The following is a 72,089-nucleotide window of genomic DNA, read 5'->3' as shown; positions in this document are numbered from 1 at the left end:
TTGGGGGTCGATTGTAAGGTTACTTGTGGTAGTGATGTATTTGTATTTTTTGGTGTTGTGAGATTTGGACGTTTTGGTGAGATACTTTGTTGTGTAGTTGTTACTATTGTTTGAACTATTTCTTCATTTATGAAGTGTGATGGTCTTTGAATATCTTGCTGTGTAAGATTTCTAGTTCCATTGAGATTTTCATTATGTATAACTGTTGAATTTAAGCTGTTATTTCGTTTATCATTATTTGGTGTTGCGTCAATCGTTAATGGTGTTACTTTTACATAATCTTTGCGAAAAGATATTGTACTTATTGCTTGACTTGAGATATCCGCTGGAAAATTTAGAAATGCTGGATGAGACCATTCAGGGTCCTAAACGTAATCTGATTGTTCTGCAATGACAGTGTCGTCCTTGGTACTTTGGGGTTTGAAGGTTTTTCTTGCTTGTCCAATTAAGTCAATTTTATGTGTGAAATAATCAATTGTAAACCATGCTAGTATGTAAATCATGTTTAGTGTTTTGTGAGACTTCATTATTGGTGAAATTTTCACGGATTATGTTTAAAAATGTTGAAAATGCGGTGATTTTGTTTCTTACTTTTGTATGTTTGGATGTTTGGTGATGTACTTTGAGCTTCTGTTTTTTCTAATATAGATATATAACTATATTTTATTGCAAAAATTTCGTTGGTGAAAATTGAGTTTGGTCTCTGTGAATTTTGATATTGTATGCTTTTGATATAATCTGTGAATACTTTTGAAAATTCTAAATCAATATCGTCTGTTTGGATAACATATTTACCATGAATTGTTCGTGGTATGCTGATTTCTATGGTGTAGATTCCGTATTGTTGTGTTAGGCTACATATGTCTTTAAAACAATGTTCTATAATTTGTCTTTGATTTTTATATCTGGGAATTCTGATTTGCATGGACTGATTCCTGGTTCAAACAAATTTATGAGTAAGTTTTTACAAAATCGTGTTTGTTCTCTAATATATAACTATCAATATGTCTAATTGGTTGATTCCAATTATATAGGTGTACTGATTTGTGTTTATATTGCTTTTTTATTCTTCTTTTTCCTCTTTTTGATGAGTTTGAAGTTGTTTCTGAATCGGAAAAATATAACTGATTAAAGATTGGGCAATTTTTTTAAACTAATTTTTTAAATTAGTATAGTGCGTCTAGACTACTGGCTTCTGATTCGGAGAATTCATTTCTATTCTTTGAAAGTCTTTTTCGTTTTATCTGTCTTTGTTTACTTATAATTTTTCTTTTTATTGTTTGTCGTTTTGTTCGAATGTATCCAACTGTTTGTGTATACGGCGTTATTACAAGGTCGTATTTTTGGTTGTCTATTTCACAATTGTGTAAAACGATTGTTTGTTTATTTCCTAAGTTTTTTAATGACATAAGGTTTAGGATGAGGGATGCAAGAAGTTGTTAGTGATTTTTAATTTTCTAGACTGTTACTCCTTACGATTTTTGGTTAGCTTAACCTGGGTCTTTTTTATTCAGGGTTGGAGAGAAAAGTATATCGATTCCGAAGAATGATTTTTTACTTTATCGTGGCTAGTCTTAACTTACTTAATCTTACTTAGGGGTAGTGATTGTGTTCAAGGGTAGGAGAATAGTAAATCGATCCACAAAGTTCAGGTATAAATAGAACGCAAGTAGTTCGTTAGATACTATTTTAAACTTACTAAGTTTAAGATTTATCCTGGGTCAGGTAAGAGGAGGGTTCAAGTGAAGGATGAATAACCGAAGTTCTTCACTGTTTAGCCTAATTTGAATGGTTAGTGTGATTAAAAAATTTCTATTAGTCCTGGGTCTTTTGAAAAGGTTGGGTAGTGAATCGACGTTTGAGGTCGTTAGACACTTGATAAGTGGGTGGGGGAGAACAAAATTGTTCTTTTTGATCCAAGGAAAAGCCTTGATGATCAGAATTTAAAATTTGAAAGATAGAAAATTGATTTAGATCTAAGGAAAGCCTTGATGATCTGGTTTAAGATTAAATAAAATTAAGTTTAAAATAACTTAAATTTCTTTGGTAAAAAATTTTAGTTTTTGATGATATTAGTTGGTTTATGATTGCTGTTATGTTTAGGTGATAAAGCTGGAACAACAGGATGAATTGTTTATACTAACAATTTATTGTCATGCTACTAGTTTTTATTTTTGTTTTCAACAAATTTTTTTTCAAATAAGTTTTATATAGTACTGCAGAATTTGAGGGAACGATTTGAGATCTTTTTATCAATCGTTATTGTACAATAGTAATTTTATCTAGCGACTGAAATAATCATTGAAGATTTCCTTCAAGGATCTTTTGTTTGCAAATGAAAATCTAAATTCATTGCTAGTAAGATTCTAAATATAAAAGTTTGTGTTGGCTTTTGCCATACGACCATGGAACTAAATGGTAAGTTTCTATGTAGTCGTATGTCGTCTCTTGTCCGAGGTCTTTTTCCAATACCGGGTAGTTTTTGTATTGTGCGGAATAGCGGCTCTGATCTATTGAGTTGTAGAGACATTTCAATTAAATTATTGTCGTGTAACACTTTGAAAATGTTTTTGTCTATTTTATAATCTATTTTTGGTCAATTCTAAGCTAGTAAGGTCTTTATTCGAGACTTATGGTCGCACCAGATGAGTTAGGTCCTTGAGGTTAACTCATAGAGTAATTTCGGATAGGGTACACCGTCTGCTCGCCACGCTATCTTATTTTCGGTCGGATAGATTCGTGCAACTTCTTGGTCTAATACCGCTCCTAGTCTTACTCTTATATCTACTAGTCTCAGGGTTTTAACTAGTCTCTGCTAGGCTCAATAGATCTAGAGTATACTGGCTTATTGCGATTGCTGAAGTTCTCTGGAGAGGTAACTAATTTCTAAGTTAAATCCAAATCTCTCTGGTGCTGAAATTACAAGTAATTTCAGCACTTACAAATAAGTGGTTTGTTAGTTAGATGGAATATGATTGGTTAAAATCAAATATTTTACAGTGGTAAAATATCTAATTTATCCAATAATAAAATGTAGTTTAGATCAGGTTCCAGTCAGTCAGCCAAAAATGGAGATCTCAAAATAGTACAAAATAGTACAAAGGCGCCTTTGAAAAAATTGTAGGGTCAGTCAGCCAAAAATGGAGATCTCAAAATAGTACAAAGGGGGACCCTTTGGGTGGGCAGGGGGTCGAATCCCTGAGGGAAGAAGAGACGTCTTCCCCCCCCCCCCCCTAAATCCGTCCTTGGTGTATGGTGCTTTGGGAGAAGTAGGAAATATAATATGGTGGACCTTAACATAAATGTCATTGAAACCACTTAAAAATTTTTTTAACTCCGCTCCTCCTCGAGAAACTCTTAGATCCGCTTCTCATTGACAGTATGGGTGGAATGTTGTCAGTTTTCTCAACTTCTCTGCATCTCGTCGACCTTGGATCTAAGTTAATTCAGGCTTTTATTGAGAACAGACTACAAATGTACAATTTTTTCAAATCCATTCGACCTGGATAGATTTTTCTTCAGTTTTAGTTGTGTCCTCTGTTTTTTTTTTCATTTCATGATACTGCTTTCTTCATTGAAAGGTAAGCGCATTTGTCACGGGACAAGCGGGAAATTAGAAAGCCATTCGCTGAAATCGAAAAAATTATTTTAAACCATAATTTGAACAAGCTGCTTTCGATTTTAACGAAACCAAGAAAAATTCAACATCAATGATAGCAACTCTTATTTTATACGAAAAGGAGATACAAACAAATTCTTTTTTCTTACATGGTGCAACACAAACGGGCCAAACACAAAAAGGAGATACAAACAAAATCTTTTTTCTTACATGGCGCAGTACATGAGGCCAAACACAAACGGCTTTACCAAAAAAAGCCACCCCAATTAAGGTTTTGTTTCCATGCAAAGCCTAAAACAGTACAGATACATTATTTTTTCGTCTATATAAGGAATTTCCATCTGCCTGAGTACCAGATTGTTTCAATTTTAGAGCCTAACTAACTGTCAATCGCTAAGTTTTTCTTCAAACTAAATAATATTTAAAATATTTACGTTGTCCGCTGCTTCGCTTTGTGTCATCATTGAAGCTTAGGTACCGCGACTACATTGATTTTATAACCGGGTAACTTCAGATAAGGTATATCGTCTGTTCGTCACGCTATCTTATTTTCGGCCGGATAGATTCGTGCAACTTCTTAGTCTAGTACCAATCTTAATCTTACTCTTATATCTCCTAGTCTCAAAAGATCTAGTGTAAACTGGTATTTGCAAGTTAGATTTCAGGAACTATCTTGAAAGAGAGCAACTGTCTTCTAAGTTATATTTAATTTGATGTGTTGCTGTAATTATGAATAGTTTCAGCGTTACAAATATTTGTAAGTGTCAGTTATGGATCATGATTGGTTAGTTAGAAAAATTTTATAGAGATAGTTTTATCAACAAAATTATTGCTTATAAAAACAAGTCTTAAACTGGTTACGTTTTAGTATTTCCAGACTGCTACGACCAAATTTTAGTTTTTCCAAACTTTGTAGACTGAGCAGAAGTGTCTAGGAGTGACGCGGCCTAGTAAAAGTCATTCGTGACCTGTGTAACCAAAGAAAAATTATCCACGACCGACGCGGACGAAGAGGTGTTAAAGCCGAACGAAGTGACCAAAGAAAAAAGAGTCATCTTTTGACTTTCGCAGCTAAATTTTTTTAACTGTACATCAACGTTGTTCAGACTATCGAGGTTTTTATTCAGACTGTACCACGACCAAACATCGGGATCATTTGTATCATCGGAAAGCGCCTAGAGCTTTTAGATCAAAATTGAAGAGATATTTTTTCCGCTTTAATTTTTGAAATGCTATAAAGATCGGAGGTTTGCTACTTTGTCTAAATAGGGACAATCAATGAACGAGCTAAAATTCTTTTGATTAACGCGCTAGCGGCAAATTAATCAGGCTCTTATGCTCAAATTGATTTGAGGCAAGCTACTCGGTCTAATCAGTGGAAGTCGAAACAAGCAAGGCTTCTTCCAAGTACAGGCAGTCTTGTTTGCAATTATAGCATTCGAAATAAATTCAGATTGATTTTTTCTAACCTAAAATTTTTAAATACAAAATTGGGCAATAAATAGTAATTTCGACATGCCCACCAGCTAAAATTGTTGATCTTTTTTGAGCTATTATAATCTAGTAGAGTAATTTCAGATAAAGTACACCATCTGTTCGTCACGTTATCTTATTTTCGGCAGCATAGATTCGTGCAACTTCGTAGTCTATTACCGATCATAATCTTACTCTTATACCTCCCATCTCAATAGACCTAGTGTATACTGGTATTTGCGGGTTAGATATCGGTAACTTGTTCCAAAGGAGAACAACTGTCTTCTAAGTTCAATTTAAATTGTGCTGGTGCTGAAACTACAAGTAGTTTTAACATTACATTCAATTGTCAGTGTTAGTTAGGGATCATGATTGGTTACTAAGAAGTATTTTATAGAGATAGTTTTATCAACAAAATAACTGGTTATAAATACTAGTTTTAATTTGGTTCCACCAATCCGGGGTTGAGAGAGTTTTTACTTTTCAAATTTTTTATAATAGTGAAGGAGAGATCTCTTGTTTTTTTGGATCAGTGTTCTTTTGAAGCAGTGGCTGCGTGAAGAAAAGAGAAATAAAATGGGTCTCGTTTATCTTAAATCGTCATGAGTGTCAAGATTGCAGATTCATGCAATGATGTTTTGATTTTATTAAGCTAGAGCGAGACTACGTGCAAGATGGCGTTTGACTTCTATGTGTGGAGCGCCATCTGACTAGAATCGATATGTGAAGTCAACATCGAGTTGGCCATTGTTCTTCTTCAAAGGGTTTCTTTGCTGCGATGTTGGGCCCAGACTTCAAATAAACCTCTGAGGGTGGTGACTACGGCAACAAAACAATAAGTTTGCCATTCCAAAGTCGGAATGTCGTCAAGTTTTCATCTCGCTTTGCTGCTCATTCCTCTTGCTCTAAAAAAAATTTTTCGTTGCTTATTAATATCTATATCTTGTTAGTGAGATCAGTTATAGTTATGATATTTATTAGTTCTTTTCGCAAAGGCGTTTATTATTTAGTTTTGGTTATTTTAACGAGTCGCTCATCAAAAATAGGAGTGCGTGTCATAAGCGTGGTCTAGCGCGGTGGTTTAGGCCGGCTATAGAACATGCTAAGGACGTCCTACTGTCGGATGAGGCCAGTTGAGGGAATATAAAATTACCGTCTCTTTGAGTAGAGTCTCTTTTCGTATTAAACTTTTCGTTCTGTTTTCTTTCAGCAGCTGTTTTTCTCTTGTTTGTTTTTAGTTGTGTCCTTTCATCAAAAATAGATTGTTGTGTTTTGGGTTTTTTTTTGAGTTTTGTATAATTTCAGTGGTTTTAATAAATATTGAAAGTGGGTTTCAAAACAATAATTTATCCAATTCAAATCTGGGTTGAATCTGATTTGGCTTCGCGGCACTTTCTTATACATGCGGTTGGTTTTGTAGCATTACTAAACTGGCTTGGTGAGTTTAAGCTTACTTATATTTCCTTCCAACCTATTAAAGGAAACTTTGAAACGTGTGAAAACAAGTTAGAATTGTTAACAGTTAGTTTCTGAAACTGGAATTCTTTTATTCGACAATCCTACCTGGGCGAGTTACTTGATTTTGGTGGAAAAAATGCGTGAAATGTGACCTGGTAAAAAACGTCGTTTATAAATGAAGCACACATAAAAAGGTTAGTTTTCATTACAATATTTTGTCTTATTAAATTACTTCTTCGTTTTTGAATTTTACTACAGAATTATCAATGTGTTGCATTTGTTTTGATTTAACTTCGCTGAGAGTATCAAAAATAGTGTACGTGTACTTAAATAGTGTACTTAATTTGCGTACGTGTGGGTTCTTTTTTTTAACATGACTTTGTGTGAACAGTAAAAAGCTCGTTCCCTCGGTGTGAAAAAGTTGAAGGTTAGTGCGAAGTGATTGAATTTATGAAAGAACGGTTTATAGGCTCTAATGGTTTTGTGTGCGTGGTCTACGATTTGGTCAAATTTTTTGTTACTGCTGTCAAGCAGGAATAAATAGTCCGATTTTATGAAAAATTTTTCAGTTTGTTTAGAGTTAAGGTTAGAATCGTTGTCTTACCGGGAATTTTCCATTAACCTGGCGAGAGTGTGGTCTCATTGTTAATGAAAAATCGATTTGATTTGGGTGCTTTGAATCTGTTTAGTGTTTGGCTTAAAGCTATAGTGGTGAAATGATGGTTTCGCAAAGTTCGTTATCGTCGGGGTTGTTTTTCAAAGGAATTTTTAGTGGGCAAGTCAACTTGTAATGGGAGATCCAGGATAGTGTAGGGAGTAGGGTATATTCATCGACATATGATGCAAGTGGATTTTCATTTGCTCTATTGTAGTAAGTAAAATGAGGCGAAAAAGATTAGTTTTAAAATAGGAAACCTGGAGGTATTAGTGTGTTAGGATGATGGCAAAAAAGTCTTACTTCAAATTTTAAGGTTTGAAGAAGAGTTTTTCACTTTTGTTTTTATTTTAACTTGAGATGATTGACTGGTGAAATCTAAAAGAGAACTGTGAATAATACGTGTAGAATTGGTGAATGTCATTTTGATTTGTGTTAGTGATAATAATAAAATCTATATTTACAATTTACAAGCGGTCAGATTCAGGGAACAAACTGAGTAAGGTAAGGAAGGTCTGGTCTGAAATTTAATTGAGGGAATTGTGGTGTTGGAGATTTGATGGATAGGAAAGCGAACGGTTGAGGGATCCAATTTGTGAGCTCATCGTGGGCTTAAGCGATGATTGTTTTGAGAACGAAAATTTATTGTGTTTGGATGTTCCACAGTTTGTTTATATGTATTGTCAGTATTCGGTTGTTGGACTGTTATGTGAGATATTGGGCTTCGTTATGAAGTACTAGTTTGAAGTAGGCGATCGGCGATCGGAAGTGTGTGTCTATAACTTTGTGGGACTAAATGTAAAGGGTGATTATTTTGTAAATTGTGTAAATTTGAAGTTGCTGTAGGTGTTGCATTTATATAATCTTGTGGAGTATCATATTTATTCGAATAGTAGATTGTTTCATTATATTCGCTGATTTGAGCGTCAAGAAGAATTTCAATAATTGAGGTGGAAAATATTGCAAAAGATCCTGCGATTAAAATGCGTGCTACGCTTGCTTGTCTTTTGACTTGTGTATGTATTGCGCATGTTTTATCGATTCCTTTTAAAAGAGATAGAGAAATCCCATAAGTTAAACATTGCGTATAATATAGTCAATTTTTTCATATATAGTACGGCCATCCTAGAATCTTTAGGAGTTCGGTTCTGATGTATATGAAAATGAATTTATTAACCGGTGAATTGTCTTGGTAACGGTTTGTTCCTCAGTTGAGCTATATATAGTTTTTAATGTCTTTAAAGTATCCACTATAGTCTTGTCGGTAGATGTCGGAGAAATCTCCTGTTTCAGCTAGTTTTCGTAAGTTTTGATCGATTAAGTGTCTTTGTATTGTATCAATTTTAGTGAGAAAATCTTGAAATTGTTGCGTTCGAATGTGATGTTGTGTGTCTTATATAGAAAAAATACTTATTGATTGTAGGTCTATGTTCTGACTTCGAGCGATTGCGAGTATGTTTTCAGGTGAAAATTTCTTTAGAGGTGTCATTATTGAAAGGTATGGAGTTAGAAGATAATATTTATCTTCGATTGGGTTAAGCTGTGCTACATTGTGGCTACTTCTAGATCCACAAGAGACAGCTCTATTCCAAAAGTAGGTTCCGCGTGATGGTGTATCTACACAAGGTACTTTGTTCTTATGAAAAATAGGTATGCGTTGGTAGCATCATTCTCTTGAAAAACACAAAATAGTGAAATTTTTTCTTGGTGCAAGTGTAATTTTAAAGAATGTTTGCTTCATAATCAAGGAAGTTAGAGCGATTACCGGATAAGAGGTATCCTGCGTAACGTCATTTAAGTACTGCTGGAGCGAGAGATTGTAGTCGTTTGTGGTCGTTCTATTTCACATAAGTGATAGAGTGTTTCTAATTCGGAGAGTGACATTTCTTGAAAAAATCTACTTATTGTATAATCTAATTTCATGTCAAGATAAATATTGTAGTGGAGTGCCCCAAAAAAAAGTGTTATTCATTCGTGAAAGTTCTTGTAATCGTGTACTACCTTTGTTTTCTGGATGAAATTTTACGCCCGTGTTTCCTCTACTTTTGAAAAATGTTACTGGGATGTAGATTTTTTTGTCTTCTCCATTGTTGTGCTATATCAATAATTAATTTGCCTGTTTTCATGTCGAAACTTTTTATTCGACAAGAAATTCTGAGCATTACGTTCGGAAAAGTGCTTTGGGATAATTACATGCTACTCCAGTTTCAGGGTATACTTAAAAACATGTTAAATTATTTTCTATGGCATTTATTTTTTTAAATTTTTTTGTCGGTTTGATCTGATTCGCTCAGGGTTGATTTTTGTCGAAAAGTTTAGACTCTACAAAAAAATGTGTGAAATTTTTTCATTCTTGCATGATTTTTAGCGACTTGAAATGTGGTATATGTGTCTTCAGGGAACCAAACGATGATTGCCTGTCATCGTGTAGTGGGATCTGAATATCCTTGATCGCTTTTACAAAGTACACAATATGGTATCAATTTTTAAATCTCGTGTTAATTGTACTTTTTCAATCAAAAAACATCATTTTTTGTTCGCCTGAATTTTTTTTAGCTGCTTTACAATTTCGTGGGTTAGTTATTTCAAAGTGTGGTATCCAGTTTTTATCACGTTACTCATAGGTTAAAGGTCCGTGTGCGCCGTGACACGGGAATTTATCGTCTAGCTGTATATGACCTTGGTTGCATTCAGGTTGTGCTTGGGGTGCAGAGTCTGGATAGACATAAAAGTTCACTAATTTACAATTTCAGATTTTGTTTGCGACGATTTTAAAAGGTTGTAGTTTAATTTTACAACTTTCGGGGTTAAGATGTAAACGTCGTTTGATTTTGGTTTTAAAAAGATTCATGATCGAGTCTGTTTTTTTTTGCTTTTTGAAACTTGTGAACAATATACTTTTTTTTCTAAGATTTTTGATGTAAGCTTTTATCCTGTCAAAGTTGTAGCTCGGGCTTTTGAATGAGGTGTAGCTACTATAGTTGTGAATTCAATGTCCTCTGGTTCAGATTAGCCTTGTGCTACTTGGTTAATGGAGTATTCAGTAGTGTTTTTTGTTGATGATCTTCACAATCATTATGTGTAACAAGGATTTCTTGTGGTTCTGTTCGGGACTTTGGATGAGGTAAGGTTCTAGAAGTACAAGCGGGGAAAGGGTTTTGATTAGAACAACCAATAAAAGATATATGTGTATGATATTCCTGAAAAGGGATTATAGAATGTTGTGTAACCTACTGTCTGTTTTAATTATCTATCGTTCTTGTAGATAAGCTCTGTTGTAATGAATGGACGGCACAATGATTGAACTGTTACTTTTTGTTGGAGATAGTGGTAATGGATGATATACTAAAAAAGTTAATTAAATTGTTATTTCAATTTCAAGGGTTAGGTCATGCTGGGTACGGATTTGGATATTATATTCTTCTATGTCTTTGTGAATATAATGTCCATATTGTGGTCTGTTGAGTGCCCAATAATGGAGTTGATTGCTATCGAGTTGTTGGCCAAAAAGAGTGGAAGGTACTACAAAGGAGTTCTAATCTAAACTTAGGGGTGTATTTTTACCTTGTAGTTCACGATATCTATCGTCTAATTGACTTGGAAAACTTGTAGGGAAGGTAGTTGATGGTGTTTGACCTGTGACTGAAGGTGTTGATGGAAGTGATAGGGTTTCTGGTAATGATAAAGAGGTATCTGATGAAATTTCTATTCGATTGGATCATTAGCCAAGTTTGGTTCACCACGAGAACACGTTTGTGTCATTCAATGTGGAAGTCTTTGTGATGAAGTAGAGAGATTAAAGGGATTTTCACAATTTTGTTCAGAAGTGGGTGTTGAACCTAAGTAATCGGATGGACGAATTGGGGTTTTCTTTTGGGAAATTGTTTGATGTCATGGAGGGATGCTTTGTATTGTATTACAAGAAAGTTCTGAAGGGGTCGATGATGGTGATGAGGATTTGTTAAAATAATCTCTTGCGGTTGTAAGCTTGCAATTTTGTCGGGGATGGACAGTTTGTCTATCTATTATAGTTGTTGAACTTTTGATTTGGCTCGGATGTCTGGTTCTGTTGAGGTCTTGCTGGAGTGAGGGGTAGATTTTATGTGTTGGTTCTTAATTTGGTTCACTTAGAGGTGCTTGGCGAATGGCTGAAGTTAATGGTTCGGATAGTGATGCGTGTTTTTCTTCAAATGCATAAAAGTTTTCTACAATTGAGATACGTGTAGATGTGATTTGTTCGACTAGGTGTCGGGGTTCTTGGATGTAGTGGTTGGCGGAGACCCCTTGGGTTGTGGGTTGTGGATTAGCAATTTTAAAAAATTTGTATGCTTTATTTATTTAAGTCTATGATCTTTACAATATTCTTCAGCAAAATTTTAAGCCAAATTGTTGCTAATGCAGAGGTAACTATTGCCCTTTTTATGCATTTAACGATTGTTAAAATAAGAGAAACGAGAAAAGTTTTTAAAAAAAAACGAAAATAATGAGAATATCTTTCCTACTTATTAAATTTTGGATCATATATGAAATATTTAAGTTTCGTACCTGTTCAATGGTCTTACAGAGAGAAAATTATGTTTGTATGAGGGAATAGAAAGATTGAATTGGCTTCAAAAAATTAAAAAAGAAGGTTGCAAGCTCTAAAAAAACGGTTATGAGAAAAATACAAAGTTGAAAAAGTGTTGAAAAATTTGAGAGAAAGATTGAAATGAATAGTTTAATTTGTTGAACTGAGTTTGAAAGAAGCGTTTGAAAATTGATTTGTTTTTTCGAAATAATTTTTATTTTTTGAAGCCAAGTGTGGTCAAATTGCTTTTGATTTTTGACAAGTGGGTTGGGTATGAAGATTTTTTCGGTGTTAAGTTCACTTACTAAGTCTTGTTTTTATTTGTAGGCTAGTTAGAGAGTTTTGGGAGTTGGAACGGCTTTAAGTTAGTGATCATGTTGAATTTTATTTATAGGCTAACTTAGTGTTTTTCTTTTGGAAGAATGCGGAAACTAAATTGAGACAGTTTTGTTGGTTTTCGTGTTGATTGATAGTTGAGGGTTGTAACTTTATTTGTTATTTATTTAAGTTGTCAAGTAGAAGGTTAGTGCTTATTTTTGACATGAAGGTTTTTGATTCATAGTTTTAGATCTAGTTCAAGCTGGCGATACATCGGCTAATGATAGTGGTGATGTTTAGAGAGAAATGAGACGATAACAAACCGTTTTGATTGGTTGGTTTTGAACAAGTAAGTTCGAAAGAGCAAATTATTGTTTGTTTCTTAAAATTACTTTAAGTTTTTTGAAAGTTATTTATGTTTTTTGATTAATCAGAGGTTTTTTGAAATTCTACTTTCTGCCTGCTGTCCAGACTATAGGTTGGTACGGAAATTTCAAAAGAATAAATTGAATTCTTTAAACTCTATGGTTTGGATTTGATTTTTGTCTAAAAAGAAAAGTTGTAGTCTTATGATCTGTGATTAAAACTGTTGGATGTTTTATTCATTCTGGCTCTCATAAGGGTAGTGAGTTTATGTTCTGCTGGGGTAAAAAGTCTTGAATTTTTACGTGAGGTTCACTTTATTTGTACTTATATGTGATTGTAGAAGTGCTGCGACAATTCCAAAGCTGGAAGCAACGCACATAGCGTAAAGTGGTTGGTCTGGATCTGGATTGTATTTGAAACATTTTCTGTATTAGAAGAGTTTTTATTTCATCTAAGCGTCTTCGATGTTCTAATGTCAATTCAAATTTTTTTTTGTCGTAGATTATTGTAAAATGGTGTAAGATATAATCGCAATTTGTAAGCGTATTTGTTTAAGAAGTTTAGCATTTCAAGCATTTCTTTGGCTTTTTTATTTAATGATGGTTGGAGTTTTGATATTGCTTCTATTCGTGATTTTAAAGTTGTAATTAAGGTACCTTTAAAAAAGTGTCCGAGGAATTTTACACGAGTAAGGAAAAAACTTGATTCGTCTAAAATTTCAAAAATTGCTTGCTTTGGTTTGTGACTGTATGAAAACATTGTCCATATGAGGAATTAAGTCTTTGCTAAAAATTACTGGTCTGAAAAGTTTACTCATAAATGCTGAAAAAGCTACTGGTCCTATGAATGTACCACAGAATAGTCTATTAAATTCGTATTATTGATTTCAATTATTGAATTGTGTTAGTCGACGTAATTTTTTGTCTAATGGCATTTGATAAAATGCGCTTTTCATATCGGCGGTGATATAGTTTTGTCCGTTTATTTTTATAAGTATTATTTATATCGGTTCTATGGGCCAAATGCATTTTGATTCACCGATTATTGAATTCAAATATCGTGCATCTAGAACAACTTTAAGTGATTCTCCGTTAGCGTGAAACATCAAGGGATTTCTGAATGTGTTTTCTTCGGGTTGTTGTTCTCTTATTACCGGTGAAAAAATTTAATACTGTTCGAGAATATCTAAAAAACTATTTTTTTTGTCTTGTAAATGTATCGCTACTTCACTTGCGCGTTGGGTTTTAGAAACTGCGTCGGTTTAAGTGGAAGATGTAGTGGTGAACGTATTTTTCCAACATCAAATTTTGATGTGGAATATACCATGGGATATTTTATTAATAATTCTGCCAGTTGTTCAAATTCTTGCTGATTATTTGGGAATGTTGAAAATTGATCATTGTTAAAAGCTGTTGTTGTTCACTTGCATATTTTGATATTTGGAATGTCTGTTCATAAAAAGGGGTTTTTGTGATATGATCCGTGTTTCGCTATGATTTATTAGTAATTTTTTTAATGGATAATTTATCATTAAGAAATTTTGATTGAAAAAAATCTAGTAGTTTTAAAAGATTGTTTACTCTGAATGCTCTTTCTTGTGTCGAGTGAAATGATCTTTCGCAATATTCTATACGTCCTAAAGTAAGTGTCATTTTGTATGTTAAACTATTTAAACATGTTGTGCTATTAAATCTGTGTTTGTATCTATAGCTTATTTAATAGATGTAGATGAAATTGTTACACTAAAAATTTTATGAATAGGCTTGAATTCAAGATTAGATATTTATAGATTTTGTTTATTTTGATCAGTGTTGTTCTGCTGTACTTGATTGATAGAGAAGTCATTAACATGTCCTGTTAATATTTTCAGATGTTTTTTTGCTGATTATATATAGGATAAAATTTTGAGAAAAATGGGGGTTGCTTATTTAGTCTTTGGAAAAATGTAACGGATGTATTACTTAGTTTTTTATATGTTTTTTTTTTCATTTGAAATTTACTTTTTAGGATGGTAACAGAGGGATTATGTTTAGTAATAAATGGGATTCCAACTAAATTGTGTTCAATTTTTGTTATGTGGCATATTTATTTGTAGGGTTTATGTAAAAGTTTGTTTTGTTCCACCGTTTAAGTTAAGATAAGGAACAGTTATATTTTATCCATAATTGTTAGACTTGTGCCTTGTGCAGTGGCTTGAGGATTACAGCTGAGATTTCCCTTTTATTACTAATTTTTTGTTTCAGATTCATGTTCTTATTAAAGCATGTTAATAATACGTGTGTTTTCTGTGTCATCTTTGTCATCTGGGCTTTCCATTTGTATGTGGTTTCTCAAGTTTCTGTATTGTCGGTACCTGGAGGTTCGGAAAATGTTTCTTCTCTAGATTTTACTTGACTAAATTTTTTTTGATGTTTCGGTCTACTAATTTTGTAGTTTTGAGTTTGTGTGTTTGATTATTGAGAAATATTTCAATGTGGCGACTGAGAATAATTTCTTGATCTGTTCTGGCATTGTTTTTTCTATTTTTGGAGTTATCACAGGATCTTTTATTATAATTTTTTTTGATATGGTCTATTGTTGGAGTAGTTTTGTGGTCTATTGTTTGATTAATTAAGAAGAATTTCTTGAACGGGCATTGGAAAATTGTCTGAAGCGGTACTTTGAATATTAACAGTTTTTATCAAAAATTAAGTATTTACTTCTGTTTGAGTTTGATCTAGAGTAAGTATTGCTGTACTGATTGTTTTGACTATTTGATCTGCTATAACTATTTTGTGAATAATTTTGTGAAGTTCTTTGATCTGGGGGTCCTCCGCGAAAATGATTTTGGTAGGGGATTTTTATCTTTTACTACTATACCAAATTAGGAGTGGTTTTTCTGAGCTATTGTTACTTTGAACTTTTTTTGGTAAACTTTGATCTTTTTTCATATATTGGAAGGTAAAATTTTGCTTGGTTCTTTTTGTTTTTGTGGTCTGTTTAAGTTTTCGTGTTGTTTATGTCTGCATTCAGCCATGCTATATCCATATCTGCGACAATAGTTACACCATTTTTTGCATGATGGTTTGCCTTTGATAAGTTTTTTTCATAACTGTTTAATATTTGAGTAATTTTCTCTGCTAGTTCATTATCAGAGCCTTGGACCTTATTAATACCTGAGGTAGTGGTTTGAATGTTGTTTATATATTGTAATTTTAAATTTCTTGTTTCCTCTTATTTGATTGTGATTTCGGCTTGTTTTTCCTTTTCTATTAATTTTCGAAAACCTATATCGAGTGTTTGGATTGATGATGGATGTGATGCTCTCTTTTTTAATGCATTTTTTGGTAATTGTGGTGTTGTAGTCATCATTCAAATTTCGGTTTTTTCGTGTTTTTATAATCATGTGTATTGAAAGATTAAGCTTTTTGTACTGAGGTTTCAGTACTTACTGTGAGTTGGTTTTTCGTTTGCGAGTTTTGTTGCATAAAACTCTTTGATGTTGTTTGTTTCTTTCATAGTCGAACATTTTTTGAGAATTCTTGTGTGAACCGTTTCCAGTCAAATTTAATTTCTATAAGCGAAATTGAAAACCATTTTTGTGCTGCGCCGTCAAGTGTGGTTCGAATTTTTGCTGTGAGCCCACGTATCCAATTTGGAATAAGTGGTGTTTTTATTGATTCTGGATCTATGTTTAAAATTCATTTTGCGGTAACTGCAATTAGGTAGTCTTCTACTGAATATTCAGCGTTCGCTCCTGAGAACACCATGAGGGGTTTAGTACATGAGACAAATGATCCACCCATAATATTTGGATTTATTGTCATTCGAAATGATTCTGCTGTGTTTGGTATTTGGGTAAAATTTGTAAGTTGATTTTTTGTAAATTCATGTATATGTAAAAAAAATGGTTGCAGAATTTTATTTTGCATTGGATTGGGTTGGTAATTTTGAGTATTGTAAGATTTTGTGATTGCATATAATTATTTGATTGTGTCAATTTTTACGGTTGAGCAAGTTGTTGTTGTGTTTGTCGTGTTCGATCTGAGTTCCTATAGGGTTCAAAGATATCTGGTTGATAAACTATTTCTGGTTCCAACTATTTTTTTGTGGGATATTAGTGTACTGTTGTTAATTTTGGTTGAAGTAATCTTCATCTTCAGAATAATGTGGTTGACTTTTTGTGAATTGCTGGTTGGTTGGATTTTTGTTTTGTTAAAAAAATTGGTAATTTTTGGTGCGGTCTGTTGGAGTTTTCCGTTTTCCAGTGAAGAATACTGATTGAGATACTGACTTTGGTATCTGTTGGGTGTAATTATGTTCTTGAGTTTTATTTCACGTTGTGTAAAGGGGTTTTGCCTTTGGGTTGCTAATGTCATTGCTTGCAACACAATCGTGGTTGTGATTCGCAAAGTTTTTTCTATATACGTGTTTTGTCTGTTAGTTTGTCGTGATTTATTTATTGGTCTAGTTGTTTGATAATCCATATGGGAGCATTTTGGAACAACGGGTGGCCTGACTTGCAAAGTGTGATACGGTTTGAATATCCTGTTGTGTCAGATTGCTAGTTCCATTAAAGGTTACCTGTGTATTTATAAATAATGAATTTAAACTATTCTTACTTGTCCTATCATTAAATATTGTGTTATAATTAAGGGTGGGTTGTAGTGATGACTGGTGTTACTCTTAGGTAATCTCTGTGTATAGACAGTGGCAATTGCTGCACTTGCAATATCGTTAGGGATTTTGAAAAATAATATATGAGACCATTCAGTGTCGCATTCGTAATCTGTTTGGTCTGATCATATTGTTTCATCGTCTGATGTTTGTGGTCGAAAAATTTTCCTTGCTGTTGAGATTAAATCTAATTTATGTTGAGAAAAATCACTTATGAACTATGCTAGGTCTTTTTTTAGTTTTTAGGTCAATATTTACTACCTTTGATATTTCATCAGTGAGTGTTTCACGGATTGAATCTAAAAACCGCGAGAAAAAGTTGATTTCTTGTCTTACTATTCCATGTCGAGAAGTTTGCGGTGGTGATACATATGAAATTTTGCTTGATTCTAGTGTAAAACTACAACTCTAATTGATAGAGAAAACATCACTCGTGAAAATTGAGTTTGCTTTTTATGACTTTTGAAATTGAATTTTCTTGATACATTCAAGGAAACTTTTGAGATATCCAATTCTATATCATCGTTTTGTATTCGGCGTGGTGTTTGATGTGTTTGTGATGGTAAAATTTTGATAGCTAAGATGCCGTAATAAGAGATGATATTACTGATGCCTGGTAGATGGTGGTCGAGTATTTGTTTTTTGTCTTCTGATTTTAAACTCAGGAAACTATTTTTTACATGAGCTATTTCCTTATTCAAACAAATTTGCAATTAAGTTTTGGCAAAGTTGTACTTGTCCTCTAGCGGAATCATTTTGTGGGTGAATGACAAAACGAAGAATAGAATTATCATCAATTTTTTTGCTGTATTGTATCTTTTTTTTGTGCTGTATTATGGTTAATGTGTGACTTTCCTTATGTTTTATTGGTTGATTCCAATTATAGAGTCTTACTGGTTTGTGAAGGTATGAACTTTTTATTCTGCGTTTACCTTTAGTACACTATTGTGTTGTAGATTCTGATTCGGAAAAAAAATTTCGGTTGTTTATTGGCTTATTTTCATTGTCAATTAAATCTCGAAGACTTTGAAGTTCTTGGTGTGTAGTTGTGTCAGATTCCGAAACTGCGTTTCGTGTTTTGGAAATTTTTTCTTTCGAAATTTATTTTTATTTTGTGATTATTGCCTTCTCCCTTGTTTTTTTATACTGATGTATCCTCTTTTTTGCTTATGTGGTTTATTTGTTAGAGTGATGGCTACAAAAATCAGGGGTTAGGTTTTTTTCCCTAATTTGTTAGTTCGTACGATTTTTGTGAGGTTATTTTTAATCTTGGGGCAAAGACTGTCGGGTGTAGACAGGTTGGCGAGAGAGAGAGCATTTCAGTTCGTTAGAATGATTTTGTACTTTCTTGGTGGTTAGGTTTTTTAAAGAAAAATTTATTTAATCTTAGTTGGCGTTGTGATTTGTGATAAAGGTTGGAGAATAGTAAATCAATCCACAACGTTCAGGTATAAATAGTACTCAACTAAATCGTAAAAATTATTTCAGATTTTACTAAGTTTATGCTTGCTTAAGCATGGGTTACAATGATGACGGGCTCAAGTGAAGGATAAGAAACCGAAATTTTTCACTGTTTATCTTAATTAGAATGGTTAGTTGTTCAACAACTTCTATTAAACTTTGGTCGTTGATAAAAATTGGAGAGTGAATCAACGTTTGAGGTCGTTAGACACTTTTTATTAGGGAGTGGGAGAACAAAATTGTTCTGATTATTCAAGGAAAGCCTCGATGATAAATATTTCTAAGAAAAAATTAAAATTTGAAATGAAGTTCAAAATTTAAGATCCAGGGATAGCCTTGATGATCCTGTTTGAAGGAATCTTAGATTATTAAAAAATAAGGGCAGTCCTTGACAATATTTAATTTTAAATTTTAAGATTAGTGAAAGAGTTTTAAGTTAAAAGGGTTGATTTAAAGTTTGGGGATTTAACTAATATTAGTCTTTATATGATTATGTAAAAAAAGAACTTATTATAACTTTTAAACTAAATTTAATTTAATTTAGTAAGTAATTTTTGTACGTTTTTTTTTAAAATAAATTTTAGTATTACAAACGTTTTTTTCTTAGTTACTGCAGATTTGATTAAATGAACGACACTTCTTTTTTTTTATTAGTCGGTATTATGTTATTTATTATGGTTATACATCATTGAGAAGTATCTTGCTTGGGTAAAAATCTTACTGCTCCAATTAAGTTTTATATCTTGTTAGTGAATGAAAGTCTTCTGCATTGAGAATTTTGTAGACAAATAATCATTGTATTCTGCAACGTTTCAAGGTATAGTGGCTTGGTCTGGTGTTTGGTTTTCGATCTGGTGTTTGCCGTACTGTTTGAAGTAATGGATTAGACTTATTGGGACGTAGAGACATGCTTAATAAAATTTCTATAGTATTTAAAATTTTGTGATGTATTTTTGGTCTTATATTTATTGAAAATGTTAAATCTAAAATTGTTGAGGTCTTGTTCGAGACTCTTGGTTGCAGCAGATGATTAAAATGGCGGGGGTGGCTCACTCATAGAATACTTTCAGATAAGGTACACCCTCTGTTCTTTACGCTATCTTATTTTCGGAAGATAGATTCTTGTGCATCTTCTTTGTCTAATACCGATCTTATTCTTACTCTTATATTTCTTAGTCTCAATAAATCTAATGTATGCTACGATTTGCGAGTTAGGTTCAGGAATTATCTTGAAAGAGAACAACTGTCTTCTAAGTTATATTCAATTTGTTTTGTTGCTGAAACTATGAATTTTTAAGAAAAACTTATTTAATCTTAGTTGGGGTTGTGATTTGTGATCAGGGGTTGGAGAATATTAAATCAATCCACAACGTTCAGGTATAAATAGAACTCAAGTTAATCGTTAAATACTATTTTAGATTTTACTAAATTTATGCTTGTCTAAACATGGGTTACTATGAGGAGGGGCTCATGTGAAGTATTAAAAACCGAAATTTTTCACTGTTTATCTTAATTAGAATGGTTAGTTGTTCAACAATTTTTATTAAACTTGGGTCGCTGATAAAAGTTGGAGAGTGAATCAACGTTTGAGGTCGTTAGACACTTTTTATTAGGAGGTGGGAGAACAAAATTCTTCTGATTATTCAAGGAAAGCCTCGATGATAAATATTTCTGAGAATAAATTAAAATTTAGAATCAAGTTCAAAATTTAAGATCCAGGGATAGCCTTGATGATCCTGTTTGAAGGAATCTTAGATTATTAAACAACAAGGGTAGTCCTTGACAATATTTAAGTTTAAGTTTTAAGATTAGTGAAAAATTTTCAAGTTAAAAGGGGTTGATTTAAAGTTTGGGGATTTAACTAATATTAGTCTTTAAACGGTTATGTAAAAATTTAGACTTCGTATATTTTTTAAACTAAATTTAAATTAATTTAGTAAGTAATTTTTGTACTTTTTTATTAAATAAATTTTAGTGTTAGAAACGTTTTTTTTCTTAGTTTCTGCAGATTTAATGAAAAGAACGACACTTTTTTATTTTTATTAGTCGGTATTATGTTATTTTTTTTGGTTATACATCATTGAGAAGTATCTTGCTTAGGTATGAATCTTACTGCTCCAAATAAATTTTATTTCATGTTAGTGAATGAAAGTCTACTGCATTGAGAATTTTTCAGAGAAATAATCATTACATTCTGCATCGTTTCAATGTATAGTGGCTTGGTCTATTGTTTGGTTTTTGATCTGGTGTTTGCCGTACTGTTTGAAGTAATGGATTAGACTTATTGGGATGTAGAGACATACTTATTAAATTTTCTATAGTATTTAAAATTTTGTGATGTATTTTTGATCTTATATTTATTGAAATTGTTAAATCTAAATTTGTTGAGGTCTTGTTCGAGGCTCGTGGTTGCAGCAGATGATTAAAATGCAATTTGTTTTGTTGCTGAAACTATGAATGATTGGTTAGTTAGAAATATATTTTATAGAGATGTTTTTGTCAATATTATAATTGAATATAAATACTAGTTTTAAACTGGTTCCAATATACCGACATCAACGGCGAACAGAAATCCGAAACTCAGTAAGCTTGCTGCTCTCAAACATCAACTGGAACAACACCGACATTGCCTATCGTAATTTAGTTTAACTAATCGCAAAATTCGACCGGCTGTCACGTAGCACTACTTGACAAGTTAGAAATCAGAACATGTCAGCCGCCGAAATTGAATAACCAATTCGAATCATAAATTGAACCAAGGAACTTTTTAGCGAAACTAAGACAGTATGAGCAAATGTTCAAAAGGCCAAAATCTCTTATTTACAACATTGATGTGCGTATAACATCTGTTTACAACATGTTTTCAACATCTGAGCACAAAAAATCCTTTGTATTTTTTTAATGGAATCATTATCGATGGCACTTCTTTCGTGGTACATTTCTGTGCTCAGGTTTTCGCCAAAAAATCTGCAAATTAAAATATCGAAGTTTTTAAGCTGGTCAAATCATGTCAACCAAAATGTAGGGCGGCCTTTACAACTCTGGAAGTAGAAATTTGGTCGAACCACACATGCTCGATCCATAACTCCATGACATTAAATGGTGAAAGTACAAAAAAAATAGAATTGTTCGCGAGAAAAATTAATCTGTAGTAGTCACAAAATAAAGGAAGCAACCAGTTACACCAAATGTTACTGCACAATATGAGATGCCCAACACCTTGTCTATGAAAGCAGCTTGATGTCTAACTTTCCATAAATATGAGTTTCCTTTTCCCTGTGGAACCAGTTCAGCCGTGGATTCTGTACCTTCAAATAGCTCTTCGGAAGAAACGGATTCCTTTGATTCTGATTGGTCGTTTGGACCTTCATCTGTGCCAACCTTCTGATTCACTACTGACTTTGATCTTTTCACACCTTTTAGCAAATTCACGATCTGAAAATGATGTTCACTCACTTTTCTGTTCCGTTTTTTCACGTGGAAGTTGACCATGATAGTTGACAATAAAAGCGAAAGTCCACATAGCAGAATGCTGAAGAAGAAGTAGTGACATACTATGGGCATTGTACGTGAGGTTTCGGGGAGGTAATCCATTACCACGATTAAATTGACACATACAGCCAGCAAAATAGTCACTCCATACCTGCAGAAAGTAATCAAAATCAAAAACACAACTTAACTACCTAATTCGACTCCACGACAATTTTTATCCACAATTTTTCTTGGAATCCAATTAGGAGCCGATTAGATGAAAACATTTATCCACCCACCAGCGGATTTAGGGAGGAGGCGGATTCGACCCCCTGCCGACTCAAAGGGTACCCCTTTGTACTATTTTGAGATCTCCATTTTTGGCTGACTGACCCTAAAATTTTTTTAAAGGGCGCCTTTGTACAATTTTTTGGTCAAAATTTTTCAAAAAGTGCTTCGAAACGCCTTTCTTGGTTTGTTTTTTTTTCAAAAATTTTGCTGGGGCGCAAAAAATTTGTTCAAAGTGGGTTCTTTATTTCCGAGCTACACCAAAAACTCTTTTACGGAAAGTTTTGATGGAAAAAATAGCTATTGTCGCTACTGATTACTCATTTTTAAGGCATCAAATTTTTTGGTGTAGCTCGACCAATTAGTTTGAAAAAAAATGTATATAAACTTTCAGTCCGCTGAATCTACCACAAAATTTTGGTACCATTAACCTCTTAATTACTCAAATAAACTAGAAAGTTTTAGGAAAGTTATTTTGAAGATTTTGGAATATTCAAAAAAGTTTATAATGAGGTTCGGAAGCGTATTTGCGTAACACTTCGTGTATATCAGCTTCAGCGGTCTTTGTCACAACACAAATGGCAATACGCTACAAAATTCTCTGTGTTGATGAAAATAAATGAAAGCTTAGGCTTGGCATGGTTTTCATTTTAGCTGCAGACTTCCAAAATGGCATTTTAAAGAATTTTTATGAAAACTCATTTTTGCAGTCGAAAACTCAGAAAAACAGCATTTTCCTGTAAACTGTCTTTGGCTTAAAATTATCTCCAAATTTGGTCATTCTAGGGTTTCATCGGTTATCCCGCGCTCGTTTTTCAAGTTAAATGTTTAATTTTTAAGGGAAGTTTTATTATTTCATTAGTGGTATGGAAAATCCCACTGTGTTCAATTTTTAAAAAATATATATTTTGCCTGCAATTGTTTTTAGTTAAATTATGGGGGGTGGAACTATTGCTTTAATTTTTCTTAGCTTTTTTACTGGCGTCAAGATACTAAATTAGCTAGAAACAGCGATTAGTCTTTTTCAGAAAATGATGATTTTCAACTGATAATTTTTAGACTGAATTTTTTATTCAGGAAAAACAAACACACAAACAAGTCCCCCTTCACTCTTGCAAATTGCGGAATTCGTTAGAAGGTTCAACTAAAAACAGATAGCTAGTACTATGGAGACTTCACGGGAAAAGGGGATACACTACATGTCTGCATCCTTAAATGTCTTTTTTCGATATCATACCCACCCTAGTCTCTCCCCCAACTCGCAAGGTAGGAAGAAAGTGAGGGTGCTGAGTTTGAGGAGTATGGTGTTGGGGAGGATGATGTTGCGGACGTAGAAGGAGTTCAGTCTCCGCAGGGACACTGTGATGTTGAGATAGGTGTATTGTCCAGATGGGAACACATCAGAGATACGGGTGCACGAGGTATCTGGAATGTAATTTAAATTACAAATACAAAATGAAACATGGATAGCCGGTTACTGTGCAAGTAGCACAGAATGTTCCGAACATAGTCTTAAGAAACACAACAAAAAAAATTTTCAAGTTAGTGTAGTTTTTTCGGCGTGCCGTGATAAAAGGATCTGAAAGAAAAACCACAGCTTAGGCTTATTTGACAGTCATGTTAAATTAAGCAAATTGGAAAACAATTTTCGTAGAAACCTGACTAAAAAAAACAAAACAAAATTTTTGTATTTTTTTGCAGTTTTTGAATATTTCAGTTTTTGAAGTTCTGAATTCCAATAAACCTCTAAAGTTCTTAAAAAACTAACTTTTTGCTAAAAGAAATTTGTTTAAAATTATTTAAAGAAATTTGAATCACGACTGCAAGGGCTTTAATATGATATACCACTCACCTCTCTCCGATGATTATTCGTGGTATCTGATTTTGCGTGGAGAACAAAAAACAATAAAAAAAAGAAAAAACTAAAACACACCCAAATACAAAGCTCCTCCCCACTTTCCCCGAGTTTAAGAGTGAGAGTGAGTTAGGACCGAAGTGTATAACTCATAGAGTAATTTCGGATAGGGTACACCGTCTGCTCGTCACGCTATCTTATTTTCGGCCGGATAGATTCGTGCAACTTCTTAGTCTAATACCGATCCTAATCTTACTCTTATACTATCTAGTCTCAGGTTGTTTAACTAGTCTCTGCTAGGCTCAATAGATCTAGGGTATACTGGTTTATTGCGGCTGCTGAAGTCTTCTTGGAGAGTCAACTAATTTCTAAGTTAAATTCAAAACTCTCTGGTGCTGAAATTACTAGTAATTTCAGCACTTACAAATAAGTGGATTGTTAGTCAGATGGATCATGATTGGTTAATATTAAATACTTTACATTGGTAAAATATCTAAATTATCCAATCATAAAATATAGTTTAGATCAGGTTCCACCCATCCGGGTTTTACAGAGTTTTTTAGAATAGTCTTTCTGTAATTCAAAGGATGGATGATGGACGTTGGTATTTGGCGAACATCATATTTCTTCTGGGTTCTCTTGTTAGAGAAGTTCCAGGTTCAATCGTTGTGTCTTCTCATGACAACGACTGGGTTTTCGCAACAAACTCAAATCTGATTTCAGAATGGTTGGCTATGTCAGGTTTTTCTGTTTCATTGATGAGAACTTCTTTGTGTTTGATCTTGTCTGGGAATGGCGTGGAGATTGTGCGTGGAGGGGATGCCTGGTTACTCGGATCTGTACGTATACTTGAACATCGAGGTGGTCATTGGTCTAGTTCAATGAAGTCCTTTTCTGTGAAGTCAAGTCGTACTCTAAATCCTTTGAGTTGTGTTTGTGAGCGGCATATCGATTGTGGTTGGCCATTCTTTTTCGAGTGTAGTGGGGTCGTTTTGTCTTTGGATGTTCGTCCTTGGTGTTGTATGCTGATCTATATATTGCATAATATAATTTACATTTTATAAAACTTTTATTAGTTTAATGTTTTTTAATTATGATTTTGGTTAGTTGTTTTTACAAAAGCTTTTTGTTTTCGTTCAGTTATTTTGAAGAGTTAATCACCCTTGAGTAGCTCTTATTAAAAATAGGAGTGTGGTCACAAAGCGTGGATGTAGCACGGTGGGTTAGGCCGGCTATAGAGCATGCTCAGGACGTCCTCTTCTGGTGGGTTAGGCCAGGAGTGGGAATATGATTGCATGCGGTTTTTGTGAGAGGTCCTGTTATGTGACAACGTTTTATGTTGGGTTTGTTGTGGTTTTTCTTATGTTTTGTTGGTTGTGTCCTTTTTTCAAAAATCAAATTGTTTGTGGCATGGGTTTGTCTTTCGACTTTTTTGTGTTTTATTATCTCTTTCTTAGACTTTATAATAGTCTTCAAAAGAATAAATTATCCAGTTTTAAACTGGGTTAATCCGGTTTGGGTACCGTTGGTTTCCTTTTCTTAGTCATGCTGTTATTCTATGATTTGTGGTGTTTAGTAAGCTGCGTTGGTTAGTGTTGTTTAGTATATAATTCCTTTCCAACCGGGTTAAAGGAAAGTTTGAAACGTGTTATCTTATGTTAGAGTTGTTGAGTGTGAAAGCTTGAAACTGAAATTCATTATTTTAAACAATTCTTCGTGGGCGAGCTGTGCGAGTGTGGATAGGATTTTTGTGCGAATGAATGGAAATATCAAAAGTTTAGTACTCTATTTTCGTTTTATCAATTTATTACATAGAAATTCAAATTTTACTGCTATTTGTTGGGAAAAATTAAGTTACAAATTTTCATTATAATTAGATTTACTGCTTGTGGGGGGAAAAAAATTTATAAATTAAATTACTGCATTGGTATTATATTTATATAATTGTTGGTGCAAAAAATTAATAGAGTTTTAAACAGTTTTGAAGAAGTTTTCTATTTTTTATTTTTCGTTTGTGAATTTTTCAGATGATCATTGGATGAAGGCTAAAATTCTAAAGAAGACTTGGATAAAGAATGGTTAGTTTCTAATTTTTATTTTAATTAGTTAATAATATGTATAATTCATACTTACCTGTTAGTCGTCGGGGAAGAAACCGTGGGGGAAGATGTCGTGGATGAGATCTGAAGTTGTTAGTAATTTAGCTAAGATGCGGATGATATTTTTAGTTTGAAGCAGTGGCCAAAGCAATTGAAGTGCTTTAATGGTGGTTAGTTCTTCAGTGCCAACTGCGAACTCATAAGGTGTGTTTTGGATTAGATTATATAATTTGTGATTGAATTTAGTGTTGTGGATGAATTCTAAAATGGGGATTTCTATAGGTTGAACAAATTCGTGTGGGAGAAGGAAGGGTCGGGATTCTTCTGCGTTGAAGGTCTTGGTGATGGGACAAAAAATATACATTTGGGTTATGGGATCATAATTTCGAAGAATACCATGAAGGTTAGTATCTTTAATGCAATATGTGAAGTTAAGAAAGAATGGTGAGGTGTATTTGGAATTGATGAATTGGAAACGGTGGTGTGGTTGTCTGGAGGGAGTGTGTAGGTCGAAGTGATTTTGGATAAAACGATAATATGTATATGTGTGAGTTTGTTTAGTGCGCAACATAATATCGTGTGAGCAGTGCAAATCTCTTTCATGTGGTGCAAGGAAATGAAAGGTTAGTGAAAATATTTGGAAGCGTTCTTTAAAACTTTCGTAGGCTTGCGTGTCTGTTAGTGCTTCTGAGATGATGTGGTCAAATTTGCGATCAAAGATATTGAGTGTAAATACATATGGTGTTTTAATGAAAAATTTTTCTGTGATTTGTGGGTTAGCGAAGCGGTCATCGTCTAAGAATTGATCTTGGTTAGTTCTGATGATGCTATGATCGTAATATTCTAGCGTATATTCGTTAGCTCGGGGTGCAGTGTGTGTTTTTAGTGATTTTTTATATCCGATGTAAGTAAATTGTCTAGGTGTTAGTGGTGTAGTGAGTCGATATAGCATGTCCTTATTTCGTTCTATATCGATGTGAGTGTTAGATAAAGGTAAGCAAAGGGGATTAGTAAAATGATAATATGAGGTCCAAGGAAGGGTAGGCATTAAAACGTGTTCGTCTACAAAGCTACGTGTTTCGTTAGTGTCGTGAGGGGTGTTTAAGGTGTATTGTGGAAATGAGGGTAAGGTGATAGCTAAAAATTCTTTTGTGTTAGTGTGATTTGGATGATTTATATATTCACGGGCTGTTCCTGGTTTTGCTGGGAAAGGATGGTTGGGGAACTTTCTTTTAAAAGTGCGGTAAGCTCTATTAGTGCTGAGTGAAGATTCAGTAGATGTGGATGATGGTGCTAATGATTCGGTATAAATTGAAGAGGGTGTAGGGGTAGGAGGGTTGGATGAATCTATTGTGGATGAAATTTGGTTTATGGTGGGGGTGTCAAGGTGGTAGGGTTGTTGTTGTAAGGTAATAAAATTATCTAGTTCTGGGGAGATTTGGGGGGTATCTGGAGAATTGGATGATCGGTCTGAATGAAGGGAAGAATAGGTTGGAGTGACTTGGGAAGCATAAGAGGGTGTAGAATTGGTGGGGACAGGGTTATTTGGTAGTATTGGTTGAAAAGGGGGTTGGGAAAAAATTGAGGGGTTGGTGTGAAAATTAATGGATGGAGATGGTTCAGAGTCGGCAAATTCATCGGGGGTTTCAATATTCGGGTTATTGAGTTGTGAGGTGGAGTATAAAACTGAGATGTGTGAATTAGTATCGGAATTCATGCCTGATGTTACATTACTGGTTGGGAAATCGGGTGGTGGGAAAGCAAAAAGTGGTATTATTGTAGTTGGAGTAGTGAGGTTGGTTGGATGGGAATTTGAACGGTGTAGGGATCCAAGTTGTCGGCTCATCGTGGGCTAAAAAAATTATTATTTTGAGACTGAAAAGCGGTGGTATGGGGTTGTTCTATAATTTGTTCATAAGTATTTTCATCTTGTGAGTGGTGTGTCATTATATGTTGGATGGGACTTTGTGATATGGTTGGTCTAAAATTTGGATTATGTGTTATTGCTAAATTTCGAAAATTACGTGGGACTAGGGATAATGGATGGTTATGTGGTAGGGGTGGTAACTGTGGTGCTGTTGGCGTTGTGTCTACATTGTTATGTTCTTCATCGTATGTGTTCTGTCTTGTTGCTATTTTTGTGTTGTATTCTTTTATTTGTGCGTCTAAAAGAATTTTGATTATTGTTGTAGAAAAAATTGCAAAAAATCCTGCAAATAGTATGCGTGCTACACTTGCTTGTCTGTTTACTTGTGTGTGTATAGCACATGTGTTGTAGATTCCTTTTAAAAGTGAAAAAAGAAATCCTATAAAGTTAAACATTGCGTATAAAACAGTTAATTTTTCTAAGATGTAATAGGGCCATCCTAGAAAATCAAGAATTTCATTTTTGAGTGTAACAAAGCTAAAAATATTAATAGGTGATATACCTTGGGGACGGTATTTTTCACCGTTTAGATATATATAATCTTTGATGTCTTTAAAATATCCGCTATAGTCTTGCGTATAGATGTCTGCAAATCCTGCGGTTTCGGCAAGTTTGCGTAAGTTTTGGTCAATTGATTGTCTTTGTATTGTGTCCATTTGTGTTAATAATTCTTGGAATTGTTGTGTTCTAATGTGATGTTGAATATCTGATTTTGAGTATATTCCTATTGATTGTAAGTCTATATTTGGGTTTCGAGCGATAGCGCGAATGCTTTCTGGTGAAAATTTTTTGAGTGATTGCATTAATGTGGGATATGGGGTGAGAAGGTAATATTTATCTTCATCAGGGTTTAGTTGTACTACATTGTGGCTATTTTTTGATCCACATGGGACTGCGGTATCCCAGAAATAGGTTCTTCTTGAAAGTGTGTCAACGAAATGTACTTTATTCTTATAAAAGATAGGGATTCTTTTATAGCATCGTTTGTCTTCAAAAACGTATAGTGGTGATACTTTTTTGGTACAAGTATAAAACCATAAAATGTTTCCTTCGTAGTCTAAAAAATTTGATCTATTTCCTGAGAGTAAATATCCTGCGTAGGGTATTTTTAATACTGCTAGTGCAAGTGATTGTAATATTTGTTTTCTTTCTAATTCGCATAGTTGGTGTAGTGTTTCTAATTCGGAGAGTGACATTTCTTGAAAAATTCGGCTAATCGTGTAGTCTAGTTTCATATCTAAGTGAATATCATAGTGTATATTACCGAAATATGTACTATTCATTAGTGATAATTCTTGTAAACGTGTGCTTCTAGTGTCATGGGGCTTTAGATGTCCACCGGGTTGACCTTTACTTTTTTGAAAATTAACTGGTATATATGATGTTCCTTCGTTTGGAGGATGACCTGTGGCATATGGGTCGATTTTTATTTTTCCAGTGGTCATGTCGAATCCTTTTTCGTATTCAACTAATATTTCAGAGTATTGTGTTTTGTGAAGTGGGTTTCTGTATTTACATGCAAGTTCTGTTTCTTGATATATTTGAAAACGTGTCAATTTATTTTCTATATTGTGTATGTTTCTAAAATTAGAACTTGGTTTTCGTGATGGGTTTGCTTGTTCATATGGAATGGATTGTATAAAATATTTTTCGTGAAATTTTATCATACGAGCGTGTATTTTTGCTACTTGAAATGTTGTACATGTGTCTTCGGGGAACCAAACAATTGTTGCTTGTGTTCGTGTTGTAGGGTCACAATAGCCTTGATCGTTTTTACAAGGTAATCTAATTCCTTGATAGATCATTGTGTTGTCTGATAAATCGCGTGTGAGTTGTATTTTTTCGAGTTGTATTTTCCAATCGAAAAACATTATTTCTTGGTATCCTTTATTTTTTGTGTCTGCTTTGCAGTTTGATGGGTCATTTATACCAATGTGTGGTATCCAGTGTTTATCGTGCATGTCATAGGTTAATCGTCCGCGTGCGCCGTTATATGGTTACTTTTCATCTAATTTTATATGTCCTTGATGTCTCTCAAGTTCTGCTTGATGTACAGAATCTGAAAAAACTTGGAAATATACTAACTTTCTATCTGTGTTTTTATTTTTTGTGATATTTAGTCGGAGTAACTCGTTTTTACAATCTTCGGGATTTAGATGTAAAAGTCGTTCGATATTACTCTGGTAGAATGATTCATGGTCAAGTCGGTTTTTATTTCCGTTTGAGACTTGTGAACAATGTACTTTCTTTTCCAAAAATGTTGCTGTGAATTTATATCCGATAACTGTTGTTGCTCGGGCTTTTGAGTAAAGTGTTGCGATTACATTTGTAGTTTCTATGGCTTGTGGTTCTGTTTCGCATTGTGATACTTGATTTATTGCACATTTGTGTAGTGTTTTTTGTTCGTTTTCTTCACAATCGTAATGTGTTACTAGTAAATCTTGTGGTCCTGTGCGGGGGGAAGGGTTTATGTTTTGATTTGAGATTACTAGAAAAAGGAGTTGGAGAAAAATTAATAAGTTTAGAATATACATGTGTATGATAATCCTGAATATGGGTCAAAAAATGTGATGTAACCAATTGTCTTTTTGGTGTATCTGTCGTATTTATATATTACTTCAGTTGTTATAAATGGTAGTGGTAGTGATTGAGCTGTTATATTTGGTGGGTTTAATGGATAGGGATGTTGATTAATGTTGTTTAATTTAACTGTGATTTCAAACTTTAATTGTAAACTATTTTGTTGGAGTATTTGTATATTGTGTTCACGAATGTCGTCGTGGATGTCTTGTCGATATTGTAGTCTATTGGGTGCCCAGTTGTGGAGTCGGTTACTTTCTGGGTGTTGTCCAAATAATGGTGGAGGTGCTGTGAATGTATTCCAATCTAGTCTCAAAGGAATAGTTGTTGATGATTGTTCTCGATATCTTGCGTCGAGATTATTTGGAAAATTTAAGTTAAAAGGTGTCGGTGAAATTTGGCTAGTTGATGGTAGTGATAATGTTTCCGGTAGTGATGAGGATGTTGTATCTGAAGAAATATCTATTGGGTCATTGGTTATATTTGGTTCACCTTGTGTGAATGAATGTGTTGTCCAATATGGTAGTCGTGATGTTTGGTTTGGGGGATTGAAGGGATTTTCACGTATTTGTTCAGATGTTGGTGTTGAACCTAAGTAATCTGAAGGTAGGCTTGAGGTGCTACGTTGTGAAAGAAGTGTAGGGGTTTCTGGTGAGATACCAGTGGGGTTTTCTGGAGTGTTTTGTGATGGGGATTGAGGTATTTCAAAATGAACTCGGGGAGTTTGAAAATTTCTATTTCTTCGAGGATGTATAATTTGTCTATTTATTTCGATTGTGTTTTGGTTTTGACTAGGATGTCGTATTCTACTTAGTTCTGGTGGTAGTGTTGGGTATAGATTGTATGTTGGTTCACTTAAAGGTGCTTGCCGTTGAACGGGTTCTAGTGGTTCAGATAAGCGTGCGTGTCGTTCTTCAAAAGTATATGGGTTATCTTGAAAGGAAATTCGTGTAGATGTATGAGGGTTTTGGGTAGTTGAAGGTGTTGTTGGGTTATCTTGGGATGATGTCGGTGAAGACTGACTTTGTGACTGTTGGGTAGCAATTTTTGATAGCTTTTTGGTCTATTCTTTTAGTGAAAAAGTTTATGTTTATTATAGTATTCTTCTAAAAAAAGAATTAGGAGAATTGTTGCTAGGGCGAATGTGATGATTGCTTTTTTTATACATTTGCATATTGTCAAGATGAAGGATGATAGAAATGTTATAAAAATTACAAATAGTAAAAAAATATCGGTTCTACTAAAAATGGTTCGTATCATTTAGATAAGTTTTGTGAATCGTACCTGTGGATATAGTCAATAGCTTTTGAAAGTTGGAGGTATAGTTCAAATAGGGAATAGAAAATTTAAAAAATATTGCAAAAAATGATTAAGATTATTACAAAAGATTCAAAGATATCAAAAAGAAATATTATAAAAGTTTTAAGTATCGTAAAAAATTGTTTGAGGTTTGTGATAATTATAGTGACTGATTGAGAGAAGAGCATTTACGAAATGACTTCTTGATCGAATATTTTTTGTTGTTTGGGGCAATTTTCAAGTGTGGTCGGATTATTTATTGGTTTTTTGACAAGTGGGTTGAGTTTTGTGAAAAATTGTTGGGGGCAATTTTTATGGTGATCGGGAGGTCTTCTTTGTCTTTATTTTCATTTGTCAAATGATCTGGGGTATTTTTGAGATTTTTATACTTTAGGCTAATTAAAATGGTCGTTCTTTTACTTTAGGCTAATTTAACATATTTGTTTGGGGGGTATTTGAGGTCTGAGTTGGGGAAATATTGTTGATCTTTGGTTTATTAGACAAGGGAGGGTTATGATATTATGGTGATATTTATTTTAGTTGTCAAGTTGGAGTGGTTTGCTTATTTTTGACCTGGAGGTCGTAAAGTTATAGTTATAGATATGCCTGGAGTTTTATATGGTTCGTCTAATTGATTTGAGTTTAAGTTAGAGAAGGTGACGGATTGGATGAATCCTATTGGTTTAAATTTGAACTAGATTCATTGCGTGTTTGTCAGCATGTTATTTTGAAAAATGAAAATTCAAAATGTTTCAAAGGTCTAAGACTGTGAAATACAAAATTAAGGTTGTTTTTGAAATTCGACTTTCTTTAATATTTTAGATTGTGGGATGAATAATTTATAATTTTTACGTGGTTGATTTCTAAGTCGTGAAGACTCTCTATGTTCTGATTTGTCGATTTGTTCTTGGGGTATTATTTGTTCTGTCATTTTTCTATTTTTTCTTTCTTTTTGAGATGTATTTTGATCTAGATTTTTTGTATTGTTTTTTGTGGTGGTTGATTTTGTATTTTGGTTTTTGAGGTGAAAATCTTTTTGTTCCTTTGTTGTATTTTCCGTATGTGGGTCATTTTGAATAACTTTTAAACCTGTAAAAGAATATAATTGAGTTAGTTCGCGGAGTGCGTATTCTTTTGGATAATAAGGTAATAGGTTATTTCGATGTTGAACGATTTCTTTTTTGTCTGAGTCGGTGATTTTGTATGTGACATCAGTGGGTTTTGCATTTATTTGGTATGGTCCTTTACGAAGGGGTTGTAATTTTTTAGAAATTCCTTTTTGAGTGTTAAAATTGGGTATTAAAACAAATGTTCCAATTTTTAAATCGGAGGCTGGTGTAAAGCGTGAATTTATTTGTTCATTAATGTTTTGCCTTTGTAACAACTTTTTTGTTACTTTTTGGTAAATTTCATTGTGTTTTTTATCTCTGTTTAAAATCCATTCGGTGTGTGTACCGGAGGCTAATTTAAGAATTTGTGGGTGATGAAAATGATCTTCATCGTGTGTATGTAAAGGTAGGTTATAACAAATTGAGTCTTTATTTGGTTGACAATAACCTTGTGCGCTTTTATGAGAATTTGCTGTAAACATTATTGGTTTGCGTGGCTTTTGGTTAAAAACCATTTCATATGGTGACATTCCTAGAGTTGTCGTGATTTGTGAATTATATGCTAAGGGAAATAGTTTTACATCTGCTGACCATTCAGTATATCTTGTATCATTTCCATTGATGATACATCTAAGATATTCTTGTAGTGAACGGTTCATACCTTCGACTAAGCCGTTTGTCCAAGGTGCATGAGATGTACGTGGTTTGTGTTTGATGTTATATAAATGACATAGTGTGATGATTTCATTATTTATGAATTCTGTACCGTTGTCAGTAACTAAAATTTCTGGTAGTCCAAATTTGGCTATCCAGTGTTCATAAAGCGTTGTGTAAGCGTAATAAGCGTTACAATGTGGTACTGGGTTAAGTGCTACATAATGTGTAAATGCGTCAACAATTACCATAATGTAGGAGTTTTCTTCTGATGAGGGTGAAATTGGTCCTTTAGTATCAAATGAGATACGGTGGTTAAAGTACAAACTTTGTCCTTTAAAATCTTGTTTTTGTGCTATTTGTTTTTGATTTGGGTAAGGTTTACTTAGTTGGCATACTATACAGTCATTGCATAGTACTTTTATCCAAATTGGTGCATTTGGGAAATAAAAGTTTTGTATAAAATTTGAATATGTTTTCTCTGATCCAGAGTGTCCTTTAATATTTTGTGTATGTGAAATATTAAAAGCTATGAGAATCATACTTAAAGGGAGACAGGGAACTGTAGATTCAATTAATTTGTATTCTAGAAGGTCTGTGTTTTCGTTAATTGTTGTATTATTGAATTTTCGAAAATATCGGAGGAGTGTTTTATTTCCTAAAATAGTTGTATCTGCCTTGACGGGTTTAGTTTTATATTTGTGCCATGATTTTAGTTGTCTAATTACTGGGTCAAGATTTTGGTATTGTTTCAATGTTGAAATTGTAATTGCTTCTGTTGGGGGGAGAAAAATGTTTTCTATTTCTAATTTAGATAAGGGTATTGTATCAAGTGGGTCATGGAGGTCAAAAACGTGATTTATTGTGTATTTTGAATCGTTTGTTTGTGGTCCTGATAAATTTATTTTATCAGTTAGGTTTTCTTTTTCAATTAGTGGAAAAAGGTCTTTTTTATGCGAGTGTTGTTTTACTCTTTTTTGTTGGGTGTTATTTTTTATCCATTGTGAGTATGGAATTGGTTTAAAAGTTGATGTTCCAAGTAGATCAACTTCGTAGTGGTTTTTTTGACAATCTAAATAAAGTGGAAAGTGTTGTAGATTATTTATCTGTGATTGTTCAACGTCAGTTTTTACTGCATATTTGCATTCTAGTCGGGGTGATGTTTCGTTTTTTGCAAGGTAGAATTTTATATTTTTGGGTATTTCTACTGTAGTTTTACGTGTAAGTAATTCAGGTGGCGTATTTCGACTTAATGTGTCTGGTAATGCAAGATTCTTTCCTGCTGTCCAAACTATATGTAAGTTTGGAAATTTCATTAGAATTAATTGAAATCTGTAAACTCGGTGATTTGAGTTGGATTTTTGTGTAAAGAGAAAAATGATTGGTTTGTGATCTGTGAATAGAACTGTTGGATGTTTTGATCCAAGTATCAGAAATTCATATTCTGTAAGTGTATAGATTATGGCTGTACATTCTCTCATTAGGGTTGAGAGTCTTAGCTCTGCTTGAGTGAATAATCGAGAATTTGCTGATATAAGGTTCATTTTGTTTGTACCGTTATGTGATTGTAATAACGCTGCGCCGATGCCAAAGTTCGAAGCATCGCACATTGCATAAAATGGTTGATTTGAATCTGGAATTGTGTTTGAAATTTGTTCAGTTAAGAGTTTCTTTATTTCTTCAAATCGTGCTTGATGTTCTGTATTCCATTCAAAATTATTTTGTTGTCTAAGTATATTATAGAATGGTCTTAGATATAATTGCATTTTATAAACATATTTGCTTAAAAAGTTTAACATTCCAAGGAATTCTTGGATTTTCTTTTTATTTGTCGGTGGTTGGAGTTTCTGAATAGCGTCGATGCGTGATTTTAATGGAGTGATTGTTTTTCTTTCTATGTTATGTCCTAAGAATTTAACTCTTGTCAAAAAGAAGTGTGATTTATCAGGGGCGGCCTTCAGATTTTCGTTCTGAAGTATTTGGTGATATTGTTCTAAAACATTGAACATTTCTTCTTTAGTCTGTGATTGCATAAAAACATCGTCTAAATAGGTGATTGCGTTTTTCTTGAGTATTAGTGGTCTAAAAATTTTGCTCATAAAAGCTGAAAATGCTGCTGGTCCTATGGATATTCCATAGAATAGGCGGTTGAATTCATATTGCTGATTTCCAATAACAAATTGTGTTAAGCGTCGCGATTGTTCATCTAGTGGCATTTGATTATATGCACTATTCATGTCTGCGGTTGTAAAGTATTTTCCGTTTATTTTTGTTAAAATAACTTGTATTGGTTCAATAGGCCAATTACACTTTGTTTCATCTATGAGTGAGTTGAGGTATCTAGCGTCGAGAACGATTTTTAATGATTCTCCTTTGGCTAGAATGATAACAGGGTTGATAAATGTGTTGCCTTTTGGTTGTTATTCTTTATTTACTGGTGATATAATGTTGTATTGTTCTAAAATGTCGAGTAATCTGTTCACTTTATCGTGTAAGTGAATTGGTACTTTACTTGCTCTTTGTTTTTTGAAAACTGCGTCTGGTTTTAATGGGAGATGTAGTGATGAGCTGATTTTGCCAACATCAAATTTGGATGTTGCATAGACTGATGAATATTGAATTAGCTGTTTGGCTAATTTTTCAAATTCGTCTTGTGTTATTTGTGAATGTTGGAAATTAAACATTGTTAAAAATTTCTGTTGATTCTCTGTGTAGTTATTTATGTTGAATGTCGGTTTGAAATATGGGGTTTTTGTGAAATAATCCGTATTTCTTTTTTCGTTACTTATTATATTATTTATGGATAATTCTTCATTAAGAATTGTGGATTGACAAATATCTAATAATTGGAGTATATTATTTACGCGATATGCTTTTTCGTGTATTGGTGATATTGTAGCGTTGGTTTCGCAATAGCCTAAAAGTCCTAAAGGTAATGTTACTTGGTAAGGTGTATTGTTGTATACATGTAGAGATATAATATCTGAATTCGAGTTTTTCAAATATTTTATGGATGAGATTGTGATTTTGAAAAACTTATGGATAGGTTTGAATTCAAAGTCTGACATATAGAGTTGTTGTTTATTTTGTTTTTTATCATATTGGTGAACTTGTTTTATTGAAAAATTATATATGTTTCCTGATAGTGGTTTCAGGTGTTTTCTTTGTTGGTTATATAATGGATAAAATTTTGAAAAGAATGGTGGTTGTTTGTTTAATCTTTGAAAAAATGTTAGGGATGTGTCTTTTGTTTTTGTGTATTTATCTTTGATTAATATTTTAATATTCAAAATGTTGATTGTTGGTATATATTTAGAAATAAATGGTATTCCAATGATATTGTGTTTAATATCAGTGATATGAATTATTTGTTTAAATGGTTTATTTAAAATTTTATTTTGCTCTATTGTTCTTGTGCGGAGAAGAAATAATTGAATTTTTCCATAATTTACCAATGTTGATCCTTGTGCTGTTGCTAGTTTACTGGAGGTTTCAAGAGGTGTTAGTTTTGGGTGTAATGTTTTTATCTCATTCCATGTGGGAATGTTTATTATGTTTGATTCTGCTCCTGAATCAATTAAAAAATCAATTTCAAGATCTGGTGGTTGAAATTCTTTGTTTCTTGGACTTTCTAAGAGAAATGGTATTGTTCAAATTTTTTCTTTGGGTTGTTCTTTTTGTATATTTTGATAGATGTGATTTGTATTCAAGCATTTTGTTTTGTCATTCTCATTGGGTTGATTTGTAGTGTTAATTCCATTAGTTTTTTGCGTCGTCGGTGTGGAATGGATGGGTTCAATATAATAATTGTGAAGGAGTTCTGATTGATTTTCATATATGTGTGATGAAAATGGTTGTTCATATATAATAGGTTCATAGTCATTTTCGACTGCTATCATATTGATGGAGATAGTGTTTTCTGTTTCACTTTCTGAGTCTGATGATCCACAGTTTATTTGATTGAGTTGTAACGTATCATTTACTGTGTAATCAATACCTGGAGGGTCTGATGTTGTTTCTGGATTTGATTGTACTTGATTTATATTTCTTTGATGTTTAGGTGTACTACTTCTATGGCGATTATTAGAATTATTATAATGATTATTATTCCTGTGTGGTGATTGGGAATAATTTCTATAACGATTATTATAGCTTGAATGTCGATTTTGTGAATTATTTCGTGATCTGTTTTGATAATTATTGTTTGGTCTGTTATAGTTTGATCTATTATATGAGTTATTCCTTGATCGATTGTTCGGGTAATTCTGGTTTCGGTTGTTTGAATAACTTCTATTCCGATTATTGGAGTAGTTTCTATTTCTATTGTATGATGAGTTTCGTGATTGATTGTTTGGATAGTAATTATTTCTTGATTGGGAATTAGATCTAGAAACAAATTGTGTTGTATTTGAATTTGATCTGGAGTAGTTATTTCGACTATTTGGTCTATTGTAATGATTTTGTGATGAATTTTGTGTATTTCTTCGTTCTGGTGATCTTCCTCTATAACTTGAGTTATACGGTGATTGATTTCTCGTGTAGTTGGTATTGTTCGGTAGTGGTTTTCCTGAACTGTTGTTGCTGTATACATTTTTGTCCGGTAGATTTTGATCTTTTTTCATGTACTGATAGAATGATTTATTTGGTTCTTTAAATTTTTGAGGTTTGTTTTGATTGTCCTGTTGTTTTTGTCTACATTCAGAAATACTATGTCCGTATCGTCGGCAATAATTACACTATTTTTTGAAAGATGGTTTGCCTTTAAAGTTTGGGTGTTTTTCATAAATATTGAGTATTTCAGTGATTTTTTCAACGAGGTCTGTATCTGATTCCTGTATATTGTTGATATTTGTGGTATTTGTTTCAATTCGGTTAACATATTGTAATTTCAGATTTTCTGTTTCTTCAAAATTCATTGTGATTTCCGCTTGCTCTAGTTTGTTTACTAGTTTTCGAAAATCTAAATCGGGCTCTCGAATTGAGGAGGGATGGGATGCTCTCTTTTTTATTGCTATTTTCCTTAATTGAGGTGTTAAGGTCATCATTAAGATTTCTGTCATTTTTGTGTTTTTGTAGTCGTGTGTATTTAATGAATATGCTTTTCGAACTAGTGTTTCGATGCGTACTGCTAATTGCTTGATGGTTTCATTTGGTAATCTGCGAATTTCATTACATAAAACTCTTTGTTGTTGTTTGTTTCTTTCGGAGTCAAACATTTTTGAAAATTCTTGTGTAAACCTTTTCCAATTTGATTTTATTTCTAGAGGCAATACTGAAAACCATTTTTGGGCTGCGCCGTCTAAAGTTGTTTGTATCAACGCTGTGCGTCGATGTATCCAGTTTTGATGTAGTGGCGTATTAATTGGTTCAGGTCCTATATTTATAATCAAATTTGCTGTTACTGCATTTAAATAGTCTTCTACAGAATATTCAGGGTCTGTTCCTGTGAATACCATTAATGGTTTGTTTGATGTTATTGATGATCCACCCATAAGGTATAGATTCATTGTCATTTGTAATGATTCTGCTGCATTTGGCTTTTGTGAAAAATTAGAAAGTTGATTTTTTGTTATTTCGTGTTGTTGAAGATAATATGGAAGTGGTATTTCATTTTGCAATTGTGTTGGTTGTTGATTTTGTGTATCTATCTGGTGTGGAGAAAAATTTCTATGATGTGTATATGGTTTCTGCATTCCTTGTCCGTGATATTCTTGGGTATATGGTGCAAATATATCTGGTTGTAAATGATCATCATCAGAGGATAGGTAATCCGTTTGATGAGGTGTTTGTTTTTTATTTTTATTCTGTTGAAAGAATGGGTAATTTTCACTATAATCCTGTGGAGGATGTGGATTAGCCTGAAAATTTACTGAATTGGTTGTTGCCATTGGATTATTCCAATATCGAGATCTGATTTGGTTATTATTATTATTTCGTGGAGGATAGTTTGTTTTTGATGAATGTGTATAATTATAATTATGTTCTGCAAAATTGTTTCTAGTGAACGTTTTACGTGTTTTTGACGGTATTGTCATGGGTCTGTATGTTTGATAATCCATGTGTGAATATTTTGGGGCAACCGAAGGTTTAACGGTTGATTGTAAGGTTACCTGTGTTTGTGAAGGGTTTGTATTTCTTGGTGTTGTTAAATTTGGACGTATCGGTGAAATGCTTTGTTGTGTAGTTGTTGTGTGTACGATTTCTTCATTTATGAAGTGTGATGGTGTCTGGATATCTTGTTGGGTGAGATTTCTAGTTCCATTGAGGTTTTCATTGTGTATGACTGTGAAGTTTAAACTATTATTTTGCATATCAGGTAAAAATGTATTATAGTTTAATGGTGTTGCATCAATGGTTAATGGTATTACTCTTACATAATCTCTTACATAAGATATCGTACTTATTGCTTGACTTGAGATTGATTGTGGGAAGTTTATGAATGCGGGATGAGACCATTCGGGGTCCCAAACATAGTCTGATTGTTCTGTGATGGCAGTATCATCGTTTGAGTTTTGGGGTCTAAAATTTTTTCTTGCTTGTGAAATTAAATCAATATTATGTGTGAAATAATCTATTATGAACCATGCCAAAATTTTTTGTAAGTCGTGTTTTGTATGTTGTGAAACTTCATCTTTCGTGAAATTTTCTTTAATTATATTTAGAAAACTAGAGAGTAGTGTGATTTCATGTCGTACTCTTATGTGTTTAGATGTTTCTGTTGGTGAGACATTTGGGATTGGGATTTCGTTTTCTAATATCGAGATATAACTATATATTATTGCAAAAACTTCATTGGTGAATATGGAGTTTGCTCTTTGTGAGTTATGATATTGTATGCTTTTTATATATTCTGAGAATACTTTTGAAAATTCTAAATCAAGGTCGTCTGTTTGAATTACATATTTGCTGTGATTTTGGTTTGGTGAGCTGAATTCTATAGAGTAGATTCCGTATTGTTGTGTTAAGTTGCATATATCTTTCAAATAGTGATCGATAATTTGTCTTTTGATTTTTACATCTGGGAACTCTGTTTTACATGGACTGATTCCGGGTTCAAACAAATTTAAGAGTAAATTTTTGCAAAATATATGCTGTCCTCTATCAGTGGTTGCATCTACGATAAAGGGGAAGATATCATCATCATCTGGACTTTCTTCACCTGGGGTGTGTGTTGAGCTCATTTTTTCGTTTGATGACTGTTAATATGTAATTATCAATGTGTCTAATTGGTTGATTCCAATTGTATAAATGTACTGGTTTGTGTTAATATTGCTTTTTATTCTTCTTTGTCCTCTTTTTGATGAATTTGAAGTTGTTTCTGAGTCGGTAAAATATAATTGATCGTGAATGGGGCAATTTTTATCTATAGATTCTTTTAATTTATAAAGTTCGTCTAAACTGCTGGTTTCTGATTCTGAAAATGCGTTTCGATTTTTTGAAAATCTTTTTCGTGTTATTTGTCTTTGTTTGGTTATTATTTTTCTTTTTAGTGTTTGTCGTTTTGTTCTAATGTATCCAACTGTTTGTGTATGAGGTGTGATTACAAGGTCGTATTTTTTGTTATCTATTTCACAATTGTGTAAAACGATTGTTTGTTTATTTCCTAGGTTTTTAAATGACATAAGGTTTAGGATGACGGATGCAAAGAGTTGTTAAATGATTTCTTTTTTCTTAGACTGTTAGTCCTTACGATTTTTTGGTTAGCTTAACTTGGGTCTATTTGTTCAGGGTTGGAGAGAAAAGTATATCGTTTCCGAAGAATGATTTTATACTTTCTCGTGGCTAGTATAAGCTAAGGTGTTAACTTACTTAATCTTACTTAAGGGTAGTGATTGTGTTCAAGGGTTGGAGAATAGTAAATCGATCCACAAGGTTCAGGTATAATTAGAACGCGAGTAGTTCGTTAGATACTATTTTAAACTTACTAAGTCTAAGATTTATCCTGGGTCTGGTAAGAGGGGGGATCAAGTGAAGGATGAATAACCGAAGTTCTTCACTGTTTATCCTAATTTGAATGATTAGTTTTGTTCAAAAATTTCTGTTAGTCCTGGGTTTTTAGAAAGGGTTGGATAGTGAATCGTCGTTTGAGGTCGTTAGACACTAGCTAAGTGGGTGGGGGAGAACAAAATTGTTCTTTTTGATCCAAGGATAGGCCTTGATGATCAAGTTTTAAATTTAATTTAATAGAAATTGATTTAAGATCCAAGGATGAGCCTTGATGATCTGATTTTAAATTTAAGTGAATTTAAGTTTAAAATGATTTAAATTTGTGTAGAGAAAAGATTTAGTGTTTTTATGATATTAGTGAGCTTATGAATGCTGTTATGTTTAGGTGATGAAGCTGGAACAACAGGATGATTTATGATTACTTAACCATTTATTGTCATGCTACTAATTTTTATTTTGATTTTTCAATAAATATTTTTCAAACATGTTTTGTATATTACTGCAGAATTTAGGAAAACGATCTGAGATCTTTTTATCAATCGTTATTGTATATTAATAATTTTGTTTAGCGCCTGAAATGATTTTGAAGATTGACTTCAAGATTTTATGTTTGCAAATGAAAATCTAAATTCATTGCTAGTAGTATTCTAAATACAAAAGTTTGTGTTGGCTTTTGCCGAACTATCATATAACTATATGGTAAGTTTCTACTTTGTCGTATGTCGTCTCTGGTTCGAGGTCTTCTTGCAATTCCGGGTAGTTCTCTTATCGTTCGGAATATTGGCTTTGATCTATTGAGTCGTAGAGACATTTCAATTAAATTATCGTCGTGTAAAATTTTAAAAATGTTTTGTCTAAATTCTAATCTATTTTTGGTTAATTCTAAGCTATTAAGGTCTTGTTCGAGACTTATGGTCGCACCAGATGAGTTAGGACCGAAGTGTATAACTCATAGAGTAATTTCGGATAGAATACACCGTCTGCTCGTCACGCTATCATATTTTCGGCCGGATAGATTCGTGCAACTTCTTAGTCTAATACCAATCCTAATCTTACTCTTATACTATCTAGTCTCAGGTTGTTTAACTAGTCTCTGCTAGGCTCAATAGATCTAGGGTATACTGGTTTATTGCGGCTGCTGAAGTCTTCTTGGAGAGTCAACTAATTTCTAAGTTAAATTCAAATCTCTCTGGTGCTGAAATTACTAGTAATTTCAGCACTTACAAATAAGTGGATTGTTAGTCAGATGGATCATGATTGGTTAATATTAAATACTTTACATTGGTAAAATATCTAATTTATCCAATCATAAAATATAGTTTAGATCAGGTTCCAAGAGGCCTCACCCGAAGGTTTATGATGTAAGCTTGAAAAGCTTTGACCCGACTTGCTAGAGCTCTCATTGCAAATATGTGTGCAATTTAGAACAATTTTCACTTTGATATCGGTGATTTAAAAAAAATTGTTGATCTAGTTTTGAAAAAAAAACTCGCAGTATCAAGTTTGAGTTCATTCACTAATTTCTTGAAAGGAAAAAAACTAGCATAAGTATTATGACGCAGGCACAAACTTATTAATCTATTTTCTGCCCACCAGCAAACTTAGAGTCAAGAAACTTTTTCGCGCTGATCAATCATTATTTGAAACAACATATGTTGGCTCAACACCCAACTCCAACCACATTTGAACGACTTAAAATCTGTCAAAAGCAATTCCAAATTGCGTAGGCTGACAGAAGAACTAAAGCATCACTTGTGATTGTCCACTGCGAATGTTCCTGGTACGAGTCTAAGTCCAGTCCCCCCTCCGCACAGTCGATATTCACCTCCTTGGAACTGTACTGCCATGAGCCCAGTGCAATGTGACAGAGTTGTTTGTCGAAGGGGAAGTTGGACACGTCCATGCTGCAGGTGGTGGTCGTGGTTGCCCGAGTGAGCCAGGAGGCGTAGCCAGATGAGGTGACGGACACCGGGATAACCTGAGGAAAAAGTCCAATTTAATTCATTTTCATAAAAATTTGTAATAGGTTTTTAATAATTAATGGATTATAATGGAGGCAAATCAACCCATTTGTTGACATTTTGACCTTTTGAAACATCTTTTATTTTGCTAGTAACCATCTCAAATACTCAACCAAACAAACTCAAAAGCTGTTTCCAAAGATTTTCCGGTGCATATATATTTCTTCGGGACATATCTGGGTGTTCATGATTCGACTATCATTATCTCTAATTATTGTTGTCAGCAGACCTGCTTGAACTTGAGTGGGTCGTACTCTCCGACATCATTGAAGGGCAGCATATCCGGAATCCACACTTCCGTCATTCCGAAGCGCGTCTTCTCAATGCCAGAATACTTAGACGGATCCCACCTGAACAAAACAAAAAAATAAGGTCGATTGTCCGAAACCAGCGTGGATCAATTTCAGCAGTGGCGTGCGCAGAAACTTTTCCAGGGGGGGGGGCGGTTTTTCGGAAAAAAACAGGCAAATGCGTTTTGAGGCACTTTTTGAATAATTTTGACCAAAAATGTGTGTTTTTTTTTCGGCGCGGACTGCCCCCTCAAAATTAGTTAAGTTAGCGACCAAAGTTTCTTTAGAAAATTTTTGAAGTTCGTCAGCTGAAAATGGATGTCGTTAAGTCAAACCAAAGGGGGCCTTTTGGAAAAACTTGGCAACCAGAATTAAGGTGGAGGAGAAAAGGGCGGTCCTCCACCTTCATAAATTGTGAATACCTCTTGAGTAATTGATTTGACTATTAAGTTTGATGAGGAAGATTGCGCTGAAGAATAACAATTTATGGAATAACCCTCCAAAAAGGAACGATTAACAGACTTATTATGACATTGAATTTGACCTGAACTGACCTGAGGTATTCGTCTGTCCACTGCGTCCTCTGCCACAGAATGAGACTCATGGTCTCCTGTTTAGCATCGAAGGCGACCAGTTGGTAGAGGGATGCCCCGAACAGCACGCGTGTGGGATGGGAGAAGTTCAGCACTGGGCGGATGCTCCTGCTGTAGTTGAGCTGGAAAAAAGAATACTTAAGCAATCATAAGGTAGATCAACCGCACAATAGATCTGAAATCAACACACAGACATACACACATAGACGTACACCGTCCGGGGATGGGAAGACGGAAATAAACTGATAGCATATATCAAGAGATTGAGATGTGTTGCCTAAATACATTCAAGACGCTAACTATAAACCCCCTCTAGCTCATTATACGAGAAATGCCAAAAGATTGAACTTAATTTTGAAAAAAAATTTAGGTTACCTGCAGATCTTTATGCAGGTCGTGTTCAGGGCTTGGAACTCCTTGAATGCATGTAAAAATAAAAACTAATAAGTAGGAATGGCTAATCAAAAATATAAGAACGTCTCCAGCATTTGCCATTTTTCAGTCAAAGGATAATAATTAGAGTTTTTTGTAGTTGTACTGGTTAAAAATTAACAGTTTTTTTGAAGCACTTTGAAAGGGATTCGCATCTGGCGTACAAGTTCCACATCAAGTGCATCCAACCAGAACTGAATGCGTACTCGTGTCTCCTTTCTAGCACAGTTCCTGAAATCATTCAGGTTTTTCTCGCAACTTAAGGCTCCAGAGGTTATGTATTTTCATAAAAAAATTAATGCAATTGATATGAATGCAATTTTTGCAAACAAGTTCATGCTGAATCAAAATGCTCATTTGCATGCATGTGATATCACTTCCGGTTATGTTTTTAATTTCATATCATCTGTTTTTGCATGTGTCATATTGGTTTTTGGGCCGCTATTTATTTGTTTAATATTTTTTGATTTTTTGTATTTTTTTTGAACGGGTCTCTAACAAAAATTTACAAACGAATTGAAATCATTAAATCATCAAATAATGATTTTTCAACTGCTCGAACATTTTTTGAAATTTAAAGACCTATTTTTTTAACTGAACCAAGCGGCATGTTTTCTATGAAGTCATGGATATGACTTAAAAGTCAATTAAATTGGCAATAATACTTCTAGTTTACGCCACAGTATCGTTTTTGCAAGAGCGATTTCGGGGTCATTTTTTGGAGAAAAAATTATTTGAACAAAAATTATTAATTGATTTTAATTATTTTGGAGTTTTATTTTGGTTGTTATAATATGTCAACAACAAACACACGGACACAAGATGTGCGAAGGAGTCAACCGCAGAGTGTCACACAGAACAATCCCAGACATCAGGTTATCTTCTCATTTTAAATATTCTTTGGGTTAAATTTGAGAAAAACCATTTGGACAAAATTATTTTTGTAACTTATGTATTTTAACTCAGTATTTTTTACTTGTACTACAGAACTTTTCGTTTTTGTGATTTTTATCACAGCCTCAAGGTGATGAAGTTTTAATTTAGGTCAATTGAAGAGTATTCAAGACCGTCTCTTTTCTGCTCCTCCCCCTCATTTGAATTTCAAAATGGCAAACCTAATTTAGTGTTGCGAAATTGAAATATGAAGTTCAATGTGGTGGAAAATTACCTATAATTAAAGTATTTCAACCCCACGCCGTAATATCATGCATTTAGCTATAATCGCATTCAAAAGAACTTAAAAATGGAAAATTTGCACCCAAAAACGTCATGTATTGAACATGATCAGATCACTTCATTTTTATGACCAGGGCATTTTGTATGATCTGTAATTATATCAGTTCAGCAGTCTTGCAAAAAATTCGACTAGCCGGTTTGGTATAAGTTTCTGTTGATGCTTCTTATTCTTATGATAGAACTTTAACTATCAAATAGTTTAAAATTGGAGCGGATCTAGAGTTTTTTCGATGGGGGGGGGGCAGATTTTTTTAAAAAAAGCTCAAAAAAGTTGTCGAATTTTTAGTTCAACCAAATTGATTTTCCGAGGGCTTCCAGAACATTATAAAGACCCTATTTTGACGCTGGCAAACTTTTGAAAAACAGGTCAAAAATGCTGTTTTTGACGCGCTTTTTGGAAAATTTTGATCAAAAAATTGCGTTTTTTGTGGCGCGCTCCCCTTCAATTTTTTGGCGCGCACTCCCCGTAAATGCGTTTGAAATTTTAGGTTTGGTCAGCCTAAGATGGATGTTATAAAATAATACCAAAAGGGGGACCCTGTGGTCGGTGAAGAGGTCAGTTCCCTGAGAAACAAAGCGTCCATCCCTCACCCCCCACTAAATCCGCACATGGCTTGACCTAAGAATCTAGAATTTTGCAAATCTCAACATTAAAATTGTTGAGGCTAGTTTGCTGAAAAGTTCAAGACAAAAATATTTAAAACTTTGAAGTTTTCAGACGTAATATCAATTAATTAATGTTTCCAGTTTTTTTGAGACAATGAGAACTAATATTGTCACAGGTATCTGTTTCTTTGTCAGTTTTGACAATGGGAACAAAATTTTGAGCCACTCTCCTCCCTCAACTCTGGTTGCCAATTTTTTCCAAACGATCCCCGTTTTGGTATATATTTACCAATTTTAACAGTTTCATAATGATCCATTTTTGCCTGGCGAACATCAAAAAATTTCTAAAGGCGCCTTGGCGCCATTATAATTATTTTGTTTTTGAAAAGCGCGCATAAAAAACGCAGCTTTTGGTAAAATTTTTCTTAAAAGTGCTCATAACGTCTTTTTTAGCAGGTTTTTTTTTTAAATTTGCCTGAGCTGCAGACAATTTTTGACAAAATAGGGTTCTTATAATTTTTTAAGATCTCGCCAAACCAAATTGGTCAACATAAAAGATGATCGACAAGATGTTCAAATTTGTTCTCCTAGGAAAAATTTCTGCGCACGCCACTGACTTTGAAGATTTTAAAGCTCACTTTTTGAATTTGGATTCACATTAAAAGATCTTTTTTAACATCTGAACTAGTTGCCATTTCCAGGTGTTTGCAACTAAAAACCTTTTTGGCTATTATCATCACAAGGGCTGACCCCGCGCCACTCTTACGAACGTACATTTTCTTACCTAAAACTTGATCTGTTTGTATAGTTTATGGAATTTTTTTGATGCATTTTTTTCTTTTTTTGACGAGCTACACAAAATGAGTTTTGATAGACAAAACTTTGTTTAGAATTACAGTTTTGTGTAGTGCTGTTTTTTCCCTCATTTCGTATAAAACGAAGCCTTTTTTTTGGTTGTATTATTTTATCCAATTTTCAAAAAAAAATTGGGATTGCTTGGAAAACGTTACGCTGATTATTTATGCATGATAAATTATCATAAAAATGATTGTTTGAACTGATGTAAGCTACAAAGTCACCAGAAATTCCCTAGACAATTCAAGTTTTACCATTCAACTTTAATACGATGATACCTGGGGAACGACGATTAAACGCTTATTCTCGAGGGCTTTCTGGGGAAATTTTAGGAACTTTTCCCGTTAGTTATTGCTTCTCGGTCTTTTGTATGAGATAAAAGTAAAATATCTAAGTCTGGAACGCGGGAAAGAAAAAAAAATGAAAAGTGCTTTGACCGGCATTATTTATCACTGTACTCTGAAAACTTCTTACAAATCACTCGTTGACTATTTGATTAATTGCTGACAATTGCCTGTAGATTTAGTGGACTGCTTTTCTTGGTTCGTTCTTTTTTTCTCTCTTAACGAGACCGCAAAAAGATCACTTGCGTACTGAATTCAGCAGGGTGACCGAGATTCAGTGCAATCCACAATCTGGAAAGCGTTAAGTTGGTGGCAATTATTCTGTTCTCTATTAAGCTGCTTTCCCTTTTTGCCACTGTTCTGTAGCTGTATCGGTCTTCTTCACTATCACATTAGCTTTCAATAGTCATTAAATTCAGATACAAAAAAGTCCAAATATAGACAGCTCTGGGTGACCAGATTAAGATCTAATAATCTACTCAAAAGGCAAGGGTTTGCGATTTATCAACACAATTACCTAATTGCAATTGAATTTCCCATTACCACTAAGTAACCCGCTATGCTCGTCTGGTGTTCAATAGCTCAATCAACTGTCTCTCCCTCTTGAGATATCCTTACTTTTACGTTTTCGCACTCACTTGTAAAAATCACTATCCTCACAAGTGTCGAATTGTTCTCTCGAACTAACTATGAGATGCAACCGTCCGCTCTCTCAGCGCAACTTTTCTCCCGCTGACTGAGAACTCAACTACTAGTAGCTAATTCTGTTCTGCCTAAGGGTAGACTTTTCGTAACTTTTTCCTAAGTTTGTCTTTTTGAGTTTTAGTTATACTTATAAATGTGATTGTCGGTGACATTTACTCTGGTACCTTTTGTGCAAGGTTCCAACGGAACTTTCCCCCTACAAAAATCGTTATGATTGCCACCCTCACCATAGGTATCTCAAACTAAACTGTTCAAAAATCGAGTTCAATTTCACGTTTAAACCCGGTAATGTTTGATTAAACAATCTCCCAATGACTTTTTATTTATCCCGTTAACGTTCCAAACTTGCGGGGGTGGGGGAAAATCAGTTTCATGGGTAGCTAATTCACTTCAAGCATCTAAGACTCCCAACTATACGCTTTTCCAACTCCGACCTTCTAGCTATCACGGGGTTATTTGAGGGGTTATTTGGGAGATGTACTTCCCATCCCACCCTCCTTCTACAGCCGATATCCTCTGAGACCACTTTTATGATTTCAAGTTGAACTTCTAATGATAGCCTATTCGCCAAGCCAAGCTGAACGCAATTTATGCCAAGTCCACAATCATGAAAACCACTACTTCAATGTTATAATATAAAAGCTCTTTTGTCACTTCAGCTTCTGCTTCAGTTCCCAATTAATATATGTTTCCTTCCATTTACAGGTAAGGTAATAGATCACCATTTTCAGGGGTTCGATCTGGTAATTACGCCTGCTTCCAAAATTAATCTCGGCGTTTTCTATGCAATTTTGGTCTTGAACACAGCAATGCCATTTAACGGTCCCCACAGGGTCACTCGGGATCAGTCTTTTGTTTTTCAATTCAGAACCCCATGGGTGTCCTATGTAGCAAATTTCATGATCTCATTACTACTTCCCATGTTGTCGCAGTTCCAAAGTTTTTTTATATTACTATTTTTCCCGGGAAAAAGCTACTAACACCGAAGGTTTTTTTTGGTCTACAAGATGTTTTTCTCATTTAATTATATTATCCGGTCCAATCATCGGATTTGACTATTACTATAAAACATGATATACCCTGACACTACCTAGTAATTTTACAAAGTTTTGTCTCCCTGCATTCAGTGAAATTAGTTGGAACTCTTTGTTTAGGGCTCACCACCGGAAGTAAAATCCAGGTGGTATGGGATTTTAAACTCAAGCTTTCCTGTCCTATAAAATCGTAAATTTTGGTTCCGTTCCCACAGCTAGATGCTGAGACCTGATAGGGCTACTTGCACTTCCCGGAACGTTCATTTTAGCCCATCTCTATCCGCCCTGCGAGTATTTTAAAGTTAGCTTCTCACGTTCCATTTGAAGGGGGTCCGCCGATTTTACTTCAATTGAGTTTTTAGCCATAGGAGTTAATATTTTTGTAATGATTGGACTTGACTGTTAGTGCACTGTTCTAGTAATAGTTCTCAGTAGTTAAACAAAGCTTATTACTACTCATTCACTATACTGCATGCATTTCTCATAGTAAAAACCTCAATTGAACTCTGAGTTTGGCGAAAAAGTCTAAAGAGCACCGATCCTACAATTTCCTATTAAACTGCTCTACAAAGTGTTAAACTTGCGCTAAAAATGCAATGCCGAGTTTTGTTGCTCTTTGATAATATTGCTGTTGCAATCAAAGTTTGAAAAGCTGCCGAAAAAAAACTTTTGAAAAAAAAATTGGAGAATTGAATAAAATTAATACAAAAAATCTTGAATTAACCAAAAAATCAAGTTATTACGGTTTGCAGAGGATCTATGAAAAGCTATCACGCTTGTCTGAACATAATACGTTTTTCACCACATTCCCGATTGAGAGTTATTTTGTTGAGCGATGCTTTTTCTTGTGCAACTCGAGACCGTTTTTTGCGCCGTTAACTTTCCCCGTAATCGGTCCAGCTAGAGGTCAAGTAAGTGCTCATCCTACCCAACTCTTCTAAAATAAAAATGTCCTGACAATATTGACCAAAAACTGGCATGTCAGGATTTTGGCGACCAGAAAGCAGCGCTTTTTAGACTAGACTTGGCGTTTTAAGACCTGGTCACGATTAGGCTAATTTGATATGGGCATGCCAGCGTTTCAATTCTTAAACTCTGGATATAATTCGTGGACCTCGACTTGATCGTCTATTTGCTTTTGTTGACTTCGATCACTGAGATTTGCGTAAAGTTAAAACCGGAATATTTCTCAGCCTTATTATTTCGAGTCCTAGATTCCGCAAGTGGCGAGATGGTAATCTATGACTAAGAGATATTATTAAATTCATCGACAGTTTCAATTCGTTGTATGCTTTAACAGATAACAAGCAAAAACGAACTGGATGTTTGATTTCAAGCGTTTAAGTCTTCAATGGGTGATTATGAAATAAGTCTTTACTTCTCTGTGGATAAAACATGGCTGTCAAAATGTTTTTTTTTCTCGGAAAGTCAAAAATGGTGCGCAAACGCTGAACTGTCAAAAAACTTCAAATAAAGGTAGTTTAATAAGGGACGAAATAAATAAATTTTGAAGAAATTAGAAAGAAGAAACAGAAAGAAAGGCTCATAGCCTAACAACTCCTAACAACATGCCTAGCAACTCCGATTAAATCAGCAAAAAATTTGTAAGGCAAGCTGACAAAATGAGTGAGTGACATGTGTCAGTGAACATGAATGAAGGTTGGTTCTGTTTCAAGGCGAAGTAAACGCGAATGCTATAAGGCCCTATAATAAACAAAATTTTAGTCCCGATCCAACCGCTACATAATGATCTCCAGTGCCCGCCGTCTGAGTTTCATAAAATTATTCTTCTCACAGTTCATTGGGGGATCAGCTGATTTTTACTTGACTTGGAGTTGTCAGCCGTAGGAGGAAATAATTCCTCCAAGACCCAAACTTATTTTGAACTCGACTCTTTGTGTACTTTTCGACTTGTCATTTTAAGTTGTTAATAAAACGCTACATACTACTCGTTCATCTTCACTATACTGCATACATTTTTCCAAAGTAAAACTCTCAATCAAATTGTGAGGTTGGTGGACAAGTGTTGGGATCACCGATCCTACAATTCCTAAAAACTGCTGTGCAAAGTTGCAAACTGCGCTAAAACTGTAATGCCGAGTTCTGTTGCATTTTGTTCAAATTTTTTCAAATTAATGCTGTTAAGAACAATTTTTTTTGAATTTAGAATTTCGCTGCGAAAGTGAGACTTCCTTAGATTTTTGCGACTTAACAATTAATTAAAAATTGATGTTTCTACGATTCGCAGAGAATCTATAAAAAAACTATCAGGCTTGTCTAAGCATAGTACGTTTTCTCCTACATGCCAGATTGACTTATTTTGTTAGGCGAAGCTTTTTTTGCAACTCAAGGCCGTTTTTTGGGTCTATAACATTCCCACAGTACCACTAATGTAGCCGAAATGGGTCAGGCTGGGGTAGATCTGAAACTAGAGGTCAAATATGAGCTCGTCCTCACACAACTCTCCTAAATTGAGTATATCCAGACATTCGTGACCAAAAATTAGCACTTCTAGATTTTTACGACCAGTAAACGCTTTTCAGTCCGGCCGGATTTGACATTTTACAATCTGGTCACAAATAGGCCAATGTGACATAGGCCTGTCAGCGTCTCAATTCTTAAAATCTGGAAATAAATCGTGGACTTTGACCCTTGACCAGATCGTCTATTTGCATTTGTTGACTTCGATCATTGAGATTTGCGTAAAATCAAAATCTGAAAATTTCACAGCCACATTATTTTAATTCCTAGATCCCGTATGCGGCCAGATGGTAATAAACTAATTAACAACGGATAGTAATGATTTCAATATTAATTTCAATTCCGTTTTTTTGATTAACCGACAACAGGCAAAAAATAAGTTGAACTTTGATTTCAAGTGTCTAAATCTTCAATGAGTGATTAAGAAATGGTTCCTTACTTCTCTCTTGACGGTCAAAATTTTGTAGAGAAAACACATGGCTGTCAAGATATTTTTTCTTCGAAAGTAAAAAAACGGTGAGCTTACGCTGAACTGCTGAAAAAATTGAACAAAGATAGTTTATACAGAAGCAAATAAACATTTTCCGAAAGAGAATTAAAGAGGATAAATAAAAACAAAGGTTTACAGACATGCCGAACAATTCGGATTAAATCAGAATTAGATTTGTAAAGCAAATTGACATATTGAATGAGTGACGTGGGTCGGTGAACGTAAAGAAAACTTAAATCAATTTCAAGGCGATCTAAACGCGAATGCTATAATGCCGAAAAGACAAAAAATGGTAGGAAAAAAATTTTCTTGCAAAACTTGAAGAAAAACGTTGCAGCAGCATATCAATTCAGCGGCAAGACTTAGTCATTTCTTTGATTTAAGAGAATGTTGGAATATGCACTAACAGCACAACAATTCCCTTCAGCAATAATGATATTATTTTTCAGAAGCCAAACAAAGAGCGTTGCTGTTCCGACGTGATTAAATACGATAAACATAGGGGAAATGTTTTCTAAAAACTTTTAAATTAAAAACTTCTCAGTATTTTGTTTGTATAAAATCTTTAATAACAAATATGATGTTTTTGAATAACGAATTTTTTGAATTGTTGGATTTTTTATCCACTCAAAAAAAAGAAACTTGCAAAAGCATTGATTTATAGTTTAACTTTGCCTATTATCTTTGTTGACCAATTACACGAAAAGCAGAATTTACATAAAACAGCAGAAACATTAAAAAAAACTAAATGCACAGAAACAAGTTGTTAGTAAAGACCAGTTGGTTTTCCGACCAAACAAAAACGAGTTTACCAATAATTTTCTGAAAACTATAGACCGGGAAATTGCAAAACGCTAAAATATACATTAATGGAATAGTTTTGCGTTTTGCAATTTAAAAACTGTGGCGACATTTTACAAAACGACAAGCAAAAAGAAAATTTAGAAAAAATTAAGAATTTAAAAATATCTGTTTCTTTTTCTATAGAAACTTTGGTAAGGAGGATGATATTTTTGAAACACCAAGCATTCACTCAAATATTCCGAGCAAAAAATATTTGAGTTTATTAACAAACCATTGAAAACTATAAACTCGAAAACTGCAAATCGGAAAGTTACAGGTCAATGGAAGGTTTTTCTTTGCCATGTTTTCCTTTTGATGTAAATGCAATTTGGGTAGAAATTGAAAGTTACAATTTTGGGGTAATGACCGAAGCAATTTGCAAAAAACTATGAGAAAATTCAAAAACGTTTTTGCCATACAAATTTTTTTATGACAAAGATTTTAAATAGAGGGCTTCAGTCAGATACAGCTGTGACTCGTTGGATGTTCAATGAGATCGTTAGAATGCTATGCGTACCAATCGCCGGTTTTTAAGCCTAATGGAGAGGAGCAGCCTTTCACCTCCTTTAACAAGTATACCAGGGTAGTGAAGTTCAACCTCAAATTCTTAAAAGAAAAACGGACTAAGGCACTATTATTGACTAGAAAACGAGCTAGTTTTTGCCTGCAGCTAGTGCTTGATGCGAGTAAAACGAATACAACAACTCTGATATTTTCTTAGAGCAATAGTCGCATTTTTTTCACTCATTGGGGTTCTGAAAATTTATTCTGAAACACTCACAAACCTATCTAATCTAGTAACGCATGGCTTGCACAACTGCTACAACCATAGAATGGGATCCTTACAGAAGTTGTTTGAAATATTGATAGTTTGATACCAAAATCATTTATGAATTAAGAAGCATTCCCCCTAAAATTGAAGCAAGCAAGCATAGAAGCTAATCCTTGCAAATTAAATTTTTTATGACAAGATAATGGTGCTGAATGTCAAAAGCAACATGGGGCCCAAAGTTTTGTTCCAGTGTGAAGAATTGATAATGCGCATTGACTTATAATGCTCCAGGTGCTCCATAGCCTGTTCTCGAAGATGATTTATCTGAGCGTTGACAATCTTTGACTGCTGTGTGAAGTTAATTTTCAATAACTGTTTCGTTTCTAATTCAGTCCTTCAACTATTCAGAAGTTGCTGATCTCCCCCTTGGCGTATTCATTAACTGAAGTCGGCGGCCACACTTTTCTTTCTGCTTCTTTGTTAAGCAGTGACGCTGATACCTTCATAGTCCACTTAAAATTGATTGCTAAGCTTGAGAGTTCCTTCTTTTCTACCATTTCCAGTGGTGGGATTTTTCATCAGTTCAATTTCAAAAAGATAATTTCTGATTTCCGATTCACACGGGCGTATCAAAAATGCTATGAATTTGTAAGTCAACATCTTCAATTGGAAGATCACCTGTAGTTAAAGTATCGTGAAAAGATCAAATCGAACGAATGTTTTGCACAAAGCCTCCTATTTCAATGGAAGGGCGATTCCAGCAGGCTTGATAGATTGATAATGGATTTAAAATGCAACCCATATTTTCTGGAAAAAAAAAGAATCTCTCAAACAAACTGAACAGCGAGGGTCATTGAACTGCGGAGTACCGTATGTTCCCAATTGCGATGTTTTCAGCCATTATAACCTCCTCCAAAAAAAACACTGCTGGATATGATTGCCATCGATAGACATTTTGAATTGTGCCTTAGTTTACTTCGACTCTCTGTAAGCAAATGGTTTACCTTCGGTGGAGATTTTCTCTCGGTTATCACCTAGTCGAGCCTCCTTAACCCCCAATTGAAACAATCGTCAATATGAGAAAGATAAATTGCGGTTATCCACACTGAGTGCAGTGTTATGTGTTATAACAGTTTGTGGACAGATTTTTCTTTGACCGTATACCCACAACGAGCACCCATGGATTTTAATCGGTTATAATGGAGTTCGTACACGAAAGAAATCCCTTATAATCGATTAAAGATGTAAAATTCAGACCACAAAATCGATTACATTGCCATTATAACATCCTCCAAAAAACACTGCTGGATATAATTGCCATCGATAGACATTTTGAATTGCGCCTTAGTTTACTTCGACTCTCTGTAAGCAAATGGTTTACCTTCGGTGGAGATTTTCTCTCGGTTATCACCTAGTCGAGCCTCCTTAACCCCCAATTGAAACAATCGTCAATATGAGAAAGATAAATTGCTGTTATCCACACTGAGTGCAGTGTTATGTGTTATAACAGTTTGTGGACAGATTTTTCTTTGACCGTATACCCACAACGAGCACCCATGGATTTTAATCGGTTATAATGGAGTTCGTACACGAAAGAAATCCCTTATAATCGATTAAAGATGTAAAATTCAGACCACAAAATCGATTACATTGCCATTATAACATCCTCCAAAAAACACTGCTGGATATAATTGCCATCGATAGACATTTTGAATTGCGCCTTAGTTTACTTCGACTCTCTGTAAGCAAATGGTTTACCTTCGGTGGAGATTTTCTCTCGGTTATCACCTAGTCGAGCCTCCTTAACCCCCAATTGAAACAATCGTCAATATGAGAAAGATAAATTGCTGTTATCCACACTGAGTGCAGTGTTATGTGTTATAACAGTTTGTGGACAGATTTTTCTTTGACCGTGTACCCACAACGAGCACCCATGGATTTTAATCGGTTATAATGGAGTTCGTACACGAAAGAAATCCCTTATATTTCATTATAGATGTATAATTCAGACCACAAAATCGATTACATTGCCATTATAACATCCTCCAAAAAACACTGCTGGATATAATTGCCATCGATAGACATTTTGAATTGTGCCTTAATTTATTTCGTTTAAATTGTCGGTTCACTGCTTCCAGTGCTTTTGCTCGTGCATCACGAATTCAGCAAGTTCATGATTTTGTGATCTCTTGCTATAGGTTTATGAAGCTGCCACTGTTTTCAAATGTTTGGGTCGAGTTTCTGGCTCAATCACTAGATCCAGTTTCTGCTCAATCTCATGATCAAATTATATTTCGGTCGTAAGTTTGACATCGTTGAAGTTCAAGTGCAGCCATCTGTTTTCAGAAGCAAAATTGATGAATTCTGAGGGAGTGCAGCCAGTATTTAGACAGCAGCGTGTTCATACTCGTCAGTATTTAGACAAATACTGTATGAACCAATCAGAATCGAGAAAAGACATAAATAATCCAAAATAAATAATTATTATTTATTAATTTCTTCTTTGTCTCGATTCTGATTGGTTGAAACAGTATTTGTCTAAATACTGACCAGTCTGAATACGCGGTTGTCTAAATACTGACATGTAACCATTCTGAGGCAAACTGTAATTTCAGTATGCTGTGCTAAATATGACAAAACAGCGGTAAGATGCATACTCAAAATAAACTTCTTCTTACTCAAACCAAAAAAAGTACCCTTGCAGACTCATAAATCTTCGATGTGGTTATCTTCGAACTTTGAAACGAAACTAATTCAGATTTTTGGCAGCTTTTGAGTTTAAGTTTCTATCAACTGCTGCATTAAATGATTGATGATGTTCTTCTCATCAATGTAATTTCCCTTGAAAAATGATGTTCTATCGTAAACAGCTTGATTTGTTCTCTGAATCTTTTATTGAAGCTGGTTTACTTCCAAATTCTTTGCTCTGAACGACGCTTCTTGATCTTCGCCAAAGCTATATATACGTACACCATTTTTGAGGTTGGAATTGAACTTAAGTAGATACAATTAACCCTAATCAACTACAGTTTTTTTTTGAAAAATAAACAACAAAACAAATAGTTGAAAATTTTTTTTTTAATTTTACAACCTTATTATCAAAGAAGCACCAATTGAAGCTTCAAAACTTCTTTTTCGGAAACAAAACACAGTTCAAACATCTTAATTTAAAACTTTTTGCCTTATTATCTCATCATACTGCTCGCTTTGTTTGCTCGAAAAGTGATCAAAAATCAAAACTTCAGAGAGTTTTTTTTTTCAAAACTGAAGAAATTCTTTGAAACTTCCTAATGTTATCAGTTTGATGGCTTCAGTATGATATATCTTTTGACCCATTTTGATTAATATTTTCAAGAAGAACTTAAAACTATCGCGAGTACAAAATTCCTTTACACTTTGAGTGGTCGGAGTAAAAACCAAAAAAAAAAACAAACAAACTGAAGGACACCCAAAGACAAAGCTCTTTCCCACTGGTTGGAATAAAAACAAAACTTTTGTTTTCATTTTCAAAGTCTTTGGAGAGGCTTTTAAGCTCATAACACGTCTTTGATAAAATTTGTGGTGTGCAGAACACACTGAATTGTCAATAGATCATTGGAAAATAAATGATTTTCACCAAAACCTAAAATCGCAAACCAATTAAAAACTTTAACATTTTTTACACTCTCCAAGACCCAGCCTGGACTCAGTCAAAAACTCTTGAGCGTAAACATATTTTCAAAAACAATTCCGGGCTTTTTTAAACTTTCTTTTTTTGAGGCTGTAAATTGCTTGTGACCAAAAGCACAAAAACAGCAAAAGAAGTTTTCAATTTCAACGCAATGCTTTAAGCAAATAGAAACCAAAAACAAAGCTGCTCGTGTATCAAGGCAAAAATCTGAATGTTCCCACTGCCCTTTAATTGGCATTGAATGGTTGTTGGTGAAGAATTTTTTACAAACCATAATTATTTGGACACTCTCAAAATCGATTTTAAAAACTTGAGGAATACAAAATATTAAGACCAAATATTTTGCCTCAATTGAGTTGAGAAAAATTTTGTAAAACTGGATATTTTGCCACGCATAAATAAATTGCGTTAGATTTTCAGCATCATAAATAAAATCTTCACAGATCTCAAAAAGTAGTCCACAGAACGGCCAAACTGCCATTTTTTGTAAAAAATGTTGTCTCGAACTGAAAAAAAAAAATCAATGAAAAATACACACTCCAAGCATACGTTTTCCCCATTCCTTCAAAACTTGGATTAAAAAGAACGCAATAATATTTTCTTTGATTTTGAAGAATCCTTATAGCTTTTTTAGACACAAGCAATTGATATTTACGCTAACAATAATAAGTAAACGAATAAAACACAACAATGACTTCTTCAAACAATAGGAAATTTGAGCCACAGCGAAGCATGTTCAGCAAACAATCTTGATAAAATTTTATTTAAAACTTTGTCCGTACCAGTATATTGAACAATGTTCGGGAAAGAGGTAAAATAAAGATAAAAAAAGTCGGAACAAAAACAAACATTGACGTGTTCCTGCTCAACAGGTTGCTTTCAGAAAAGAAACTTATCCTATTTGATAAAATTTGATAATCACAATAGCTAGTATAGGCAAATTTGAGTAAAACCTTTTTCATAGAAAAATCTAGTTTGTTAGGTCTGTATAGAAGAAATTTTGAAAATTTGAAAATTAAAACACCTGGGTTATTCGGATTTTAAAAAATTTGAAAGATTATGAAATCAAACATGTTCAGGTGCTTCAAAGGTTTCTGACAACTCAAAATTTTGCAAATTACACTGAAATTTTTTTATTCGCATTATTAATCATCATGAGTAGTCGAACATCATCTTGCAGTTTAGCTCATGATAAGACAGTCGGAAAGCCAGCGAGAAGCTTGTTTGAAGGCTGCCTCGTAAAATAGTACGAATCAAGGACATCCGTTAAAATAAAAAAAATACTTGAAATAAAGAATCAACAGGAGGCCTTTCTTTTTACAAAAAAACTTAGATATAGCGCAATCTGGATTATCTTTTTCAAAATAGGGCAGTAGACTGAAGAGGCAACGCGGTCATATGCTTAGTAGAGCATGAAACTAAGAACTGGTACAAAAGTATTTAACGAGTAACCATGAGAGAGACAAGTGGGTCCAGCTCTTTGAGCCGGTAACCCAGTTGTCTCTATTTTTTCAAACTCCCATTCTTGATTCCACTGCCTGGTCCCTTCAACAAGTAGTCTTCCAGGTTTAGCCGGGGACTCAGGGAATTTAGAAAGCGTTAAATTGAGTCTAACGGTTTAAAACTAAAATCAAGCTGTTATTTTTTAAATGACACAAACTTTCAACTGAAGCTAATTGTTGTAGCTCATAGCAAATAGCCAGCAAAGTATCTGAGAAAATTCACAAACCCAACTTCATGATTAAATCTTTGCTACTCCGAGGCCCATCTTGATCCGTGCTCTTTGCTTGAGGGTGAGACAACATTACATAGCCCAGTAAAAGAGCCAAAACAGTGCGTCAAAATCTTAACAGTGGACATAACAGCATTTCTCCGTTTTTGCTTAAGCATCTCGTATATTCGTATTGTTTTAACATCACAAGCATCTCGCTTAAACATCCCGCTTAAAAATCTTGTTTAAACATCTCGCCTAAACATCACGTTGAAACACCCCGCTTGAACATCTCGTAAATAGTTCCTTCGGCACTTGGATAAATTGTCGTTAAACCTACATTTTGTTTTTCTGTTCGTCCCAGTCAAGGTCTCAAGTGCGCCGTCCACGAGACAAAGATGGTCGCCGAAGGGAGGAGGGTTTCTTCGTAAAGTATCAAAGTGCCTTGTGCATTCTAACTGCAATTGGTCTCACAGCAGTGGTGATCAGACTCTCTCCCAACAATGGACTGGGTGCTAGTCCCGGAAGCCATCAGGGCGCATCATCAGGAACTGCTAAAGGTGTTCCTGCACCAACCGCAAGTAAGTAACACTTACTGGATGAAAAATAAAAAAAAAATTGGTTCAAAAAGATGTGTCACTAGCTTTTATTAGAAGCTCTGGTATTGCATGAGGGTATTATGTCATAAAGTCATTAAATTTTTAACAGCATTGAAAAAGCGATTGTCGTCAACAAAACACGGTAAACTATATTGCGTTTCAAAGAAAAAATGATTTTCTTTATTTTCAGCACCCGTAACGCCAAAATCATCTCCAGCTGGCACACAACCAACCGGAAAGAAAAGTGACGTCACCAAAACTACAGATCCAGATAAATCCGTCATAGAAACCATCGCCTTGTTTCCATCAGACGTGCTCCTTCCAGTGATCCTAGATAACATATGGTGGATTGGGGGCCTCCTATTGGCAGGTTATTTTGTGCGAGAGTATATTCTGGACTACTACTTCAGTAAAAACCAGAATGGAGATGCCGGGAAGAGCTCGCATGGTAAGTTACTAATCAGGTGATAAAACAAACTGGTTCGAATTCTGCGACTTGAACACCTGATTGGCATGATGTCAAACCTGAAATTTTGAGATTTCAGTAAAATCTCAAAATAAAGGGAAAATAATTAACTGAGATTTCGTTATATATTTTCTCTTTATAGCAGGGTCGGACCAGGAGGGAGGAGGCTGTCTTTCAAAAAATTTCTCGGGGAAGGGGGTGCTTCGAAACTTTCAAAATTTTGTAGATTTTTTGTTTGGTTGGCCAAATTGATCTTCCGAGCGCTCCCAGAACACTAAAAAACCCCTATTTCTGCAAAATTTTCTGCGTTGCAGGTAAACTTTTAAAAAAACAGGTCAAAAATGCCGTTATTGGACATTTTTTTTAGAAAACTTTCACCAAAGATATGCATTTTTGGGCGCAATCTCCCCTTCAAAACTACGTAATTGAGTTAGGACTGGGGTGTATAACTCATAGAGTAATTTCGGATAGGGTACACCGTCTGCTCGTCACGCTATCTTATTTTCGGCCGGATAGATTCGTGCAACTTCTTAGTCTAATACCGATCCTAATCTTACTCTTATACTATCTAGTCTCAGGTTGTTTAACTAGTCTCTGCTAGGCTCAATAGATCTAGGGTATACTGGTTTATTGCGGCTGCTGAAGTGCTCGGGAGAGTCCAACTAATTTCTAAGTTAAATTCAAATCTCTCTGGTGCTGAAATTACAAGTAACTTCAGCACTTACAAATAAGTGGGTTGTTAGTTAGATGGATCATGATTGGTTAATATTAAATACTTTACATTGGTAAAACATTTAATTTATCCAATCATAAAATATAGTTTAGATCAGGTTCCACCCATCCGGGTTTTACAGAGTTTTTTAGAACAGTTCTTCTGTAGTTCAAGGATGGATGATGGACGTTGGTATTTGGCGAACATCATTTTTCTTTTGTTTCCTTTTTGTTAAGGAAGTTCCAGGGATCTGGAATTGAGGACACAAGACGTTGTGTTCTTCTTGTGACAACGACTGAGTCTCTGCAACAGCATCAATTCTGGTTTCAGAATGGTTGGCTATGTCAGGTTTTTCTGTTCTTCGGAGAGAACTTCTTTTGTGTTTGATCTAGCTCGGGAATGGCGTGGAGATTGTGCGTGGAGGGGATGCCTGGTTACTCGGATCTGTACGTATACTTGAACATCGAGGTGGTCATTGGTCTAGTTCAATGAAGTCCTTTTCTGCGAAGTCAAGTCGTACTCTAAATCCTTTGAGTTGTGATTGTGAGCGGCATATCGATTGTAGTTGGTCATTCTCTCTCGAGTGTAGTGAGGTCGTCTTGTCTTTTGATGTTCGTCCTTGGTGTTGTATTCTGATCTATATATTGCATCATGTAATTTTACATTTTATAAATCTTTTATTAGTTTAATATATTTTTTAATAATGATTTTAGTTAGTTGTTTTCACAAAAGCTTTTTGTTTTAGTTCGGTTATTTTGAAGAGTTACTCACCCTTGAGTAGCTCTTATTAAAAATAAAGGTGTGGTCACAAAGCGTGGATGTAGCGCGGTGGGTTAGGCCGGCTATAGAGCATGCTCAGGACGTCCTTCCTGGTGGGTTAGGCCAGGTGTGGGAGTATGATTTCATGCGGTTTTTGTGAGGGGTCCTGTTATGTGACAACGTTTTATGTTGGGTTTGTTGTGGTTTTACTTGTGTCTTGTTGGTTATGTACTTTGTTCAAAAAGCAAATTGTTTGTGGTATGGGTTTGTCTTTCGACTTTTTTGTGTTTTATTATTTCTTTCTAAGACTTTGTAATAGTCTTCAAAAGAATAAATTATCCAGTTTTAAACTGGGTTAATCCGGTTTGGGTACCGTTGGTTTCCTTTTCTTAGTCATGCTGTTATTTTATGATTTGTGGTATTTAGTAAGCTGCGTTGGTTAGTTTTGTTTAGTATATGATTCCTTTCCAACCGGGTTAAAGGAAAGTTTGAAACATGTTATTATATGTTAGAGTTGTTGAGTGTGAAAACTTGAAACTGAAATTCATTATTTTAAACAATTCTTCGTGGGCGAGCTGTGCGAGTGTGGATAGAATTTCTGTGCGAATGAATGAAAATATCAAAAGGTTAGTACTGCAATTGCATTTTATTAATTTACTGCATAGAATTTGGAAATTTACTGCTAGTTATGGGGGAATTTTAAGATACAAATTTTCATCATAATTAGATTTACTGCTTTGGGGGAAAATTTTATAAATTAATTTACTGCATTGGTATTATATTTATTTTATTGTTGGTGCAAAAGTTTAATAGGGTCTTAAACAGTTTTGAAGAAGTTTGCTATTTTTTATTTTTCTTTTGTGAATTTTTCAGATGATCGAAGATGAAGGCTAAAAATCTAAAGAAAACATGAATAAAGAATGGTGAGTTTTTTAATATTTTAATTAGTTAGTAATATTCATTTAATTCATACTTACCTGTTAGTCGTCGGGGAAAAAACCGTGGGGGAAGATGTCGTGAATTAGTTCTGAAGTTGTTAGTAGTTTAGCTAGAATGCGGATGATATTTTTAGTCTGAAGCAGTGGCCAAAGCAATTGAAGTGCCTTAATAGTGGTTAGTTCTTCAGTGCCTACTGCAAACTCATAAGGTGTGCTTTGGATTAAGTTATATAATTTGTGGTTAAATTTAGTGTTGTGGATGAATTCTAAAATGGGGATTTCTATAGGCTGTACAAACTCGTGCGGGATAAGGAAGGGTCGGGATTCTTCGGCGTTGAAGGTCTTGGTGATGGGGCAGAAAATGTACATTTGGGTTATGGGGTCATAGTTACGAAGAATACCATGAAGGTTAGTATCTTTAATACAATATGTGAAATTTAGGAAATACGGTGAAGTGTATTTTGAATTGATGAATTGAAAGCGATGGTGTGGTTGTCTAGAGGGTGTGTGGAGGTCAAAGTGATTTTGGATGAAACGATAGTAACTGTATGTATGTGTTTGTTTAGTTCGCAACATAATATCGTGTGAGCAGTGTAAATCTCTTTCGTGTGGTGCAAGGAAATGAAAGGTTAGTGAAAAGATTTGGAAGCGTTCTTTAAAACTTTCGTACGCTTGTGTGCTTGTTAGTGCTTCTGAAATAATGTGATCAAACTTTCGGTCGAAGATGTTTAGTGTAAATACATATGGTGTCTTGATGAAAAATTTCTCGGTGATTTGTGGGTTAGCGAAGCGATCGTCGTCTAAGAATTGATCTTGGTTAGCTCTGATGATGTTGTGATCGTAGTATTCTAGTGTATATTCATTAGCTCTAGGTGCAGTGTGTATTTTTAGTGATTTTTTATATCCTACGTAAGTAAATTGTCTAGCGGTGAGTGGTGTAGTTAGTCGATATAGCATGTCTTTGTTTCGGTCTATATCGATGGATGTGTTGGTTAAAGGTAAGCAAAGAGGGTTAGTGAAATGATAGTATGAGGTCCAAGAGAGAGTGGGCATTAAAACGTATTCGTCTACAAAGTTGCGTGTTTCGTTAGCGTCATGAGTTGTGTTTAAGGTGTATTGTGGAAATGAGGGTAAAGTGATAGCTAAAAATTCTCTAGTGTTAGTATGCTGGGGGTGGTTGATGTATTCACGGGCTGTTCCTGGTTTTGCTGGGAAAGGATGGTTGGGGAACTTTCTTTTAAAAGTGCGGTAAGCTCTATTAGTGTTGAGTGAGGATTCAGTTGATGTGGATGATGGTGCTAATGATTCAGTATAATTTGAAGAGGGTGTAGGGGGATTGGATGAATTTGTAGTGGAGGAGATTTGGTTTATGGTCGGAGTGTTAAGGTGGTAGGGTTGTTGTTGGAGGGTAATAAAATTGTCTAGCTCTGGGGAGATTCGGGGGGTGTCTGGAGATGATTGGTCAGAATGGTATGAGGAGTAGGTTGGGGTAACTTGGGAAGCATAAGAGGGTGTAGGAGTGATGGGGTCAGGGTTATTTGACAATATGGGTTGAAAAGGAGGTTGAGAAAACTGAGAAGGGTTATGAAAATTATTGGATGGAGATGGTTCTGAGTCGGCAAATTCGTCGGGGGTTTCAATATTCGGGTTATTTAGCTGTGAAATGGAGTATAAAACTGAAATTTGTGAGTTAGTGTCGGAATTCATGCCTGATGTTACATTGCTAGATGGAAAATCGGGTGGCGGAAAAGCAAAAAGTGGTATTATTGGGATTGAAGAGGTAAGGTTGGTTGGATGGGAATTTGATCGATGGAGTGATCCAAGTTGGCGGCTCATCGTGGGCTAAAAAAATTATTATTTTGAGATTGAAAAGCGGTGGTATGTGGTTGTTCAATAATTTGTTCGTAAGTATTATCATCTTGTGATTGATGTGTCATTATATGTTGGACGGGACTTTGTGATGTGGTGAGTCTAAAGTTTGGATTATGTGTGATTGCTAAATTTCTAAAATTTCGTGGGACTAGGGATAGTGGATGGTTATTTGGTAGGGGTGGTAATTGTGGTGCCGTTGGCTGTGGGTCGACATTGTTATGTTCTTCGTCGTATGTATTTTGTCGTGTTGTTATTTTTGTGTTATATTCTTTTATTTGTGCGTCTAAAAGAATTTTGTTTATAGATGTGGAAAAAATTCCAAAAAATCCTGCAAAAAGTATGCGTGCTACGCTTGCTTGTCTGTTTACTTGTGTGTGTATAGCACATGTATTGTAGATTCCTTTTAAGAGTGAGAAAAGAAATCCAATAAAGTTAAACATTGCGTATAAAATAGTCAATTTTTCTAAGATGTAGTAGGGCCATCCTAGAAAATCTAGGATCTCATTTTTGAGTGTAACAAAGCTAAAAATGTTAATTGGTGATATATCTTGGGGACGGTATTTTTCGCCGTTTAGATATATATAATCTTTAATGTCTTTAAAATATCCGCTATAGTCTTGCGTGTAGATATCGGCAAATCCTGCAGTTTCTGCAAGTTTGCGTAAATTTTGGTCTATTGATTGTCTTTGTATAGTGTCCATTTGTGTTAATAATTCTTGGAATTGTTGTGTTCTAATGTGATGTTGAATATCTGATTTTGAATAGATTCCTATTGATTGTAAGTCTATATTTGGGTTTCGAGCAATAGCGCGAATGCTTTCTGGTGAAAATTTTTTGAGTGATTGCATTAATGTGGGATATGGAGTGAGAAGATAATATTTGTTTTCATCAGGGTTTAGTTGTACTACATTGTGGCTATTTTCTGATCCACATGGGACTGCGGTATCCCAGAAATAGGTTCTTCGTGAAAGTGTATCCACGAAATGTACTTTATTCTTATAAAAGATAGGGATCCTTTTATAACATCGTTTATCTTCAAAAACGTATAGTGGTGATACTTTTTTAGTACAAGTATAAAACCATAAAATGTTTCCTTCGTAGTCTAAAAAATTTGATCTATTTCCTGATAATAAGTATCCTGCGTAGGGTATTTTTAATACTGCTAGTGCAAGTGATTGTAGTATTTGTGTTCGTTCTAATTCGCATAGTTGATGTAGTGTTTCTAATTCGGATAGTGACATTTCTTGAAAAATGCGGCTAATTGTATAGTCTAGTTTCATATCCAAATGAATATCATAGTGGATATTACCAAAATATGTAGTATTCATTAGTGATAATTCTTGTAAGCGTGTGCTTCTGGTGTCATAAGGTTTTAGATGTCCACCAGGTTGTCCGTTGCTTTTTTGAAAATTAACTGGTATATAGGATGTTCCTTCGTTTAGAGGATGACCTGTGGCGTATGGGTCGATTTTTACTTTACCAGTGGTCATGTCGAATCCTTTTTCATATTCAACTAATATTTCAGAGTATTGTGTTCTGTGAAGTGGATTCCTGTATTTACATGCAAGTTCTGTTTCTTGATATATTTGAAAACGTGTCAATTTATTTTCTATATTGTCTATGTTTCTAAAATCGGAACTTAGTTTGCGTGATGGATGGACTTGTTCATATGGAATTGATTGTATGAAATATTTTTCGTGAAATTTTATCATACGAGCGTGTATTTTTGCTACTTGAAATGTTGTACATGTGTCTTCGGGGAACCAAACAATTGTTGCTTGTGTTCTTGTTGTAGGGTCGCAATATCCTTGATCGTTTTTACAAGGTAGTCGGATTCCTTGATAGATCATTGTATTATCAGATAAATCTCGTGTGAGTTGTATTTTTTCGAGTTGTATTTTCCAATCGAAAAACATTATTTCTGGGTATCCTTTATTTTTCGTGTCTGCTTTGCAGTTTGATGGGTTATTTATACCAATGTGTGGTATCCAATGTTTATCGTGTAGGTCATAGGTTAATCGTCCGTGTGCGCCGTTATACGGGTATTTTTCGTCTAGTTTTATATGTCCTTGGTGTCTTTCAAGTTGTGATTGATGTACAGAGTCTGAAAAAACTTGAAAATTAACTAATTTTCTTTGGGAGTTTTTATTTTGTGTGATGTTTAGTCTAAGTAATTCATTTTTACAATCGTCGGGATTGAGATGTAAAAGACGTTCTATATTACTTTGGTAGAATGATTCATGGTCAAGTCGGTTTTTGTTTCCGTTCGAGACTTGTGAACAATGTACTTTCTTTTCGGAAAATGTTGCTGTGAATTTATAACCTGTAACTGTTGTAGCTCGGGCTTTTGAATAGAGTGTTGCTATTATATCTGTGGTTTCTATAGCTTGTGGTTCTGTTTCACATTGTGATACCTGATTGATTGCATATTTATGTAGTGTTTTTTGTTCATTTTCTTCGCAATCGTAATGTGTTACTAATAAATCTTGTGGTCCTGTACGAGGGGAAGGGTTTATGTTTTGATTTGAGGTTATTAGAAAAAGGGTTTGGAGAAAAATTAATAATTTTAGAATATACATGTGTATGATAATCCTGAGTATGGATTATAAAATGTAATGTAACCAATTGTGTTTTTGGTGTATCTGTCGTATTTGTATATTACTTCAGTAGTTATAAACGGTGGTGGTAGTGATTGAGCTGTTATGTTAGGTGGATTTAATGGGTAGGGATGTTGGGTAATATTATTTAACTTAACTGTGATTTCAAACTTTAATTGTAAACTGTTTTGTTGGAGTATTTGAATATTGTGATCACGGATATCGTTGTGAATATCTTGACGATATTGTAATCTATTAAGTGCCCAGTTATGAAGGCGGTTACTTTCTTGATGTTGTCCAAATAATGGTGGAGGTGCTGTGAATGTATTCCAATCTAATCTTAAAGGAATATTTATAGATGATTGTTCTCGATATCTGGCGTCGAGATTATTTGGAAAATTTAAGTTAAAGGGTAGTGGTGAAAATTGACTTATTGATGGTGTTGATGGTAGTGATAATGTTTCTGGTAGTGATGAGGATGTTGTTGTATCCGTAGAAATATCTATGGGGTCATTGACTAAATTTGGTTCACCTTGTGTGAATGAATTTGTAGTCCAATATGGTAGTCGTGATGTTAGGTTTGGGGGGTTAAAGGGATTTTCACGTATCTGTTCAGATGTTGGTGTTGAACCTAAGTAGTCTGAAGGTAGACTGGAAGTGCTTCGTTGTGAAAAAAGTGTAGGAGTTTCTGGTGTGATACCAGTGGTGTTTTCTGGAGTGGTTTGTGTTGGGGATTGAGGTATATCAAAATGAACTCGGGGAGTTTGAAAATTTCTATTTCGTCGAGGATGTATAATTTGTCTATTTATTTCTGCTGTGTTTTGGTTTTGACTAAGGTTTCGTATTCTACTTAGTTCTTGTGGTAGTGTTGGGTAAAGATTATATGTTGGTTCACTTAGGGATGCTTGTCGTTGAACTGGTTCTAGTGGTTCAGATAAACGAGCGTGCCGTTCTTCAAAAGTGTATGGATTGTCTTGAAAAGAAATTCGTGTAGATGTTTGAGGGTTTTGAGTAGTTGAAGGTGGTGTTGGATTATCTTGGGATGATGTCGGTGAAGACTGATTCTGTGACTGTTGGGTAGCAATTTTTGATGGATTTTTAAATTGTTACTTTAGTGGGAAGGTTTATGTTTATTATAATATTCTTCTAAAAAAAGAATTAGAAAAATTGTTGCTAGGGCAAATGTGATGATTGCTTTTTTTATACATTTACATATTGTCAAAATGAGGGATAATAGAAATGTTATGAAAATTACAAACAATAAAAAAATATCAGTTCTACTGAAAATTGTTCGTATCATTTAGACAAGTTGTTAAAATCGTACCTGTGGATATATTCAAGGGTTTTGGAAAGTTGGAGGAATAGTTCAATTATTGTGTAGAAAATTAAAAAAATGTTACAAAAAATTATTATGATTATTAGAAAAGATTCAATGATATCAAAAAGAAATATTATAAGGGCTTGAAGTATTGAAAAAAAATGTTTAAAATTGATAAATTTTTGAGCGACTGTTTGAGAGAAAAGCATTTAAGAAATGATCTCTTGGTCGAATATTTTTTTGCTGTTTGAGGCGATTTTCTAGTGTGGTCGAATTATTTATTAGTTTTTTGACAAGTGGGTTGAGTTTCGTAAAAAATTGTTGGGGGCAATTTTCATGGTGACTGGGAGGTCGTCTTTTTCTTTATTTTTGTTTGTCAAATGATCCGGGGTATGGTGAGATTTTTATACTTTAGGCTAATTAAAATCTTCATTTTGTGACTTTAGGCTAAGTTATCAAATTTGTTTTGGGGGTATTCGTGGTCTGAGTTGGGGAAATATTGTTGATCTTTGGGTTATTAGATAAGGGAGGGGTACGGTATTATGGTGATATTTATTTTAGCTGTCAAGTTGGAGTGGTTTGCTTATTTTTGACCTGGAGGTTGTAAAGTTATAGTTAGAGATGTGCCTGGAGTTCTAGATTATTCGTCTAATTGATCTTAGTTTGAGTTAGAGAAAGTGGCGGATTGGATGAATCCTATTGGTCTATTTTGAACTAGAATTATTGCGTACTTTGTGAGCATGTTATTTTGAAAAATGGAAATGAAAAATGTTACGGAGGTTTCAAGATTGTGAAGTATAAAATGTTAAAATTACTTTTTAAATTCTACTTTCTTTAATATTTTAGATTGGGGGATGAACATTTTGTAGTTTTTACGTGGTTGATTTCGGAGTCTTGTTGTCTTTCTATGTTCTGATTTGTCTATTTCTTCTTGGGGTATTATTTGTTCTGTCATTTTTCTATTTTTTCTTTGTTTTGGAGATTCTTTATGATTTTGTGTATTGTTTTTGGTGGCGGTTGGTTTTGTGTTTTGATTTTCGGTGGGGTTATCATTTTGTTCTGTGTTTTTTAGATGTGGTTCATTTTGAATGATTTTTAATCCTGTGAAAGAATATAATTGAGTTAATTCGCGGAGTGCGTATTCTTTTGGGTAATAAGGTAATAGGTTGTTTCGATGTTGAACGATTTCTTTTTTGTTTGAGTCGATAATTTTATATGTGACATCTGTGGGTTTTGCAATTATTTGATAGGGTCCTTTTCGGAGGGGTTGTAATTTTTTAGAAATTCCTTTGTGAGTATTAAAATTAGGTATTAAAACAAATGTTCCAATTTTTAAATCGGAAGCTGGTGTAAAACGTGAATTGATTTGTTCATTAATATTTTGTCTTTGTAATAACTTTTTTGTTATTTTTTGATAAATTTCATTGTGTTTTTTATCTCTATTTAAAATCCATTCGGTGTGTGTACCGGAGGCTAATTTAAGAATTTGTGGGTGATGAAAATGATCTTCATCGTGTGTATGTAAAGGTAGGTTATAACAAATTGAGTCTTTATTTGGTTGACAATAACCTTGTGCGTTTTTATGGGAATTTGCTGTAAACATTATTGGTTTGCGTGGCTTTTGGTTGAAAACCATTTCATATGGTGACATTCCTAAAGTTGTCGTGATTTGTGAGTTATATGCTAAGGGAAATAATTTTACATCTGCTGACCATTCGGTATATTTTGTATCATTTCCATTGATGATACATCTAAGATATTCTTGTAGTGAACGGTTCATACCTTCGACTAAGCCGTTTGTCCAAGGTGCATGAGATGTACGTGGTTTGTGTTTAATGTTGTATAAATGACATAGTGTTATTATTTCATTATTTATAAATTCTGTACCATTGTCTGTAACTAAAATTTCTGGTAGTCCAAATTTTGCTATCCAGTGTTCATAGAGTGTTGTGTATGCGTAATAAGCGTTACAATGTGGTACTGGATTAAGTGCTACATAATGTGTAAATGCGTCAACAATTACCATAATGTAGGAGTTTCCTTCTGATGAGGGTGAAATTGGTCCTTTAGTATCAAATGAGATACGGTGATTAAAGTATAAACTTTGTCCTTTAAAATCTTGTTTTTGTGCTACTTGTTTTTGATTTGGGTAAGGTTTATTTAGCTGACATACTATACAATCATTGCATAGTACTTTTATCCAAATTGGTGCATTTGGGAAGTAAAAATTTTGTATAAAATTTGAATATGTTTTTTCTGATCCAGAGTGTCCTTTAATATTTTGTGTATGTGAAATATTAAAAGCTATAAGAATCATACTTAAAGGGAGACATGGAACTGTAGATTCATTCAGGTTATACTCTAAAAGGTCTGTATTTTCGTTAATTGTTGTGTTGTTAAATTTGCGAAAGTATCGGAGGAGTGTTTTGTTTCCTAGAATGGTTGAATCTGCTTTGATAGGTTTAGTTTTATATTTGTGCCATGATTTCAGTTGTCTAATTATCGGGTCAAGGTTTTGATATTGTTTCAGTGTTGAAATTGTAATCGTATCTGTTGGGGGGAGAAAAATGTTTTCAACTTCGAATTTAGATAAGGGTATTGTATCAAGTGGGTCGTGAAGGTCAAAAACTTGATTTATTGTGTATTTTGAATCATTTGTTTGTGGTCCTGATAAATTTATTTTATCAGTTAAATCTTCTTTTTCAATTAGTGGAAAATGGTCTTTTTTAGGTAGGTGTTGTTTTGTTCGTTTTTGTTGGGTGTTATTTTTTATCCATTGAGAATATGGAATTGGTTTAAAAGTTGATGTTCCAAGTAAATCAACTTCATAATGATTATTTTGACAATCTAAATAAAGTGGGAAATGTTGTAAATTATTTATTTGTGATTGTTCAATATCAGTTTTAACTGCATATTTGCATTCTAATCGAGGTGATGTTTCGT

General features: G+C 34.1%; 1 protein-coding gene across 1 annotated transcript; it reads right to left on the bottom strand.

Moving 5' to 3' along the window:
• Nucleotides 1–21,709: 21,709 nt before the first annotated feature.
• Nucleotides 21,710–45,311, bottom strand: LOC134851759 (neuronal acetylcholine receptor subunit alpha-7-like). Its single transcript, XM_063867985.1, has 6 exons — nt 45,082–45,311; nt 44,668–44,828; nt 44,053–44,173; nt 43,555–43,780; nt 23,574–23,757; nt 21,710–22,216 (listed from the first exon to the last, which is right to left on the bottom strand). Exons 1-6 carry the CDS (start codon nt 45,199–45,201, stop codon nt 21,715–21,717), a joined length of 1,314 nt encoding a protein of 437 aa, XP_063724055.1. The 5' UTR covers nt 45,202–45,311; the 3' UTR covers nt 21,710–21,714.
• Between the last annotated feature and the right edge of the window lie 26,778 nt (nt 45,312–72,089).

The sequence above is a fragment of the Symsagittifera roscoffensis genome, chromosome 7 (genome assembly GCF_963678635.1).
Source record: "Symsagittifera roscoffensis chromosome 7, txSymRosc1.1, whole genome shotgun sequence".
Taxonomy (NCBI): Eukaryota; Metazoa; Xenacoelomorpha; order Acoela; family Convolutidae; genus Symsagittifera; species Symsagittifera roscoffensis.
The sequence above is the reverse complement of the archived record's forward strand: the minus strand, read 5'-3'. Positions and strand labels throughout refer to the sequence as shown.

Coding starts and splice junctions, on each gene's coding strand:
- LOC134851759 (XM_063867985.1), bottom strand. CDS start 45,201: ATGGCAAATGCTGGAGACGTTCTTATATTTTTGATTAGCCATTCCTAC. Junction 44,174..44,667: donor TGGACAGACGAATACCTCAG/GTCAGTTCAGGT, acceptor TGTTTTGTTCAG/GTGGGATCCGTCTAAGTATT. Junction 43,781..44,052: donor ACCCACTCAAGTTCAAGCAG/GTCTGCTGACAA, acceptor CTTTTTCCTCAG/GTTATCCCGGTGTCCGTCAC.